The sequence below is a fragment of the Dipteris shenzhenensis genome, chromosome 24 (assembly GCF_047967505.1).
Source record: "Dipteris shenzhenensis isolate YYH24624 ecotype China chromosome 24, Dip_SZ_1.0, whole genome shotgun sequence".
Classification (NCBI taxonomy): domain Eukaryota; kingdom Viridiplantae; phylum Streptophyta; class Polypodiopsida; order Gleicheniales; family Dipteridaceae; genus Dipteris; species Dipteris shenzhenensis.
The window spans coordinates 22,636,530-22,708,618 of NC_141619.1; the positions used below are offsets into that span (position 1 = coordinate 22,636,530).

Below are 72,089 nucleotides of genomic sequence, written 5' to 3' on the forward strand. Positions count from 1 at the left end.
ATTGTATGGTTTGGCAGCGGGATTGCATGTCAATTTTGACAAATCTAAATTACTTCCCCTGAAACAATGTGATTGGCATTCTATTCTTTGGCCAGGTCAGGTGGTGCATTCCAAAGATGTAGTCAGGCATTTGGGATATCCCATAGGATGGCATATCACCAGGAAGCAATAGCTAAAATGGATCTTCCAAAGACTTTAACATAAACTGGAATACTGGAAGATTTCTACTTGGCCTCTTCATGTCAGAGTACAGTCCTGTAATGTCCTATGTTCAGTTCTATTTGCCTTTGCTGCGTTGGTCCTCTAGAAATATTTCAACCTTTATGTCTCAAGCTATGGAGATATTATGGAGGACAAAAACTGCTGTGAAAGCATTGAGACTGATAAAGATGGAAATGGTGTGCTCTCCTAGGATGCATGGTGGACTTAATGTCCTCAATATAAGATATCATGTGCTTGCAAGGAAGGCGACTATGCTGCATACTTTTTTCCGCCAACAACAGCCATGGACTTGTATGCTAGCATCCATGTGTGTCAACATGAGGACTTGTGCTTATGACCATTGGACTACTGATCATTGGGAGATTATCATTGGCACATTTGTAGGGAAGATACCTGGCTGTCCTTTCTCTACTGCTCTAATACTTGACTAGAAACAAGTACTTTCTAAGGTCAAATGGGCTCCTGATAATTGCTCGGAGACAAACTCAATGAGGAAAGAAAGTATTCATTGGAGTGCCATCTTTGACATTCCACTCGCTTTATAGGAACCTGTTCGAGCATACAATCTCATGAAATTGGGAATTAGATACATACATGATGTGGTAGATGAATAGGGATATGTCTTATCTTTTCCTCAGGCCACTGCTTCCTATGCATTGGGATTGCATCATAGGCCTATATGGAAGAAAATTGCTGATTTATTACATCCTTTTCTACCTGTTTCTCCTGTGGCTGACACAGACAGGCTTACGGATTGGCAATTGCAACCCTCTGCTACATGCACTCATCCTGTTCCTCTTCCTGCCTTAACCTCCATCAAAGCCTATAGGCTTCTTCAGCTTGCTCCATGGATTCAGCAATATGCTAATTCTATGTGGCATATAAGGAAGCCCCTGTCATGGTGGCGAAAGAATCTCCGGATGTTATGGAAGTGTAAAATGCCATTGAAACAAAGACTTTTTCTTTAGAGATGTATGATAGGTACATTAAATTCAGTCCTAGCATCAGTCATTTGATTTGATGGGGAACCAGGAGCGGAGAACAATTTCTGAAAATAATTTTGGCAATCATCTTGGAGATCAGAGAAAGAGTGCGTCCAAGAGCCATCTAGCTTCCTTACCCTTAGACATAATTTTTTCTTTCGAGTGTAGCATGCAGGCCCTGGAAAAAGGCTTTTGATGAGCAACCCTTATCCATGAGGGGCTTCATTCTTGCCCTAATCTGCCAGTTGTGCAATTTTCTCTGATCATTAATAGTCAATTTAATCTGAGCATGTGAAAGGGAATCATTTTCTGAATCAGAGAGAGGCCTTAACTGAGAAAATTCAGTCAATTGTTGTGCTGTTCTTTTTGCCCATTTAACCTCATTCCTCCATTTAGTCATATGCCAGTTGCCATACTTCCTAATGACATTCTGCATATGAGAGACAAAACTGTCCCAAGCATAATCTATGTCCTCCTGGGCATGCAAAGACGGGATGAATTGCAAGTCTAATCATTTGCTGGAAATAGTGATGTCGGAAATAAGCCTGATTAACATGCAATAATCTACTGGAAAGGGGTGGCAAATCATCCAAAGGCATACCAAGGTGCAAATTCATCCACAATGGGGCATGATCCGACAAGCCCAATGAGAAATCTATAAGGAGATGAGGGCTAAAATCTGCAAATTGTTGTGGGTAAAACAAAAACCATCTGTCAAGCCTTGCCCAGTATGTAGTAAGTGCATTATGATGAAAAGTATATCCAAGCACTGACCCTTGGAGGAGCAGCCATAAATCTTCAGCCTGCCCAGAAATAAGCATGCCATCCCATTTCTGCCTTTTACTGTGCGAGCAAGCGAGTGTTGTGACCACTGCTTCCCCAAGAGACAGGCCCTGTGAGAAAGAGAGGTAGAGGGAAGGTGGTGGTGGTTTCACCAGAGGGGGCTTTGGCTTGCAGCATTTTGCACTCCATGTAGTATTTTCATTACAGAAAAAACTATATATATACCTCTGTAAGACTAGAATATATCCAATCATACAAATTTAGATTTTTTGTTGTACCTCAAAATTTCTGTAAAACAAAAAGAGTGAGCTTATATTGCTCCTGTAATTTATGGGAAGGATAACATACTCCATACTCAGCAGATGCAGACTTTGGAAAATTTTCCTTAGCAGTGGAGAACCAAAATCTGTAGACTGTTAAGGCATATCTGCTAAATGGTTTCTCCATTGAAGTACGACGTCATTGCATACCTTGTAAAGGCAATGGTTTCCCCATTGACATACAATGTCATTATATACCCTCAAAATTATACATAACACTTGCCTCTGTAGCCGCCAACGTACGATTATTTACAATTGTAACATGTTCTTTACTATTTACTGGCCACATCATTTGCGCAGGGAGTCTCTCACTCTTTTGTACATTTTGAGCTCCTCTAAAGCATCAGTTGTGGTTTTCTTAAGCTGGCACTTTATATCTCCTTCAGGTTGAGTAGACGTATCAAAACCAGGGGGTGCAGAAGTTTTGTCCTCGTCTGAATCTCTCCATGAGCTTTCCAGATATGTAGAAGGCAGCCTTGGTCTTACGATGGATGGGTATGCTTGTGTGCACCTCAATGGTGCAGCAGCCTTGAGCATCCTCATTATTGTTCCAAGTGCAGCATCTTTTGATCTATTATGAGAAATTACCCCATACTCTCCAGAAAAATCAGACTTCAATTTTGGACTGTCCATCCTGCAAGTTCATGGAGCTTTACTCAGCACCAATCCACATATACCCTCTCTCTCTCTCTCTCTCACACACACACACACACACCAATCCATGAACAGACACCGATATATCTGTGCAGCTCACAGGGGAGCCACCAAATGCACCCGGCTATGTATTTTGATTTTGAACTTGATTTTAAGATTGAGTACTAGTTTTGAGATTTTGAGTTTAGCATAGCACTCGGCAAGGGCCTTAACATTGCACTCGGCAAGGGCCTTAGCAAGCCCCCTTTGCTTCAGCCCACAGTGGCTTGTATGAGTTACCCTTGGATTGTACTTAGTCCCATAGGCCCATGAGGCCTCCAGAAGACGTTAATCTCTCTCTCTCTCTCTCTCTCTCTCTCTCTCATGCAGATAGACAAGCAATACATCTCCCTTAATACTTCATACAGTTCAAAAAACATATGATGAAACCCAGTTGGCTGCACTGTGAAAATAACTGGAACAACCAAGGTGATATAATACCGTTGATGTACGGACACATGTGAATTTCCATGGCTGCAGTGTAGCATTGATCTACAATCAGCATTGTTTGCTTCTGCTCAATTATTTTTATCAGTTGAAATTGAAATTGATCATACTAACAAACTAAATTTCTTTTCGGTGCACAAGTTGGGCACGCCAAATTTAATTCAAATGGTGAAACATTATTCTCATAGAAATTCAAGGCAAACAAACCACACAGTGGATTGCCCATACAAGTCCACTTTAGTTTGCATTTGAGTGCCAGAAAAATAACAGCATCCATACAGCCCTTCCTCTCGCCATCTCTCTCTCTCTCTCTCTCTCTCTCTCTCTCTCTCTCTCTCTCTCTCTCTCTCTCATCGCCCGTGCAGTCACCCGCTAGTTGTTTCGTCACCCGCACAGTCATTCCCCGTTCCGTACAGGTCTTACCTTCGTCCTTCATACGTACCTCCATATCTCCGTCCAACAAAGCCGTCCGCTCCGTACAGCACAGCAGAGCACAAAGTTCGAGGTCACCCCAGGCTGGGATGAGCCCTTGGATCAGCTTGGGGGTTTAGCTTCAGCAAAAGGGCTTATCAAACTGTGGAATTCCCGAAGATGAAGACTTTTGCCGCTACACCGACTTAAAGCCCTCTTATTCAGACGTTGCAGCCTCAGCATCAATACTCAGCCCCTATGCATTGCATTACAAGTGGAGGATGGGCTGATCCACAAGAGCAAAGATACTTTCTACAATAAGAAGTGAGAGAGCTCAGACTTATGGTTGCAGCTCTTGATAGGAAAGTGAAGGAGATGGCAGGAAATGGTAAGCAAGAAATCAGTGCAGAAGTCATACAAAAGTGCAGTACATCTCTACCAGCACCAACACTTGTCTCCACAGTCAAAGAGATGATTACCGCTCAAGTTCATCCAAACAAGAGCTGGCCACTGTGGTCAACAACAAATCAATAAAGAAGATCTTTATGTAGAAGTTAAGAGCAGGAAGCCAGCGTATATAATAAGAAAATACTATGCATTGGGGGATTATCTGAAGATTGCCTTGGCTGCTTTGAAGATGAGAAGGATACAATGGATGACTACATGGGTGGGGGACATATGTGAGCTTTCAAGAAGCACACAATACGACAAAACATCTTTTTAACCTTAACATTTATGATGGAGGAGAGTAGGCTGCAAGGCACGATGCTACTATGTTGTCTTGTGCTTTGGGCCCCTTTGATCAATACCCAAGAGGAGACTATGGCATACGACGAGTACCTTGGGCTATCAATGACCTATCACATGGCTATAGCAAGCTGACATAAGCAAGTCAGATGCAGCTCTCACACACTCTTTGACTCCTAATTTCCAAGGAGTCCTCAATATGAGTAGTTACCAGGGCTTGTTTTAGTTTGTCATAGGCACTCCCTGTCCATTGGGAATTCAATGGTAAGTGGTACATGGGACATGCTAGCTTGTCATAGTCAAGTATAAACCTTCAATAGTACCTCACATATAATTTGTGGGGGGTGGGTATCTTGGCAATGACTTTGATTTTTCCCTCATCTGTGGTATATAAAAGTAGCATAACCGAGAAGGCTAATGCTTTGACTAATCTTGCACTTAGTGCATATGTAGATGGCTTGATACTATACTAGGGGGGAAAATGATAGGCAAACATCGTGAGTCACATACAAGTTGTATGGAAAGGGTTAACATCCACCTCTCTCACAATTTTTACACCATAGTCATTGTCCTCTTGCTTGCCATCAACCTCGTTTACGTGTTAAATATTTGAGTGCCATTAAGAGCATGAGCTCCTCCGTACATAAGATTGTGAGAGGTAGAAACCCTACTTAACATGCTGTCATTTCTCAGATCTTTTGTCTGTGCAATCGCATTCAATGACCAATGGGTAAGCCCCTGCCAGAAAAAGTCCCCATCCAGCCTTTTGGCTGTTACTTGTAATCTTTTCAAACTGTTAGGAAGGTAAGGCCTGTTTGCGAGGTTATCTTTTCAAACTGTTTGCGAGGTAAGGCCTGGAAAACTTTGGCAACAAGAAATCAATGTTTCAACATAAAATCCCCATGCATCAGGGTTCACAATGGCCTACATACACTGACAGGGCACAATTCTCATAGTTGCTCCCCATGCTCATGCATGGACTGCTTGCCATTATCCTAGAGGGCTTGTAATAACTACCAGGCAGCTTATGCGATTGAAGAGAAAATGGGCAGATACAACAAATAGGCACATCATGTGAATATGACAATTAGGATAAATAAGACAGTCAAGCCAAATATGGCAAATCGGACAATATATGGCATTACCAGGTCCAAAAGAGAATCGGGTGCTGGATTTCAATTCAAACCCCCCAGTTGGTTTATTGAAAAGGAGGGACGCGGGGGGGCGGGGGCGAAAAGAAAGAAAGATATATTAACGTTGGCGGAAGGCCTCGCGGGCAAAAGGGAAAGGAACTCATACAAGCCACAAAGGGCTGGAGCAAAGGGCGCGCTAAGGCCCTTGCTGAGTACTATGCTGAAAAACTCAATAGCTCAAGCAAAATCAAGTACAAAACATATCATGTGCTATCTGAAGTAGTAGGCTGACAGCCTAGAGCTGGAACTCAGAACTCAGAAACCGATACTCGGCACTGTTGTGGCTCGTCTATAAACGGTGAAAATGTTTCAGATCTGCATCTGTCGGGTTGTCTCATGCTGCGGTGGTGGAGGGGGACGTGCGTGGTCTCCTCGATCTCTAAACCTGCTGAGCTATGTTCAAAGTGACCCCTTGTCTCGGACGTTCTCCTCTGAGGAAAGTTGTAATAGGTCTGACCTCAATAGAGGGTGCTCCAATCGCTCACCGTATCGCGGGTGGCCTCTGCACCCCTCTCTCAAAAATCCAGACTACCCGCATATTAGCTAGCTCCTCCTCCACCCCACTTTGTCCTAGGGCTGACTCAAAAACATAGAAATCTGCGGCTAGCCATTGTGTCTGGTCAGTCTTTGTATCCCATGGTCTAATCTCCTCCAGCTGCTCTCTGATCTGTAGTAGCAAGGTCTCCCTGAGTTAGCGCATCTCAAGCGCAGACTTGGTCATGGAAGTGGATTGTGACGCTCCACATTTTTGTGTGACGCTCCATATTTTGTGTATAAATTTCTTTTTTTGTTTTAGTAGTAGTAGTTATTTGTGAAATTTATTTTCATGTCAATTTTGTGTTTTGAAAATACTAATAAGTGATTTGAGATTTAACAAATCCAAGAAAATATATATATATGCATGGGAGTTGCGACCGGAGTTGTAGGTTTGAGGGAAGGTCCAGCTTTGTGGATTCTAAAGGAGAACTTGGAAAGGAGTGATTGATTTAAAAAGAACTAAAGTTCTTGCTAGAATGGTCCAGGAATGGAGCAAATTGGTCGTGAAGGGCAAGAAAAGTAAGATAAAGTGGAAAAGCTAGCTAAAAAGTGGCGAAAAGCAGGTTGCACCTTTCTTGGATAAAAATAGCAGTCACTATTTCGACCATAACTTTTGATTCCAAACTCGGATTAAGGAGCTCTTTTTTTTTTTTGGAAAGCTGAGATTGCGATCTACAACTTTACAGAAGAGGTCGAGATCTAATTCCATGATCTATTAAGTCGAAAAATCAGAATACGCAGAGGCAGCATATTTCAGAAGCTCCGAGATTGAGAGTGAGAGTGCAAGTGAGAGTGAGATTCTTCTTTCGTCTACGATTGTATCATCTTGAGTGAGAGTGAGATTCATTGAAACACCTTGGTGTGAGTGAGAGTGCGAGTGAGAGTGAGAGTGCGAGTGAGAATAGCTCGGGGGTGGTCGAGCGGTTCAAGCTCCGTACATGGAGTATTGTGACTCCAGGATTGATTGTAAACGATTTTGATTCAACAGAAAGTCTCCTTCTATTGTATTTCAATTTTCTCCTTCTCTCTATAGAATCAATATTGATTTTAAGGTTTGGAGCGTCTCAAGTGGTGTCAGATGTAGGTCATCTTCACCCAGTTCTAGTGATGCCCTATGAACCCTAGTATGTGCCTTGTAGGCATAGTTATAGGCACTTAGTTTATTTTGTGCCTTTTATGCCACATAGGACACTTAGTCCTATGTGACACCTAGGACACTTAGTCCTAGGGTCTAGCTACAAGTACTATGTACTTTTCTTTTCATAATACTCTAGTTGACGTGACGGCTGATATCCATCGACTCTTGTACCTTGTACTTGCTCTACTTTCGTTTATCAATCCTACAGTGGTATCAGAGCCAAGGTTTACACTTGTCTTCCAGCTCTCCTCAGCCCCTTGAGCCCTCCATTGCTCATTGGAAGTCTGCTCCTCTGCTGGTCGTCATTGCTCCAGCCTGTTCGAGGCTCTCCAGCTGCTGTCCAAGGGTTCCAGAGTCTTTTCGTCACCACAAAGTGCCTCATTGATGTTTCCAGGCTGAGGCGACTGCTTCTAGGCCCCATCTGCAGCATTTTCGAGGTCTTTTACAGTACCCGTGGCCATCTGTCGCCACTTTTGTACTGCAGATCCAAGCGCCCAGCTCCCGTGACCTCTCCAGAGTCATCTACAGGAGACATCCAACTATCGCGACCTGTTCAGAGCCCTCCAAAGGAGACACTAGCAGCCACGCACTCAGTTCGAGGTGTCTGAGGGCTGTTCCAGCTACACTCCAGGCCACCTTTTGCACTTCAACCTGCTGCAGCAGCTCCGTTGTCTGTTATACTCTACCTACAGAGGTCTTTTAAGTCTCAGACCTAAGCTCAGAGGACCAGAAGCTGATTCACAAGCAACATTTGCAGTCTCTTACTGTTTTTGACAGTTTTCACTGTCAAACCCTAATTTCCAACAGAAAAATTTAGGGCTTTTGACATCTGAACCTTCAACCTGTCAATACAACACCTTGGACAAGGTTGACAACTGAAATCATTCCAAAAATTGAAGTTTTCAATCAATTTCAGGTTCAGGACTGTCACATTGTGCCACATCATCACTCAGGTCAACAAAATTTGGGGCTTTTGTGTTGGGAGCTCGATTTCAGCTGGTAACCCTGTTTCTATACCTTGCTGCACATATTTTCAGTCTATTTGCTCTCTCTATTTCATCATCTGAGCAAGAAAAGGGACCGTGTTTCCTTGAGGCCCATTTCAGTCTCCTGGAAATATCTGTTGTAAGCTCACAGGTGTTTGGGACAGTAAATCATATTTTTGCAGTTTAAAGCCTTGAGGCTATACTTTGGTCACTTTGTCAATGCATATCTATCAGTACTATTTACAATGGCTGGAAACAATCACGATATTTGGCATTCTTCGTGAAGATGATAAGTTGGATGGGACCAACTATCCAATGTGGTCCTATCTAATGAAACATATTCTTGTTGCAAGGCACTTTTGGAATATTGTTTCTGGGGTTGATCTAAGGCCAGCCAATGCTACAGTGGTTGCCTCTACTTCTGGTCCCTCTGCAAAGGGTACTACTCCTGATGCCTTATCTTCTAGCAACCCTGCTGTTGCTCCCCCAACTCAGGAACAATCAAGATGGGATGCCAGAGATGCAAATGCACATTCCTATATTGCTTTATCATGCAAGAGAATCATTATTCCACACATCCGATCTTGCACGACAGCAAAGGATGCTTGGGACAAATTGGCTTCTCTTTATCAGATTCGCAATGAGGCACGTGTTGCATATTTAAGAAGGCAATTGCAAGAAGTCAGTATGAATGAAGGTGACTCTATGGATGCATACCTGACAAAGGTCAAGGACCTCATGGAACAACTTGCCAATATTGATGAGGTGGTGCCAAATTCTCAGCTTGTCAGTACCACATTAAATGAACTGCTAGATACATATCAAGGGTTTGCTACAACCCTTCGATTAGTGGCCATCGGTAATCCAGACCACTGCTCTTTTGATCAGCTAGTCACTTTGCTTTTGCAGGAAGAGCAAAGTCGAGCTAATAGACAAGCTATTGTTCCTGATCATGCATTTGCTTCACAGCAGACTGGAAGAGGCAAGGCTTCCAAGCCTATGGGCAAGCCTAAATCTGCGCCTAACAGTGGCAATTCCTCCAATGCATCTAAAAATACAGCAGATAAGTCAAAGAAGAAAAGATGCAACTATTGTCACAAGCCTGGACATGACATTTCAGAATGTAGGAAGCGCATTGCTTCGGAGAAAAAGAAAGCAGGATTGACAGTTAATGCCTCACATGCAATTGAATCCCACGAGCCAGCAGATGCTTCACATGCACATGCTCTCCAGGATGATTGGGCATGGGCTGTCCATTGTTCATTTGATCCCTCCCAAGTTGATGCACTTTTTACTGCTAATGATGCTCAGTCTTGGTATTTTGATAGTGGTGCTTCCAAGCACGTCACCTCTTGCAGACAGTTGTTTCATTCCTTAGCTAATGCACCTCGAGGAGGGACTGTCACATGTGCTAATAATGCTTCCTATGCTGTAAAAGGAATTGGAGATGTGCAGCTCACATCCATTTCAAGCCATCCTGTCACTTTGACAAATGTTCTTTTTGTGCCTGGAATTGAAGTCAATTTGATTTCAATTTCAGCAATTGCCACTTCAGGTTTCAGAGTGATTTTTGATGGATACAGATGCCTAGTATATGATCTTCGTGATGACAATGCCATAGTCCTTACTGGCACTTTGAAAAAGGGGCTTTATCACCTTGATGATCACTCAGCTGCACTCTCTATTGAAGCATTTGCTATTTATGATCAGCCTGTACAACATGCTGATTTGCAGGTTTCTCTTCCAGTACAAAATGATCCCACTATTCATGATGCAGTGATTGAAGAAAGAGCTGTCAATAGACAGCAAAGGCAAGTTCCCAGATGGCTTCTTGATAGATTAAGGGACAGCAAACAAGATCAACCTTTTGCTGCTCGGACAAGATCAGGGAATAGACAGATGCATGGTCACTTTCTTGAGTTTGCACTCCTTGCTACAGCTTGCAATGAAGAGCCTTTGTGCCATAAAGATGCTTTTTGTCAGCAAAGAGTGGATGGATGCAATGAGAGCTGAGTTACAATCCATTGCCAAAAATGACACATGGGAATCAGTAGATCTCCCTCCCCGCAAGCATGCCATTGGTACCCGGTGGGTCTACAAATTAAAAATGAAATCTGATGGCAATATAGATTGACACAAAGCCCGTCTTGTTGCAAAAGGGTATGCCCAACAACAAGGCATTGACTTTGAGGAGACCTTTGCTCCCACATCCAAGATATACCTAGATGAATCTAGGAACATTCCCAAACTCATCCTCTAAAAACACAACAGTGTGCAGTTTCAATCTCACGAGAGTCACTCATAAGATTGAGAACCATAAACTCCATCATGCATAGCAGGGACTAGCTACTATGACATCCCCACTGACGTCATCAGCGCCCAACAGTGGGTGTAGACCATAGTATAAAAGCATGCTCTCACACATACAAATCCACACACCCACACATACTTGAGCATCCATTTATACAAAGTCTTCGTACTGAGTTTCTGTCGGCACTCCGGAGGTGAAGGGCAAACTCAGCCATGACGAAGGCTAGCACATCCAAGATTACTAAAATTAGATGTGTCATTGTCATTGCCATTGCCGCCCATCGCCATTGGCAAGTGCACCAGCTTGACATCAAGACTGCTTTTCTTCATGGGGATCTGCAGGAAGAAGTTTATGTGACACAACCTCTTGGCTTTGAGGTTGTTAATTCTGAAAACAAGGTATGCCGGCTTAGAAAAGCCCTTTATGGTTTGAAGCAGGCACCCAGGGCATGGTATGCCAAAATTCATGCACACTTACTATCCCTTGGTTTTCAGAATAGTCCCACAAAACCCACTCTTTATGTCCGTGGGAGTGGATCTGATTTTTTAGTGCTGATTTTATATGTGGATGATATGCTCATCACGGGCCCAAATACTCAGCATATTGCAGCTTTCAAGGTTGATTTACAGCGGGATTTTGAAATGTCAGACATAGGACAGCTCCACTATTATTTGGGCATTCAGTTTGCTCATGTTGAGGGGGGTATCATGATGTCACAGTCCAAGTATATTGGACAGCTCCCTAATCGTTTTCAGTTCGAGGATTGCAAGCCAATCTCTACTCCAGTGGACCCTGGCTTCAAATTTTCAGCTCATGATGGGAGCCCACCATGTGATATCACTCTTTACCAGCAGGCTGTTGGATGTCTCATTTACTTATGTCACACCAGACCTGACTTACAATATGCAGTATCTCAGCTCAGTAGATTCATGCACATGCCCAGTTCACATCATTGGCAGGCAGTGAAGAGAGTTTTCAGATATCTCAGAGGCACTCAGGATTTAGCTCTCTTCTATGGTGATCAGGGTTCACTTACCATGCATGCTTACACGGATAGTGACTGGGCAGGTTGTTTGGACACCAGAGTGTCACATACCGGCAATTGTTTTTGGCTTGGCAATTCATGTATCTCTTGGCTTAGCAAGAAGCAACCAACAGTTGCCACATCTAGCTGTGAGGCTGAGTACAGGGCAGCCTTCACCGCTACAATAGAGCGTGTCTCGCTTCGACAGTTACTTACAGATCTTGGTATTCGCCAGACATCCTCCACTATGGTCTACACTGATAGCCAGAGTGCTTTGGCCATTGCGCGTAACCCAGTGTTTCAGAGGCGTACCAAGCACATTGAGGTTCACTATCATTATGTTCGAGAGCGGTTGTCAGCAGGAGACATAGAGTTGTCCTATCTTTCCATAGAGGACAACATAGCAGATATGTTTACAAAGGCACTTCCTCGTCCCAGGTTCGAAGTCTTCCGATAGGCTTTACACTTGGTTCCCTTTGTTACATGATCTGACATACCTTGTACATTCATAGGTGGCTATATCCTTTTGGATGAACATGTGCCACCATGACAAAAAAATACCAGGTATTCTGAGACGTTTCCAGAATACTTCAGCCCATACCATGGAGGGGTGTTTGTAGGTCATCTTCACCCAGTTCTAGTGATGCCCTATGAACCCTGGTATGTGCCTTGTAGGCATAGTTATAGGCACTTAGTTTATTTTGTGCCTTTTATGCCACATAGGACACTTAGTCCTATGTGACACCTAGGACACTTAGTCCTAGGATCTAGCTATAAGTACTATGTACTTTTCTTTTCATAATACTCTAGTTGACGTGATGGCTGATATCCATCGACTCTTGCACCTTGTACTTGCTCTACTTTCGTTTATCAATCCTACATAAGAGCAGGTTGAATTCTTGATTGTGAGCGAGAGAGCTGGCTGACCGCGATGAGGTTCAACGGAGGATGTTCGAACAAGATCTTTTGATTCAGACACTTAGTGAAGAGCTAAAACGGATAAAAGGCAAGGCTGTGGCGGATACTTCTAAAAGAAACGAGACAAATGGAGATCTCAACAATGGTATTTATGTAGAAATACCTCGAGATGATGATGCTACAGGATCAAGACCACAGAAGAGGACACGAACGGAGGAAGATAATGTCGAGGATGAAGTTGCAGATCCAAGACCTCGCAAGAGATCAAGAGTTGAAGAGGATGTTGCTGAATCAGCTCTTAGGCAAGTCTTCAAGAAGGCAAAACTTTCACAATTTGATGGTGAAAAGAAGACTGGAGAAGATCTTGAAGCTTGGCTCGAAGAGCTTGAAGATTTCTTCGCCCTACGAGAATTTGATGGGGTTGGAAAGGCAAAGATTGCATCTCTTCAACTTCGTGGAGTCGCAAAGTTATGATGGAAGTCTCATCTACAGGTTAGAGAAAAACCAAGTGAACCTATCACTTGGGCACAATTTCGAGCCGCAGCTGGAAAGAGGTATTGCTCCCCTCACTATTACATGGAGAAAAAAATGGAATTTTATAACTTTAAGCAGGTTCACGAGGGAAAGCACAATCTTTCTGTAGATGAGTATAAGGAAAAGTTTCTCCGATTGCATAAATATGCACTTGAAGTGACAAGTGACTCTCTTACACATAAGTTTGTAGAAGGTCTTAAGGAGGATCTTTTATACATGATGAAAGGGACTGGATCCAAGGACTTCTTAGATGTTGTGGCCAAGGCAAAAAATTTTAAAAAATTAGAAGCTTACAACGAACGGAAAGCGACAAAGACAAAGATGATTCCAACAGGTCATCCTTTTCCAAGAGTTCAGAGTTCAAATATTTCCCAACAAAGATCAGAGTTTTCTAGTGCCAATAAATTTCAAGGATGGAGGGAACAACAGGATGGTAGAAATCTTAGATATCAAAGAAGATTCGTTCCTTATAGTCAAGAGGGCATCCAAAGCAAAGATCAAGCTAATAAAGTTGTTGGGAACCAGAAAGGTCGACAAGCATCTCCTTGGAAAAATGATCCTACTTTTATTGAACGAGCACGAAGGCTGGGATTGTGCTTCAGGTGTGGAGAACAAGGACATCGGACATTTGAATGTCCAAATAAAGCCAAATTCAATTTTGTCAAAGGACCCAGGATGGAGGCTAAGATTGGCGAGATGAATCCAACCATCGACGAAGCTGAGGAAGGACACATCTAGAATTCAAGAAGATGGAACGTTGAAGGTTGAACCCAGCTTATTTTGGATAGACAAACCAAGCAACTTAGAAACAGAACAATAGTAGAAGTTTTGATAAAATGGGATGTATATCCTATAGAGGATGCAACTTGGGTGGATTTAGGTTCACTTATTGCTGAGTTTCCTTCTTTTAAACTCTGAGGACAGAGTTTTTTAGAGAGGGGGCGATTGTGACGCTCCACATTTTTGTGTGACGCTCCATATTTTGTGTATAAATTTCCTTTTTTGTTTTAGTAGTAGTAGTTATTTGTGAAATTTATTTTCATGTCAATTTTGTGTTTTGAAAATACTAATAAGTGATTTGAGATTTAACAAATCCAAGAATATATATATATATATATATATGCATGGGAGTTGTGACCGGAGTTGCAAGTTTAAAGGAAGGTCCAACTTTGCAGATTCTAAAGAAGAACTTGGAAAGGAGTGATTGATTTAAAAAGAACTAAAGTTCTTGCTAGAATGGTCCAGGAATGGAGCAAATTGGTCGTGAAGGGCAAGAAAAGCAAGATAAAGTGAAAAAGCCAGCTAAAAAGTGAAAAAAAGCAGGTCGCACCTTTCTTGGATAAAAAAAGCAGTCACTATTTCGACCATAACTTTTGATTCCGAACTCGGATTGAGGAGCTCTTTTTTTTGTTGGAAAGCTGAGATTGCAATCTACAACTTTACAGAAGAGGTCGAGATCTAATTCCATGATCTATTAAGTTGAAAACTCAAAATACGCAGAGGCAACAAGACAGCATATTTCAGAAGCTCCGAGATTGAGAGTGAGAGTGAGATTCTTCTTTTGACTATGATTGTATCATCTTGAGTGAGAGTGAGATTCATTGAAACACCTTGGTGTGAGTGAGAGTGAGAGTGCGAGTGAGAATAGCTTGAGGGTGGTCGGGCGGTTCGAGCTCCGTACATGGAGTATTGTGACTCCAGGATTGATTGTAAATGATTTTGATTCAACAGAAAGTCTCCTTCTATTGTATTTCAGTTTTCTCCTTCTCTCTATAGAATCAATATTGATTTCAAGGTTTGGAGCGTCTCATGGATCAATCGTGATAGTGGGCCGAAGCCACTCCCATCCTGGTTGAGACAGTGGTATCCCCCTCGGATCTCATACTAGGCTAGTTAGGCGCAAAGAAAGTGCTCCTATGTCTCAATCACTCCCAATATGCATAGCATGCAGATCCGTTGCTCTCTCAGTATACATGTTGCTCTCCTTTTCTCAATCCTCAACTAATGGGATGAAACCCGCATCTGCCCAATAGCAATCCTCAATGCATGTGAGACTTCTCTGTCCTCAAGATACTGGGATCTGATGATGAATCCCTCCTCCGAGATGCTCAAGAAGTGATCACGGTAGAGTTGGGTCTTGGTGGGGAGCTCCTGATCTCCCCCCCAAGTCCGAGATGTGTGGAGCTGGAGGAGATCTAACCATATGATACGGTTAATCTCATCTCGCGGGATCGACTCCAAGGATGCATCCATACTGTACTGAAAGGGGGGGGCATGTCCATATGAATCCCGTGTCTGGCAAACCATGTGAATATGTGTGCATACCATGTGTCCGCCCCGCTCTCAACTAATCTTTTGGATGACTCCGGGTAGGTCTCAAACTCTATGAATGAAAGTCACTGTCTGAAAGATGGCATCAATTTGTAGTGGTGTCATGGCGAACTCTGCCTGTACTATCTCATGAGGGGCTGAGGGCTTGCTCCGAATCATCCTAATCCCATGGTCATCTGTAGCCGCTCAAATCTCATCCACTCTGCTATCGGTAGATCACACCCCTAGAAGGGTTCTGCATACATGGTAGTCAGTCGCACTAGCGTATCAAAGAGCCAACACTTGGTCGGTGGATCCTCAGAGTGTGCCTAGAAGCACTGTCTCTCCAATTGTGCCAAAGCACCTCGCTCCCGTGTGAGTCATGCATGGGCTGCATGTGTCATAGTGAAGAGGGATCTTGTGAAGACTGCTCCCAAGTATGTGTAGGACTGCACTATCTCCACTGGCTCACCTCGATAAAGTGAAACTGAGTCGACGAAGCGTTGCATGTGAGGTGTTGAAGACCATGACCTTGGTCTTCCCAAGGTTGACTACCTGGTCTCTCTCTCTGCAAAACACCTCTAGGGCCTCCAAATGTTTCCGCAGCCCCACTACTGAGGATGAGATAAGGACTATGTAATCAGTGTATAGCAATATCTGTATCATGAGATCGGCTAGTGGTGATTCCTCGCCTCCAAGGCGGTCTATGAAGGAAGTGATCTCATCAATGTCAAGCCCAAAAAGGGTCGGTGAGAGTGGGCAGCCCTACTTCACTCCGATCGTACTCTCAACCCAATCCAATAGACCATCTGGACACGAACTCTACCTCTGGCTGAGTCGTATAGGCTCATCACTCCTCATATCAGTGTCTCTGGGATCTGCATGTCCTGTAGTCTCCTGATCATGCATGATCGTGGGACAGTATCAAAAGCCTTCCGAAAGTCTACTAAGCATGTGCAGACCTTCTGGTGTCTAGATCTCGCCTCCTCGATGATAGCCCTCAGAGTAAAGATGTGATCTAGGGTAGAATGTTGTCTCCAGAATCCTGCATGTCCTGGTGCCCAATGTCCTCGAGCCTCTGTATGACTGATGAGCTACCTCTCTAAAACTGATCCATAAATCTTGGCCAGCGTATGGCCAATCATGAGGGTGCGGTAGTTCCCAATCTCCATAGGATCCCTGGCTTTGTGTATCGACACAATAGTGGTGGTGCTCCAAACAGGTGGAAAGCCGTGACACGGCTCGGTTGAACATCTGTGCTAGGACCGGAGCTAGGACCTCCTGTCCATTGCTCAGTCCGAAGGCCCTCATGGTCTTGCGCTCTTCGATTATGTAATCAACGAAGTGCAGCACGTAAGAGAGAGAGAGAGAGAGAGAGAGAGAGAGAGAGAGAGAGAGAGTTTGAAGTTGAAGTGGGAGAGAATCGAGAATTAATGATGAACCAGGCACCTATGTTTCCTCACATCAATAAACCACAACTCCAAGATTTGGTCCTATCATAAATACTCTCTCGAGCACGTTTTTAAAGCATGAGGACCTTCCCGACAATTTCCTCCAAGGAGAACTCGTGTCTGATTTGACGAAATTTGCTGAAATGAAATTTTCCAATCTGTTCTCAAATTATTACAGGCTACTTGCATGTGATTGCATTCAGCCTATTTCGGTCAACACCTGGTGTTGCCAGCTTGTTCAATTTTAGAGAACAAAACAAGGAATATGATGCAAACCCCCTTCAATCGTTCTCTTTCTCTTCCCCTCCTAACCCAACCAAGGGTTAGAACACCATGCCCATCTTCATTTGATCCTATGTGTTGTGTTTTCCGAGGATGAGTATTGTCACCTGTGGTGCACGCTACATTCTGTTGTTTTGTTTTTTGTTGCGCAAGTTGCTGCGCCACTGGAACCAACCAATGGACGACTGACCAAGCCACCTCTCCTCTCCTCGCAACTAACCCTACTAGGGTTAGATCACCACGCCCATCCTCATTTGTTGCGTTTCCCGAGGATGGTTACGGTCACCTATGGTACAGCTACGTTCTCTTGTTTTATTTTTTGCGCAAGTTGCTGCGCCACTGGAACAACCAACGGGACGACTGACCAAGCCACCTCTCCTCTCCTTGCGACTAAGGGTCTATGAGACTGAAAAAAACCAGATACAATGAGAAACCTAAAGGCTCGAAAGCCTGCATTGATACCAGTAATACCCACTCCACTAACTTCACTCATTTTCCTCCATGACATGAAGCCACCATTGGGTGCAGTTGATGTCTGTTGAAATGTCACAGTAAATTCCATAAAAGAAATTAAATCGCAGGAATGGAACAAAAAAATCAGGCATCTTTCCGAGTGACGCCTCCTTACCCGTGATAATGCTCATCAATGGCAAAAGGGCATGCCAATTCCACATCCTCTGCATCAACATGTGCACCAGATTTGATTAATGACACAGGAGGCAACAGTCCGGAAATGTGATCTTCAGAAGAGGGAAGTGTTATGAAGTCACCCTTCTCATCTCTGGCAGCCTGCAAATAAGTTTTCAATGAATTCAGCTGACTGGAGACAAAGGAGTAAATTTGGCAGGTTTGCTATGCAAACCAGAGTATGGTATTCCCCAAGAGCTGACCCATCCCATAAAAAATCACTGGATTAAAAGAGATCACCACCAAAAAATGCATCTAATACTATAGCATGACTTCTTGTACATCTCTCCATCAACAGACACCATTCAACTCTGCATGAGGCTGCCCATTGTATCATCAAACTCAACAGAATTGTAATTATCTATAACAGCCAAAGATGCCAATGCTAGCATGATAAACACAGAATCAAACCATAAGCTTTGCCATGAAGGTGTGTACAGTATGATTGATGCTGCAAGCACAAGTTTATGCAGAATCTCTTTTAGTTTTTACCCCATATTTTCCATAATGGTGGCCACTAATCAAGGAGTTCCATTACAATCTTACTCAAGTGTAAGTCGTAAGAAATAGCTTAACAGAGCTTATGCTTGTACATATAATTATTCATTAAAAATCTTCTTATAAATATCCATATAATATTGTAGCAGCTCCTTCATGCTCTAGCAGTGTGTTTGTCCAACGCGGTCCATTTAATTTCTCTTATTGTCAAATGATTGCCTTTAGCATGGGTTTAATATCCCCCCATATGGTTCAATGGAGTGCTGACATGTTGCTGACTCTCGACAACTATTGTACTAAGCATCATCAAGCAGTGGCACATTAAATAAAAATGTCAAACGTAGTAATAAACGTATATAGTACTAGGACCAGCCATACAGGGCAATTTTTTGTAATACCTTGTAGAGGGATACGGTGCATCTAGGTGACAAAAAATCGAGAGGGAATAAAAACAACTTGAGGAAACGATATCAGAGAGCTGAGACTGGTCACTGTAATGTATAACAAATGTAAAATCTGATTCAAAAGGCCGCTGAGAAAAGATATAGATCTACCTAAGGTGCAACCTGATCATAAATCTACTCTCAAAGCATAAAATGGAAATGCATGCATAGACTCCATTTGATATTGGCATGCTCTCTAGATCACATCATCTAGCTTTGCTAGCTGCCGGAAATTATTGATCACCAGAAGTTCCAAGCATAAAAGATGGAAACAGGCGAAGGATGTAGAAAGTGATCGACCTGGGGCTCCTTACAAGCAGTCATATGTGGATCAGCAGGTCTTAAATCTGTCTGACAGTACAAATCTAAAAGGCAATCCCCAACCTCTCATCCACCAAGAAATAAATAAATATCAATACTGAGCTACAGATTGTACTATGCGGTAAGTCATTGCCGCATCTCAGTGCTGTTGTGACAGCAAATGTTTTGAATTGTCATGAATTCAGATCGAGACTGTAACTAAAGTCTCTCGAGACTACTGAAATGTTTAGAATCATATCAATGCAGATATGGATAGAAGCCCTACTAAAGGATCATCAAAGAAACGATCAGCAGGTCTTAAATCTGTCTGACAGTACAAATCTAAAAGGCAATGCCCAACCTCTCATCCACCAAGAAATAAATAAATATCAATACTGAGCTACAGATTGTACTATGCAGTAAGTCATTGCCGCATCTCAGTGCTGTTGAGACAGCAAATGTTTTGAATTGTCATGAATTCAGATTGAGACTGTAACTAAAGTGTCTCGAGACTACTGAAATGTTTAGAATCATATCAATGCAGATATGGATAGAAGCCCTACTAAAGGATCATCAAAGAAACCCCAGATTACAGATCTAGCATTCTTGCTCTATTTTAAAGTTTTAGAACAGCACTTGCAAAGCATATATTTGTTGTTTTTGAACCTCTACAAAGGAAACTACAAGAGAGGGCGAAAGAGATATAGAATACAAAGGTACGGGGTTTACTCGATGTGCATGAAACATTGCACAATTGGTTTTGTTTTAGAGCTTTAACAAATGAAAAGATTATCCAAAAGACATTCACAACCAAATTTGTGCAAAAGAAGAATGGAATGTCCAAATTGTCGAATCTATGTCAAGCTACCTAATTTTGGTTGTGTTTGAGAGCTTTAACAAATGAAGATTTATGGAAAAGCCATTCATGTTATGCTTCAAAACAAACTTGTGCAAAATGAATGTTTTCAGAGGAATAACAAATATTAAATCTCTGTCATGACACATAATTTGGCTGTTAGGACACAAAAGATACCACTGCTGTTGTGAAAGCAAATGTTCTAAATTGTGGTAAGAGACTTATCTGAAGTCACTTGAGACTCCTGTTGTGTCTAGAATCATATCAACACAAAATGTGTACATGCACACGACATTGATGGATCAAGATGTCTACCATTAGGTAGATAGAAGGCTATAAAGCAGTCATCAAAGAAGGCATCCGGATTACAGCCCCTAGCATCCTTGTTCTGAAACCAAGCCAAGCCATCAATATATTAATTTCTCCATCTGTCCACCATATACTTTGGCGTGGAGAACAGTGCTTGCAAAGCATGTCTTTGTTCCTGTTGAACCTAGAACCTCTACAAAAGGTAGCACAAGAGAGGGCAGAAGACGTAAAAAATACAAAGGGACAGGGTTCAGTTGATGTACATAAACAATACAAAATTTGGCTTTGTATGATGACTTTAACCAATGAAAATGTTATGGAAAAGGCATCCATGCAATGTTCGAAAACTTATATGCAAAACGAATATTTTTTAAGATGAATAATACAAACTACTAATTGTTTCGGTATTGTTTTATATTCTAGAATTCATGCGGATTTGATTTTAATATTTTAATATAAATCACAAGATCTTTGCTCGCAACATTCACATTGAATTTCATTATTTGCAGCTCCTTTATGTTAAATAAAGATACAATATGTTCTTAATCAAATGCTGGATATTGTTTCATACAATAAAGTTTGTATACTGTCAGTGTGAGACACTACTCGATCTGACAAAAGCCAAAATTGTGCACAAGAGTGGATACCAAATCTCGTTAAAAAATGCAATAGGTATTGCAAAGAAAAGGCTCTAGCAACCATATACTATCCTCAAACAAGGGAGCAACCTCCAAGAGTCACACTCCAAATACGTCTTGTCAAGACCACTCGGGCACTAGAATGGAATCAGCTTGGATATTTGCTAAAAAATGCATCTCCATGACAGCCCATTGCATGACAATTGACGTTGCAAGCTATCTCCTTAAATGCACTCCATCCTCACTTCCTTTATTTAGTATCTTGAAAGGCAGCAATACATAGGCACAAAAAATGCCAAACAAATGTTATTTGCGAATTTTTGAAGTCCAAAAAGGGCAACCATGGAGTAATTGTTTGGGGCATTCTATAAAGTCTGAGAGATGAAATAGCATTGTGTGGTTTCTGGGCAAACGCTTACATAATCTTCTGCTGCTCTAATGGTTGGAAGTCATCCGCTTTCTCACTCTCGCATGCACACATGCGCACACCCCCTCTCCCTAGCGCACGTGCACATGCTCACACAAACACACATGAGCAAAATGTATATCCATGTTTTGCATCACTACCATATTGTGGAACCAAGTTGCATCCTAGAACTCATAGATTGGTTTATTTTGAACAAATACTACTAGATAGGAGTGGTTTGTGCCCTCATGGTCCCACAGTATTTTCTTGTTGTGGGCCTTCTTTAATAGTTGCTGTTGAGTCTAGCAACTTCAGCACATAATCCTCATAGCTCAAGGGATGCAATGACTACAATGTTCGCACTATGGCTTGATCATGTACACTTGTTCCCATAATTCCTTTCAATCTCTTCCTACTAAGCCTTACTCACTTCTACTCCGTATGAGATCAATTTTGGATCTTCAGTCTCTTAGGAGGAAGAGAATCAAGTAATAGTTACATCCCCAATAAAAATAACTAGAACTACCATGGATCAGGTTTACATCTTGTGGATAGAGCTAATCTAAGAAAGGCAAGGCTAAATCTAGGAAAGCAAGCTGTAATGAAAAGGTAGGGCTTAAGGGCAATAGCCCCTACCAAATGCTGCACTTATAAATACAACCCAAAGACTCACTATTGGAGCATCTAGGAAACAAATATTTCCAAGGGACGCGGACATGTTAGCTTAGGAGTAGTAGCCTGGTGGAAGGGGCATGATGTGAGAGTGCACAGCGGAAACTGAACAGAAAAGGAGAGAGCATACACACAAATGGAACCAAAACTGCAAGAGAGAGAGAGAGAGAGAGTGCAAGGGATCTCAGGGAAAAGCCCTCCTCACTGCTGGGTAAAACCTCTGCAATTGTGAGATGAATACAACGAGGGGAGCAGGGGCGGGGGGGGGCGGGGGAGGGGGGTATATATAGCCTCACAAGACATCCACTAGGGGTCCAACCAGCAGATCGGCCCTCCCTTACTCCTGGCCCTGGTGTACTGCCCTAGGAGCCGACCAAACAGATCAGGTTCTCTAGTCTAGGGGTGGCCATATGGGCCCCTCAACCTCGCCTATATAAGGTGCAGCAGAGGGGCTGGAATCATGCCAGCAAACAGGCCATATGGGGCCTTGAACAGCGCAGGATCTGGTACATACTCCTCCTGGAAGAAGCTACATCCAAGGTGGCCTGCCAACATACCCATAGGGCCCCGCTCTAGTTTCAAAAGTGTGTTGTGAGCAGTGTCTTGGGAGTGAAGAGAAGTAGGATGGTGTCATGCTCTATACTGTGCCAAACTGGAGTCTGACCCACACAACTCTGGTCTCCTCCTAGTATATGCACAACACCCTGGTGAGGCCTCCACATAGGCCAGCAGTGGCTGCATACATGACTAGCCCCTAGCAAATATACATGGCCAGGTAGGCTCCCAACCCTCCTACTCTATCCTTACAAGGGGCGGGCACACCCACAACAAAGGCCCTCACTTTACTCTAAACATGGTACAGCAGGTAACATAATTGCCAGGGAGCTGGGTGTGCCGCTGGAGCAACATAAGGAATCCGTCGCGTGAACCTCTAGGCTCTGTCATCACTGAAGACTGCCGAAGAAGCCCCCTCTTAGCACGAACCGTCTCAGCACGATCACTAGAAACCTGTACCACATGCTCCCAAGATACTCGTGCAAAGAAAACTCCTCTGACAAAGTACAGTATTGGTACAAAAATCCAACTGATATTGCCATAGGTGCTAGATATGCTTTCGTACACGGTCATAGCCCTACACAGCCCCCAACCAGTAGACTAACACCAGATCGATGAACCACTATGCTCCAAAAACAATGGGCATCCAATAGCTCACTAGGATCAAACTGCGGTGTCTAGATTCCCGCACTGGCAATCATCTGACCCATCTGGATCTCCAACAACTCAAAACAATAGTTGCAGTAAACACCAAGAAACTCCCTCTAGGTCTGCCAGGACATAACATCCAAACAAATACATACTGGTATACATACTACCACCTAAGTCAGCGGGAATAACTCCTCAGGCTCGAGGTCCTGCCTAAAAGCCTATCTTGAACAAAGATGCTTTTAGAACGCTGGAACAATCGAAGTGACAGTTGCGGAGTTATCTTCAGTCTTTTCTAACTGCTCACCAGTCCTCTCATTGCGTCTCTGAGGACATTGCTACCAATAGTGACCTTTCCAGCCTCAACGGTTACACGTACGTGAAGCCTTCAGTGCTTCTCTCTCTACATCCGTCATCATACTTCTTCCCTTCTGCTCAATTGCCAAAGCTTTCGAGCCACTACCTTGGGAAGGACTCTGAAATCTCTCCTCCTGGTCGAGCAAGGAAGAGAAGTGGGACAAGAACGTTATGGCCATGTCCTCAAATGATATCTCCTTCCCTGCCTGAAGGATCTCTTGCTGAAGCTCCTGGAGCTTGTTGATATGCTCCTGCATCGATGAAGACTTCGTGGGATCCAACTGAACTTCCAAAGACACCCTCTTCATAGGAGAAGCCAAGTGCTCCTAGATACTTTCGGCCACCGTCATGTGCTTTACATGATTAATAACCTGAGGAGTACAGTTTAGGAAAAATAAAAGACCGCACCCTCGCATTGACTCGATCCCAGAGCTAAGACATGGGAAAAGACCTCACTGCAGGGCAAAACCTCTGCAATTGTGAGATGAATACAACAATTTCGGGATCGGGGGGGGCTACTATAAATAGCCTCACCCCGTCCTAGTCGGCTGCTAGTCCAATCCAGAATTAGTTCGAGAGGACACACACACGCACACGCAACACTCTGCATTATTCGGTGGCCAAATCAGTTCGAACAATCACTGTAGCAAGCGATATAAGGCTGATAAACTATCAAAGTTGTTAATCCCCATAGCTCGCTTGCTCTTGTGTAGTGCAGCTTCTCAAGTGTGGGGTATAGCTGCTCAAGCGTGTAAGAAATCCTAGATTTACTATATTTAGAAATGTGCTAAGGAACAGAAAAGAGACTGAAATAGCAGAGAACAAGGAATATTTGTATTGCTTGAATGTCTGTAGTGTGTCATTCATACAGTTGGGCCTCTTATATAGAGAGTGAAGAGTCACACATGAAAAGGTGTGTACTCCAAAGTGTGTGTGCATGAAGAGGTGTGTACCCCTTGTGAAGGGTGTGACCCTTAATGAGAGGGTACATTACAATGGGAGTGTCTCTTCAATAGAATGTCTCTTGTGAAGGGTTGTGCCTCATAGGAAGTGTCCCGTCGAAAGGGCATACCCTTCCACAAGTGTCCATTCATCAAACCATCCATAAGTCTAAGGTATAGAGAAAGGAATACGTCACAGATCGTGACATCCCCTCCCACTCAAAATAAGACCCTGGTGGAGATAATGAACTTTTGTAGAAAATATCACGGTAAATTCTGAAAATACTGCTGTAAAATGTCAGGGTACTGCTGTAAGTCTTCATCAGATGCCAAGTAGCGTCGGAGTCGTCCAGATCTCGCCAAAGAACAAGGAATTCCATGATAAGTCGATGTCGAGTCTCTGGTTGTCGATGGTCTAGAATACGCTCAGGGATAAGGAGAACATAATCGTCTTCGATTTCTAGGACATAATCATCTGCAGGAGGAACTGCTTCATCGCCTGGAATGTACATCTTTAGCCAAGAAATATGAAATGTCGGATGCATTTTACCCCATGATGGTGGAAATTCCAATTTGTAACTTAAAGGTGAATTTTTCTTGACGATCCAGAAAGGTCCATAGTATCTTGGTCGCAACTTAGGAAACACTGACTTAACCGTCTTGTAGCGATGTGGGGCTACAAATAATAGCACCATGTCGCCAGTTTCAAATTCCAAGTGACGTCTATGTTTGTTAGAAGACTGTTGATACAGCTCTTGTGCTTTTCGCATTGATCCCTGACTTGGAGTAGAATGTCTTGCATTTCTTGAACCACTTGATCAGCTAGGGCCACTCGATGTTGAAGTACAAAATTCGTTGGTACAATCGGAGTGTGTCCATAAGCTGCTTGGAATGGAGTCATGCTGATGGCACTATGGAAAGAGTTATTATAAGCAAACTCAAGGAGTGGTAGATACTCTTCCCAAGCTGCTAGGCGTGACTGAAAATAGTGTCGAAGCATTTCTTCCAGAACTTGGTTGACTCTTTCAGTCTGGCCATCTGATTCTGGGTGGTAGGCTGCACTGAACAGTAGAGTTGTACCCAAAGATTCGAACAATGAAATCCAAAAGTGACTGGTAAACTTAGGATCTCTGTCGGATACGATATTCTTGGGCAATCCATGGTGTCGGAAGATGTGTTGTATGAAGAGTTTGGCGATGTCCGGAGCCTGTGCACTTCTTTTGCAAGCAACAAAGTGTGCCATTTTGGACAATCGATCAACAATTACCATAATCTGAGTGTTACCTCTGGAAGATCGTGGTAGTGTTGTAATGAAATCCATGGAAATACTTTCCCACCTTTTGAATGAATTCGGAACATCCACAGATAATGTAGAGATTACCATAGCTGATGCTAGAGCTAACCTGCTGAGAGCATCTGCAACTACATTGCGTAGTCCTGGAATGTACTCAATGGTCATGTGAAAGTTGGCCAGAAACTCAATCAAGCGTTCATGACAGGCTGAGTAAAGATATACTTTAGAGAATGATGGCTAGTCTTGACCACCGAGTCGACTCCCATGAGATAATGTTTCCAAGAGCGATAAGCATGTACAATGGCAAGAAACTCCTTATCATAAACCGGGTATCGAGTTTGCATATCGGAATGTTTATGGCTGTCAAAAGCAATAACTCTACCTTCCTGCATCAAGATTGCTCCTGTAGCGATGTCGGAAGCGTCAGTCATGACCTCAAATGGAAGGTTTGGGTCAGCAATAGCCATAACTGGTGTGGTAGTCAGTGCTTGCTTGAGTTGTTGAAAACTACACTCTGTTTCAGGAAGCCATTGAAAAACAACTGTGCTTTTGAATAATTCAGACATAGGGGCTGCGATCTCGGAAAACTGATAGACCTTTGTATGATAGAAGTTTGCCAATCCAAGGAAAGACCGGACATCATGAACATTCTTAGGAGTAGGCCAGTTTTGGATTACCTCGACCTTCTTGGGATCCACAGAGATGCCTTGAGCTGAAATAGCATGTCCCAAATATTCGAGTTGGGTCTTGAAGAACTCACTCTTCTCAACGTTGATGTAGAGAGAATTTGTGCGGAGAACTTCAAAAACTTGGTAAAGATGTTGTTTGTGCTCATGCAGGGATCTGTTGAAAACGAATATGTCATCGAGGTAAACGATGACGAACTTATCGAGGAAAGGCTTGAAAAGGTCGTTCATTAGTATCATGAATGTGGCCGGGGCATTGTTAAACCCAAAAGGCATGACCAAACATTCATAGTGTCCATACTTTGTTCGAAAAGCTGTCTTGTACTCATCGCCTTTGCGTATGCGAATTTGATGATAACCTGACAGAAGATCAATCTTTGAGAATTGTGTTGCGTGTAGAAGTTGATCGAAGAGGTCATCGATGCGATGCAATGGATACTTGTTTTTTATAGTAAGCTTGTTGAGGGCTCGGTAGTCAATGCAGAGACGCATTGACTTATTCTTTTTTTCCACTAGTACAGGAGATCCGAAAGGGCTGCGACTGGGCCGAATGTGACCTTTGTCGAGTAATTCGGCGACCTGTCTTTGGATTTCTTCATTTTGAGTGTAAGAAACCCGATAAGGAGGTTTTGACGGTGGATTACTGCCGGGAATCAGTTCGATTGGGTGATCCACTGGTCATCGAGGTGGTAACTGCTTTGGCAATTCCTGTGGAAAAATATCCAAGTAGGGCTGGAAAAAAGATTGGTTGAGGTACTCATGAGGATCCTTTGTTGGTGTCTCCTCTACTGCCGTAACCAACAAAAGTGAAGTCTTTACTTAATGTTTACGAACCCACTTCTTTACTTGTAGGGCAGAGGTAACTGGGGTTGAAGGAGAGTCCCTAGAACCAGTTAGCTCAATAAGTTTTCCCTGGTGGACAAACTGGATAGTATGGCTACAAAAACTGATTGATGGATCATAGTCGTAGAGCCACTATTGTCCGAGTATGACATCGTACCAAGAAAGAGGCATGATGTCGAAGTTCAACTTGTCCGTATAATGTTGTATGCGAAAAGACAAGTTTTTTATCCTGGTGTTGCACAAGAAAGGTAGTTCCATTTGCGAGTTCAATCTGATAGTCCATGGGACTAGGACTAGTGGTCAACCAAAGTTTTTCGACCATAGAACTAGCTAGGAAGTTATGAGAGCAGCCACTGTCGATGAGGATAGTGACCGTTGTTCCACGAATTGATCCTTGGACACAAAGTACTTGAGTGGCCAGGGAAGGTTCAGGGTTGCTGGCAAGACTCATGTGGATGGTATTTGCCATTCGAACAGCTTTGCCTTTCTTGTCTTGTGCTGGGTTAGCATCTTCTGTTTGGGAAGTGCTAGGTTCCATATTGGAATTTTGCTATGGTCACCTGTACAGATGGTACAAAGTCCTTTTGTGCATTCTTCTTGTCAGTGGCCGTACCTTTATGTTGGTGATGACAGTCATGACTTTGTGAAGAGGAAGAGGCGCGATCCTTGGAGGAGTGTTTCTGTTGGGATCCAACGTACGATTTTTGAGACTTGCGGGGATCTTGAGACTGTCGCTGACCTTGATTACCCGAGTTTTTTCTAAACTTGGGGTTATCTTGAGGGCGAGCACCTTTGGCCATAGTAGAGTTCTGTGTTCTATTAGAACTCTGCTTCCCTGTGTTTTGAAAATCGGTAATGCACTCTGCATAAGCAATAGTGCCAGCTGTGGTTGTGATGTTTGCTTTAAGGACATCAATGCATAACGAGGGGTCTAGGCCTGAGATGAAAGCATGAAGGCAATCATCATCAATTAAACCATCAATCTCCAGCACCAACGTGGTGAACTAAGAGATGTAGGAAGATAGGGAGCCCGTTTGCTCCAACTGTCGGAGTTTTGAACGTGCTTAAAAGTCCGCATTGGCAGAGCACGTGTTCAAAACGTTCCCAAGTTAACACACTTTTGCCGTCCTTGAAGCGTCGTTGCCACCATAGGAAAGCTGTATCCTTGAGGAGGGAGGCTGCCAAGGCAATCTTTTTGCCTTCAGTGAGGTCAACAATATCAAAGTACATGCGCAGTTTTGCGAGCCATTGGTCAACTGTTCGGCGATTTCGTTGACCAATGTAGGCTTCCGGAAGTTTAATGTCAAGTCTTTTAGTTTTGGAAGCTTAGAGTAAGCGGTAGAGGGCACAGAGTTCAGTGTTTTCTACCTCTAGTGGGAACGAGTCCACATAGTCGTCTGGTGGCGTCACGTCATCCTCTGTAATGGTACTGCGAGAATCCTGGAGTTGTTGGACTTTCTGGACCAAGTCGGAGATGCTGTCCTAAAGCTGGGAAATTTGAAGTTGAAGTAGTGCTTCGTCTTGTAAGTTGACTTTAGGGGTCTTTTTTGGACTTGAGTCGCTGATCTCAGAAGAGGTCCCTGTGAGAAGAGCACAAACCTGCGCTCTAGTTTGTACCATTCCTAGAAGAAGATCCGGGCTGCTCCCTGAGATTGCTCATGTTGGAGGGGGCAAGCGAGGCAGGATGGAACCACCCGTGGAAATATGGTAAAGGAGATCCTGTCTGAGGTAACACTGGTGATGCCGAAATGGGTATTACTGCTCGTGAGAGTACAGGGGTAGGTTGCAGAGTCCACGGATCTGAGAAGGGATAAGGAGCTGCTGTCGGGAGTGGAGGATATCCAAGAGAAGGAGTGCCTTCAGAGTGTAAATCCTATCTTGGGGAAGGTAAAACCTGTGCAGGAGGATATCTGGGAGCTGAAGGAGGTGGAGAGTACCCTGGAGATGCTGAAGCTGAGGGGTAAAAGTCTCTCCAAAGATGGACAGCAAACTTGTGAGGAATATCGGGTTCTGGGTATCTACGTGTCTCGTGAAACACAACCTGGACTGTGCTGAGGAAGTAATGTAATTGAGGTGCCTCACGCAGAAGGTATACGATGTGGTCCAAATCACTGGAAGGGCACGTGACACAGAAAACCCACAATGCAAAAGCTCTAAAATGGGCTGGTTGTGCAATCTGAACACGATATTGTGTGATAGATGATGCCTGAGGTGTCCTTGAAGGGACTGGGGCATTACCAGGGGTTTCCAGAGGAAAAGAGGAAAAGAGATTGAAAGAGGGGAAAAAGAAGAGGGGAAAAGAGCATAAACATAAGAGAAGGAAGAGGGGAAAAGAGATTGAAGGAAAAAGAAGAGAAGGAGGGGGCTTTCATTTGCTATAATTTGATAATGAGCAGCAAATAACAATATGAAAGAGAATCCTTAGAAATAGAATGGAAAGAATCCACCTGGAATAGATTAGATCTGCTAGACTGTGTTGAAAAGCGTGTACCAACGATGGGCTTCGGGCTGGAAAAAAGTACAGCATCAATTCCGAGTTGAAGGAGGTCTTGATGTCGAGTTGGTAGAAGACAATCGTCAGGCTTCAAATTTCGAAATTAGGGTTTGCTGTAGAGGGAGGTGATTCAGCGACCAAACAGTCCGGTTGTGGGCAGAAATATGTCGCCAACAATAGCACGATCAACTTGTTGGGGCTTGAGCTGTTGATAGAGGCGAGGTTTTCTTGTACAAGAGGGGCTGGCTGAGGGAATTTGCTGTACAACAAGGCCTCTGTTCGCAGGCTGAGATGGCGAGGTGAAGAGATCTAGCAGGCTGTGCAGAGATTGGCATCAGGCTGTCACTCTTCAGGGTGATGGAACGCATCCATGGCTGAGCAGAGGCTGGCGAACAGATAGAAGGCTGAGGGCATGATTGGCGTGACTATGAAAGGCCGCCAAAGGCTGAGCAAAAACCTGCAAACAGAGATCGGCAAACTTCTCGTGGGCTTGGCGTGGGCTGGCCAACAGGCTTGGCGTGGGCTGGCAAGCAGAAAACCACAAGGGAGGGGCAGAATCGGCCTGATAGACTGTACGGAACAGCAGGCGCGACTTTCGAGAAGAGGGCACGATTTACGAGACGCCAAAAACCGATTTGCGAAGGCTGCAATAACTGCTAGGCCTTGCTTTTCCCAAAAATTAAAGGTTGGGTTACTTGGACGCAAGGGTAATCTTGGGTTGGGCCTTAGGTTTAGGGCTGGTTGCCCTTTTTAGGCCCTCTAGGTACCCTTTTGTAGGGTGGTGCTTGGTGCCAAAGGGGGTGCCTATTCTAAGGGGTGTGACCCTTGGAATAGGTGTACCTTTTCAAGAAGGGGTATAACCCTGTTTTAAAGAGGGGTGTTCCCACACGAAAATATGTGTCCCTTTTTTCCACGATGGGGTGTGTCCCTTGGGTGAGGAGTCAAAAACTCTTCATCAAAAGGTGTGTCCGATGGTGGAAAAGGTGCGTCCCTTGGTTTTGGGACAGCCCAAGCACATCAAAAGACACGATTTTTGTCGTGTCCATTCACATCAACTCGTGATGTGAGGGAGATGGAGAGGCCACTGATGACTTTAGGTGGGGTTGGTGCCAAAAAATTTTACACTCATTCTCTCCATCTCTTCTATGCACAACGTGCGTGGATATCCTTCTAGCGGAAAAAGATGTATCAGATAGGCGCTACAAGGTGGGGGGCATTTCCTACAGGCAGGAGCGAAATTTGCTCTGATACCACTGTAAGAAATCCTAGATTTACTATATTTAGAAATGTGCTAAGGAACAAAAAAGAGACTGAAATAGCAGAGAACAAGGAATATTTGTATTGCTTGAATGTCTGTAGTGTGTCATTCATACAATTGGGCCTCTCTTATATAGAGAGTGAAGAGTCACACATGAAAAGGCGTGTACTTCAAAGTGTATGTGTATGAAAAGGTGTGTACCCCTTGTGAAGGGTGTGACCCTTAATGAGAGGGTGCGTTACAATGGGAGTGTCTCTTCAATAGAATGTCTCTTGTGAAGGGTTGTGCCTCATAGGAAGTGTCCCGTTGAAAGGGCATACCCTTCCACAAGTGTCCATTTTCATCAAACCATCCATAAGTCTAAGGTATAGAGAAAGGAATACGTCACAAATCATGACAAAGCGATGATTTAATGTATAACCGTTTTGCTCTACATACTTGAAGGAACTTATTCAGCTCTTTCTTGCCCCCCCTCCCCCCTTTTTTTTGGGAATCCTGAGTCACCTAGGGTAGTTAGTAAGCACTTGGTTGAAACTTAGCTAAGGTTTTCGTTGGCCGAGCAAAACTTTCCCACGAGCGGTGTTGGCACTGCACCGCAGGTGCACTTGGCCTCAGGTGGACGTGACATCTGTCGCTGCACTTGCACAAATTCGAGTAGCAACAGACAAGATGCAGAATGGAGTAGAACACCCAACGGGGATACCTTTGTCTACTGTTGCATCTACAAAATACCTACCCGTGCAGCGTGTTACCCTCGCTCACGTCCGTCGATGGAGCCTTCATAGAAGCCATAGCTTTCCAGCATCTTTCCGTGTCTTGGACTGGCTATGGGACTGTGGGGAGAGATTTGCTCAACACATCATTGATTTGGACGATGCCACTGCTAAGCGAGACATCAAACTGGTGTTCAGGGCTGGTGCAGCTACTAGCGTAGGATGGTTCAATTCATCAAGCTAGAGTTTCGCCTGGTGGTTGCGTTGAGTTGTCCTTGAACCTTGCACTAGTTTTAATGTCGCACACTGTCTGCCTTGTATTAGCATTGGCGTGCCCTTGGAATTCGGAATGGACGTGAAGCAATGGTTCCGAGCTTTGATACCAATGTAGAAAAGGGGTAGGGGACAGATTAGAAAAAGGGGGATAGAAGAGGTGGAAGGGAGAGAGAGTTAGGAAGAAAAGGAAGGAGAAGGGGTAGGGGGGGGAGAGAGAGAGAGGGGGGGGGGGGGGGCAGCAAGCAGGAGGAGGAAGGAGGACAGGAGATAGGATGTCACATAAAAAAGTGTCCAATGAGTGGTGGATAGGGACTTATATAGGCCCTCCACATTTCCCATTAACTCTAGCTAAAGGGCTAATATTCCCCCCTTCATTACACAAACTAACCTTATGGTTGTTGATTTTTTAAAAGACCAAACAAGGTTGTCATAGGATTTAGTACTTTCGGTATCATGCTCCAATGAGAAACTTCTTCCAAAGCTTTACTAGGTGAAGTGTTTAAACAAGCATACTTAAGACACCAATTTTAAGCCTTAGCATCCTTTGAGTTAGAATCCTCTAACCCATCAAACCATAACAATGAGCAACATACCATAAGGCAAAAGGGTCGAGCAAGCAAGTTCACCTCCTACCATAGTTCATTGTTTTAGAATTATCCCCAAGCTTGAGGTCTAGACCACTATGGAAGCTAGTACACTTGAAGGTCAAGTCATGTGTCCCATACCTCATGTGTTGGAGTTGAGCATCTTGTGATGTACCATGGTTAGAATAGGTCCATTGTTGTGGGTGTGCCCACCCCTTGTGAGGATAGAGTAGGAGGAGGGTTGGGAGCCACCTGGGCATGTGTGGCTGCCAAGGGCTAGTCATGTATCCAACCACCTCTGGGGCGGATCTGCCTACGTGGAGACCTCTCCAGGGTGTTGTGCATATACCTGGGGGACTAGAGCTGTCTGGGCCAGCAGTTTGGCACAGTACAGGGCATGGCTCAGCGGGGCCCTAAACCCATCGCCTCACCAAACATAATGGATAATGGGGTCATAAACTCATATGCATGCTCAATGAAAGTTGCCAAATAGATGGCTCTATCTGCAAAGGAATGGAGAGCTGCAAACTGCCTAGCAATGCATAGAATGCATCATCACTACCCAAGTAATACCAACGTGGGGTCTGGCTAGCTTGAAACTGCAAGGAGACCACCCATCTGCGACATAACCACCCACATGTATAGAAAAAGCATCACAGCTCTCAGAGGGATTTCCATATGGGGGTGCAAGCTGCTTGCCCTTGTCGTAAACTGCAAATGCAACGATGGACCTATCCTTTGCACGTTTATGTTGCCTCTATGCATTAAGATTATGTCCAATAATGTAAATGTGCACCTAGAACTTGCCATTGCGTGGTAGACTCTAAGCGAGCAAGTAGAACCCGAAACACATAAGAGATCAAGCAAATCATTATTTCTCATATAGGATATTCCAATGCTAATCCTTGCCGACCAGGTTCAACCAACCAGGCTAATCAACCAGATCTGAACCGGCTTCATTGCACCTGACCAAGCCGACCTGGTCAACTTGTTTGGACCTCACCATCGAACCTATACCAATCGACTTTTGGCTGATTAGACTGGCCAATAACTGAGGTCTGCCAACCCCAATTTGGGTGGGATGTATATCCAGATGTCAGATGCCTTAAGCAGCCCTTCTCCCCGCATAGAAACGTAGCAGTGTGCAGCCCCAGGTATCGGTATTCTGCCTCGAATAAACAACTATTGCACCTATCAAAACATCCTATTCCCTAACCTTGTCAACGTTGATCTACTGCACGTGTCATCCTCATATGAGGCTCCAGATGGGGTCACTGATCTCTAACACCCCCTTTCACTAACTTAATGTGGGCCAACCCCCATCTGCTTACGCTCACTATCAGAGATTTCTAGGTCCCTGAAACCTTCTCTCTCCATCTAAACTCGCTTCAGGGATATCTGGAACTCCTGCTAAGGTCTTCATGTATCACTGTGGTAATCTTTTCTCCTTTGTAGGATTTTTCTTATTTGGCAGGGTCTGGTTCAGAACTTCTTCTGCTTCCTTTGCTTGGAGCTTGGGCACTGTCGTGGGTGATGCAAGTGTTGAGGTTGTTTCATTGCTAGATAGTGCTCAGCCTCTTGGAAGTATACATCCCTACTAACCAACACCTTCTATGCCTCCTTGTCATTTTTGGACTCGTCACTAATTCCAACAAAACATGCACTTCCTGCTTCTATAAAACATTTAAGTTTTTTGGCTCTGTGTCCACAAAGACACCAGAAACAAACTAGATTCAATGGCTCCAATGGTGTCTTTCCCACGACTGCTTTAGTCATTGTCGTTATTCAGGATCTCGACAACCATATTGACTACCTCTGCTGAAAAGAACCTCTCAGCACGTGCTGTTGACAGCTGACGTTTGATGCCTCTTGCAAAATGCATTGAACTCATCTGATATTAATTCTCCCCCACCGTCTGTTCTGAAAGTCTTAAGATTCTTTTCCCAATTTAGCCCTCCATTCTTCGAATTTCTCAAGAGCTTATGACTTCTTAGATAGACAGTAGAGCCAAGCCATTCTGCTAAAATCATCACTAAAGATTTTGACCTAGAGAGTGATGCAATAGGCATGGGTCCACAACTATCTGAAAGAGCCAACTCCAGTGCCTAATTCGTGGCCTTCATCAGGAATGATGCCCAGTGTTGCTTGCCTTCCATGCAAGCTCTACAAGCGTCTTGTTTGCTTGTCACCTGTGAAAGTCCTTCCACCATCGCATGTCTTTGCATTTTTGCATTTCTTCCAGAGCATTGCATCCGATGTGCCTAAATCTCTCGTGCCATTGTCTAGAGGTCCCTACGTCCCCTTGCATTATCATTGCAATAATCATCAATAAAGGTTAGGACGTATTCTAACCTGGACAGTGATATCAGTGTTAAGGCATGGGTCCACAACTATCTGAATGAGTGGCTCAATGTGACCTCTGTCAAGAATGATGCCGGTTTTGCTTCAATGCAAGCTCTACAAACTTTGGTTTGCTTGTCAGTTGTGGAAGTCGTCCCACCATGGCTGCCTTCAGGCTTCTCCATCTCTTCCAAAGCAATGTATCCAATGTGCCCAAACCTCTCGTGCCATAGTCTAGACATCGTTGTGTCTCCTTGTGCCATCATTGCACTCTTATCATTTAGAGTCCTCTTCTTCAACGCCTTGAGCAATCACCTTATTTGTCACTTCAGATTTGATGATCACTTTGTCAATGACTCTAATCTTGCTCTTAAGTAAAACCAACGGTGCATCAAACATCTGCCGTAAACCTCGAATGGTGCAAAGAATGCATCATGGCTGTCTCACTGATCCCCAGCATGGGGTATAGGCTGCTTGCCTTTGTCAGGTAATGCACGTGCAGCAACTTGGTTGAGCTGCAAACCAATCTGATGAGAGATCTACTGACTGATCTGCTGCCCCAACTGTAGAAATGTACCATGAAGCATGGACGAAACACCTCAAGGAACTATGCCTGCATATCCAGAGATGTGGGAGATGCGGGCTGGGTCGCAGGAGATATAAGTTGAGTAAAAACATCTGTACGGTGAGTAAAAACATCTGTACCGCCAGTGGGTGCTCCACAATGGAAGGCACATGAACAGCCTCATCAGTACAACACGAGCATAGTAGGCGAGGAGTTTCAAAACGCATTTCGGGGTTTCAGAAACATTTCAAGGCAAACCCAAAACGTCTGTAAAAATGTTTCATGCAGATTAGGATATTTAAATATATATTTTTTCTCAAAAATATTAAAACATTTTAGATTATTACCACCACAAGTCCAATACTTGAAAAAAACTCATGAAACATAGTGCACAGACATTTGATGTCACTTAGAACTTGAAATTGGATGCTTGAAACATATTACAAAATCCTAAATCTGAAAATTACCAACACATCATTGTAGATTCAAGCATCAATGGTCATATCTCAATGTGAGTGCTGCACCTGGACGGGCTAAAGGAAAATGTACGGGCTGAAGGTCGATTCCAGTATAAGGGCGGCAATTTGATACACGGGTGGCAAAAATGCAATCCGGATTTTTTCATTGCATTTTTTACAGTTTTTCGCTGCCTGGATTTCCTTTCAAAATCTTGTTTAGTGTTTCCTTCACCTCCGGAGTGCTGACAAAACTCAGCATGAAGACCTTGTATAAATAGATGCTCAAGTATGTGTGGGTGTGTGGATTTGTATACGTGAGGGCGTGTGTTTATACTAGATACCGGATTTCCCAAAATTGGGACAAATTGGGATTTTTTGAACATTAGGGATTTTTTTAGGGTCCTGAAATGCGAGTTTCAGAACCAAAACGTTTTGTACATTTCGGGCTGTCCCACCATGGTGACTGTCACAGGAAAAAGGAAGTCCTATAGGGAACTATGGAACCAAGCGACATTCCAAATCTGGTGGTCTGAATTTGCACTTTTTGCTTCTGTCAACTGTAGGACACATGCCAAGAGCGAGGCTTTGATACCAACATTAAAAAGGGGTAGGGGCAGATTAGACAGAGAGTTAGAATAATAGAAGGAGAACGAAGGAGATGGGGTAGGGGGAGAGAGAGAGAGAGAGAGAGAGAGAGAGAGAGAGAGAGAGAAGAAGAAGAAGAAGAAGAAGAAGAATCTTTTAACCTCAGGCCACAAGGCAGGGCCCTCACAGGGTCATCAAACGTCGATCCGAGAGAGAGAGAGAGAGAGAGAGAGAGAGAGAGAGTAGGCACGTAGGAGGCCCATAGTAGGATTAGATGTCACATCAAAAAAATGCTACATGCAGGATGGGTTTGGTATAGTCCCCTCCACTATCCCCTCTAAATCGCACTAAAGTACCCCTAAAATTAGCCCCTTTTTCCCTTTCATTACAAGCATGCCTGGCAACCAAAGAGGAATCCGCTTGTTCACCAACTGCTGAGAGCTGGTCCCTTACTATTTTTATCTTTGTGATGTTGTCCTGTACTAAGTCTCCCACTTGGTGAAGAGGGCTTCGGTTGGATGCAAAGACTGAGGCAGGAGCCTAACAGCAGACCAGGTTCAGCCAACCAGGCTAAACAGCTGACCAGATTCATTGCACCTGACCAGGCCAACCTGATCAGCCTATTTGACCCGACCAGAGGGCCTGTACCAAACAACCAGGTGGCCGTCAATAACTAAGGCCTGCCAACCCAGTTCTGGCCTGTAAATGCAGATGTCAGGGCAACTTGACAGCCCTTCTCCCTGCACAAAAGGTGCCCCACTGCACCTGTCAAAATATACTACCCCGCCAAACCTGATCTACTGCCCCGCGTCTTCCTCTATTGGGGCTCATAGATGGGGCCAGTGAAATGTTGTATTGTTTGGGGCCAGTGAAATGTTGTATTGTTTGCTTGCATGTATCTTGCCCAGTAAAGATCTTTACATTCCATATCTTCTCTCATGATACAAGTGCTACGGATCTTGCTCAACTCAGCACACAGGTGGTCCTAGCTTTTCTTCATTGCCTTTGAACAAAACTTGCTGCAGGCGGCTACTGCAGACACTTCTTGTTGGCCATGTTATAATCAGTTAGGAGATGCACCAGCCAAGTTCGTGGCAAAGTGGTCACTGTTCTCCTTCCATGGACCCTCTAAAGTCCTTGCGGTAATTTCTTGGTTGAGTGGCCTCACCAATCCTTGTTGGAACAGGCTAAAAATCCTCCACTCACAGCATGGAAGCCATTAACTATCATTGTTCTAATGGTTGCAGTCAATCTTAAGACACTGTTTAGGTTTAAAATCTTTCTTGAATATGATGTATTCAGAGGCCACCGCAGTCCAAAGAACCCTCAGCCTTTATGATGTGAGCAAATCCAGCCTAGCATAAAGGAGAGCTACAGCTCTACAGCACACAAAAAACAACATAGAGCATCGTCGATCAGCAGGGGACAATTGTCAAACATGAAATTGATAAGTCTAGAACTCTAGACATGATAGATGGCCTGCTCGGTTTTTTCTCTTTGAAGTTTATACAGCTTAAGCAGATGCATGCCATCTCACCTTTCTCCCCCATGAAAAGCCGTACCATTGTCCAAAAAAAAAAGGAGAAAAAGTAGTTCATATCACAACTTGCATCAGATATTTGAGATCCGACAAAATGAAAATTTAGAACTATGAGGCAGGCAAATGAAAATTCCTGTTAGGCAAAGGGGAACCTTGCATTCCATGCAAGCCCACGCCAAGAGGCTCCAAATAACTTGTAAGAAGGAATGCAGCTAGATTAAAGTTTTGACATAATGAACTGTCTGCGGATTCTGTCATTATGTATCAATTGCAGATTTTTAAAATGGAAAATAATGTACAAAAGTGTGTAGGAATTACCATTGCCATGCGTGAAAGTTGCACTTTGTTCTGCCTCCTCCCTCCGTGGCATCTACTTGGTGGTAATTCAGGAGCAGAGATCAGCCTCATCTGTCTATTTTCTCCAAAATCCCAGTCATTTGAGACTCGTTTCAAAGGATCAGTGGCTGGACTGCCAACATAATCTGGAATTATCTGTGGATGAATTGGAGATGGCGTTTCAACAGCAGCTAGCGGAACCGTGTGTCTATATGCAACAGATAAGCGAATCTGCCCACGGTCACTTTCAACTGGAGCAAAATTATAGAGTGTCATGTCTGGCTCCCCAAACTCCGAACAAGGTGCAGTTAATGCCAATATTCTGTAGGATAAGGTGAAATTACATCTGTGCGAGCAGCATGCAAGCCTGAACAAACTGTGCGCTGGCAACAACCGCGCAGTGCAGTACAAAGAACGCAGCATTATTAGAGTCCTCTTGTATACGGCTGGTAATTCTAGGGCATGCATGGGGATCTGTAAGTATGCACCTCCCTTTTTTGTCTTAGCCATACCCTCCAGGCTGTGACCAGTAAACTGGATGACCCATGTCTCTAAAACGATTGTGCCCTGAGATCTAGAGACTTTTAAATTATCACTGGATTGTTGAAAAAGTATATCGATAGCCATAGGCTCCAGAGTGCCTCTGCGCCGTGGGTCCAATTTGTCCAAACCATGACCACACTGCCCTAGAACCAGATTGAACCAACAGCCTTTCGCCCCTGGTTCAGTGGCGGACGAGGATGATGTGAAGTTTCTGACAGCAGAATTTTCGCTATGGGAAACAGAAGAAGCAAAAGAAGGTATTCTCGATTCCAATATGATTTGGAGGCATTTGGCGTAATACTCCGCTACTATCTTCTTTAACTCTGAGGTTTCATACGCCATTCTGTTTGTCATCGCCTCTCCCCCGTTGCTTCCCCGGAGGATTTTTCCTGAAATGGATGTGAAATGAAGACCCACCTTGCTCGATCAGAGAACTTTTTGCAAGAGGGGCGGAATTGTGACCTTTATACTTTGGATGTGTTGAAACCAAATCATCCTCAGAAGAACACAGACGATAGGTGTTATCCCAGCAAAAACCCCTTCGACCATGCATTAACAGGAAGTTTTCCAAGCAAACTATGGGAAGCCATATGAGAATGCGATGCGAACGATCCATCTTTGCTATCTTCAGTCTGCAAATCCATGCCTCAAGGACTGATCGTAGAGGGACGCACGCGCAAAAGCTTACGTTGAGAGCCCATTTCTGATTAGGAAAGCCTCACATCCTTACTTGAGAAAGCTCGCGTAACGTGTGGACTGTAAGTTTTAATTGCCCTTACGTCAACGTCTCCATCCTGCTAACAAAATAAATTATCCTTAGTCTGTGCTCCCAGACACGACCAAATTGAAACTATGGCGAGTTTGATTCCTTCCTAAACGCGAGCACGGCACCTCCGGTAGGTGTCAAGCTACAGCATAATTCAGCCCAAAAAAAAAAAGAGACCGAATCGAATTGGTTGGAATAATCTGTCTCGACCGCGAAGGCCGACACGGCAGAAGGAAGGCACAAGCGCGTTCATACAAGTACTGCGTTACACGCGAATACGTGAGCACACTCCAATAACATACATCGAGCAAGAAAGTTCCAAATCAGCTTCAAATCAGTTCATGCACGAGTTCCAGAGAGCAGAAGTGTTGCAGAGAAACGCATGGCTGTGCACGTAGGAAACAGAATTTCTTACTACAAAAGCTCCAGGTTCGGTGCTAAAGGGAAGACAGTGGTTACGAGCACGCCTAAAAATCGACTCTTAGAGAACCCGAAGCAACAACTCAAACTAGAAATGTTCGAACTCCATTACAACTGTCCTCGCAAGAAGTGGACTGGCAAATCTTAGCCTGAGAACGGATTGGGATAGGAGCGAAAGAGGAAACGGTCCGGAGCGCAACGCAACTCGCCGGGGCATGGAAAGAAAACATGAAGAAAGCGCAACAACAACTCAAAAATCGACAAGTTCTCACTCGATTACGGTCAAGAACAAAGACTGATGCGAATCGAAGTCTGAGAAGGGATTGTGAAGAGTCCGAAAATTCGCGGGGCGGCGATGGAAAGCAAAACATGAAGAAAGCTCAAGAATCTCACCGTTCCTGGAGGGGAGGCGAAGAAACGGGGTGGCCGACGAAGAAATTGGGAGAAGGAAGGAAGCAATGCGAGGAAGAAAAACCTGAAAAAGCAGAAGCTTTAACAGAAACAGCATTCTGAGGAGATGGAGATGAAGATGAAGATGCAGAAGATGAAGAATGAATTGAATGAAGATAAAGAAGACGGCTGTATTTATACTCGAACACAAAACGGCTTGCCTCAGAAGCATTCAATGTCGCATTAAATGTTTTTCCTTTTGTTTACATTAGCTTGCTTCTCCCTCACTCTCCCCCCTTGACTAGTCAGCCACCACACCCCCGGATCCTTCACACACACAACCTAGAGGTGCATGGCCTCAGTTCATGCTCCACCATTGGACCGAGAGCACGAACGGTTCGAATCAGAGTTGCCCCTTCTCACCGTCCCTCTCCCGACTTTATATCGATGCGATCACATCCTTCCTAGTCTGCCTCGGCGGCGACGGATCCTTACTCGCCGACCTCATGATGCATACTACAATTGTAACCTTCGAACTTGAACATAGAACGTTTCCAAAACCTATGAATGGCAATATACGAAAATTATAACCTTCGAACTTGCACCTAGAACGTTTTAAAAACCTGCATCTCCACTTATGCTTTTGCAGAATTTCGACTTTAAAAAATATCTCTGACTTTTTCGGCTTGTGTCATCTTAACAAAACGAGTTTTCTCGGTTCTCTCGCTCTGCTCCATCATCCTTGCAAACTTTCTCTGCAGGTTGCTCGCATGTCAAGGCTGAAAGTCCACATTCAATCTTGACTGAAGTGGATTCAAAAAAAGAAGCAAACAAAAACGATAAGGCTTGCCTTGGTGGCAACAACAAAAAACCCGTGTAGTCAATCCAATAAGAACCTTTGTGTACACTTTCGATAGGGGAATAACACCTCGCATTCTTTACCCTCTCTTCGAGGGCCTAGACATATGTAGAGCCCATGTAAGGACTTGATGTTGGTGACTACATGGGTGAATAGTAAAATTGATGTGGGTATTTCGGCGAACAACAAGGGAGCACATGTATTGCTCACAGACAATGGCTTGTGGCTTTAGAGAGAGAGGCAAGAGAGAAGTAAATAAAAGAAATAGCTAACAGTGAAACACTTGAAACATCACACTAATTGATTTCTAAGTCCCCCTCAGCAAGCCAATGCACTCCTCCAGGGAGCCAATGCTACTAAGGTCTAGCTCACATGGATATTCATATATGCTCATGCAACTAATTTGTCCACCCATTGGTAGGAAATGTCCATGCAACCAATGAGGTGCAACTTCTATATAACTTATATAATTAACATGTTGTTCTCTCCCAACTAGCTTTTGAAAAATGAGGTTCGATGGATGGAATTCCAATTGCCTAGAGTGATGGGCATGCTTGTAGCAAACCTTGTCCCATGTGACCTTTCTAATTGAAGCTTCCCAACCCATCCCATCTTTGCCTACACCTAAAAAGCTATGTGCATAGGTACATAGGCAAATACCAAAAAAATGACAATACGATACACATGCTTTGTCTTTCAAGCATTCCCCATAATTTCCTACCCTAGATTCCATGTTAATGTCACATCAAATGCTTGCTTGTGTTCATGCATCACCTACATAAGATCGTGTCCATAGCATTATCCACAAAAATAAAGAGGACAAAAGTGTCCTCACTCATGACCCTCCATCTCTAGGGACGTTGAGTCTTAATGAAAGCCCTTAAAGCCAAGTGTAAGGGACCTCAAATTATCTTTCATACCTTTCCATTCACTAGATTGGCTCAAGAACATGAGTTCAAGGTTTTAAAGGAAACTCTCTATTCTACATGTTAGTTCTCTTTAAACTTGGAGTCTTTTAATTTATACCATCAAGGGGCTTTTTGGAAAATCATCACCAGGGACTAGAGGATCAAGCAAGTATTAGCTGCCTTACTATATATCTTTCTAAGGTAGCATTTCCCTTTTTAAAGTGGTGTTTTCCATCTAAACAAGGCACAAAGAAGCTTGCATCATTTCCTAATGTGTAGAGCAAATCTCTTGAAGACATATATTCTCACACTATAATCACAATCACATGTGCAACTAGCCATGAAAACCAATACGATTATGGAAGCATTTGGCAAATATGGGGTCTAAATTCTCCATTGCATGCATGGCAATAAGGTTATGAGATTATTGATGTTATATTATAGTTAGAAATAAAATTGGTGTTATAGAAATAAAAGTCCTACCATATTGCTAAGTATTGGCTTTAGTGGTGTTTGGACAATGCAAGGCCATCACTCGCTCCACCATGAAGCTCAAGAGAGAGAGAGGGATTCAATAAGGTGAAAACCACTACATCAAAGAACTAGTTTAAAGGCCAAAGTGAAATAAGAGCTTGACTTCTACTGACACATATAGCTCTTTTCCCCAAAGTTTACATAAAAGAAATACTTTAAAACCAAAGCGAAAAAAAATCCTTGCTTCTATTGACACATGTAGCTTTTTTTCACAAAGTTTACATCAAAGAATTACTTTAAGTGTCAAGGCCATAGTGAGCTAGATCTTTTCCTCTTTTCTTTTCCCCCTTTGGATCACCCTTGGGATATCTACTTCTACATCTTATCATCTTTTATACTTTCTAGAAGAGAATAATTATCCTTGTCAAAGGCGATGGTTATACATCAACCCTTAGAGCTTTCCAGTCCACTAATTGCATTGAGCCCTCTAGTTTCACGTAGGCCTTGAACATTTTTTTCCACACTTGATCTTTTGATATTTACGAGCACTAACTTGTGAACAAATGAGATAGGATGAGATGTGATCAATTCACACAAGACAATTGAACCAAAAAGAAGTGTTACCAACTAGGGCTAAAAGTGATTTAAGGGTCAAACCCTAGTTAATAAACCTTAACTAGACGCATGCAATATATTAATTAGCACAAACGTCTATGGAATTAAACTTGTTTATAAGTGCATTTTCTTAAATCAACATTTGTAATAATGATCACACATATGCTCTTGTGATATACATGGTAGAGTCCCATTATGCACAAGTGCATACGGTAATATCTCCATGTACATATTAATTAAGCATGCACATGATTCATTCATGGATTACAATTCAACAATGACTCACCATTTCTATGAGGAAAGATCACACAAATGAATTGAATTGCAAAAATGTGGAAGGAAAACTCACAAAGCATATGCAATCGTAATAATTGCTCATGGCACATGAAACTGGGCCCCAATGGAGGGACTCCACCCTGATGGGACTTTATTAGATTGTCAAAAATTCAAGTCGTTGATCAATAGAAAAAGGCACTACTTAACATGCATCCTATCATGCTCACACCCAAATCACTCAACCACACCTCATGATCTTGAAAATATGCTCTCCCATAAACCATTTCCATGCTTCTTTCAACAAATATGTCCCTCCAATTGAAAGGAAAAGAAAAACCATGCAACTCCATAATAGAATGTTTAACATCAATTCAATCTTGAACACAAGAGAAGATTCAAAATCCAAAACATAGAAAAGCTACATGAAAATTCAAGCAAACCCCATGTTGGTAAGCTCTCACATAATCTAGGCAACATTTCCATAACAAAGGGATCTGGAGAGGAGAAAGAAATGCGGAACCTATAGAGAGATGATCATGGGATCATGGTGAGGCATGAGGCCCATGATAGAGATGCATGGACGAGAGGCTCTTAGACGAGGAGAAAGGGGGAGACCTATTTCTAAAGCATTTGGGTACCTTGAGAATGAGCTATGGTGCTTACTTGGTGCCCACTCTTATATAGGCCTAACTCACATGGTGGAATGGAACCAATCGAACTAGTAGCCACCTCCTAATTTGGGTTGGGAGCCCACCATTTTGGAATGCAATTTTCATCCAAAGCTATGCGAGACATGGTTTTTGGTAACGAATGGTCTAGGAAAATGGTTCGGAGGCTAATTGGGAGGAACTAGGGAGAGACTAAATCCCTAATGACATGGTGGGAAAAGGGTTTTTATGGGAATTACTATTTCCCCATGTTAAGTGTCATAACATTTAGTAAAAATGTGGATTTTATGTCATTTTCAACCCTCAAATGCTTTACAAAGTCATTTTTCCGACAAAAACCATTGACCTCAAGAGCTCACTGATTTCGTGGGAAGAAATGGGAAGAAAAAGGGGGTCACATGCCACCTCGGACTTAAATTTTCCATTTCCCACAAAACTACTACAATGTAATAAGACCTAAGAGTTATACATTTTAGTTTAATTCATTGTGTTCAAATGAATGGCCTAGATCTAATCCCTATGGTCATCTTTCAATGATGGTGATCATCAATGAAATTCTTTTTGAGTCCTCTTACAATTTCAAATTAAAATAAATCCGGATGCTTGTAGCTCTTAGCCTAGGCGTCCCCAATTAGGAATCTACTTTCACATTGGAATTCAAGGCATTCTTAGCCAAGGTTTCCAATCAGGGACGAGCATTTCCTGAGCGAAGTCTTCCGAATGTTCAAGCGAAGGAAAAAAAAAATCCCAATTATGTAAAAATATGGCAAAAATAGATCGAAACAAAGCATGGTTTCACTTAGAAATATGCAAAGTATTATAGCAATGCCTATTTTATACAGAAATCTTTACATGAATCTTTGGGAATGATGAGTAACATAAGGGGATGGCTTTTGAAGAAACCCACATGTAGAGTAGACTTCTCTATGAAATTTCTTTATGATCCTTCTTACAAGTTTTACTTTATAGGGGGTGACATTGAAAACCCTCTCTCAACCTAGCCTCATGAAAGGGTTTCTTCAAAGAAACCTCATTGAATCAAGCCATCAAGGTGGTTTCGCCAGCGAAACCCCTTTGAAGTAGGTCTTCCAAGGTAGTTTCATTGGCAAAACTACCATGGACAACACTTTTAAAAGTGGCATAACTTTCACATCCAATGTCCAAATATAGTTATTCAACCACTCAAATTGATCGAAAAACCCCATTTGAGCACATCTATGGAGTTATATTTTGGAAAATGCATACATAGTATTGAATATTATATAGTTTATGAGAGTGATATATAAGGCCAAGTTAATAGTTATTTATAGTAATTTGAACTTCTTTAGAAACATATCCATAAATATCTTGTTATTTATGCTATTAAAATACTAGAAAGATCTTGTCATATTGATATAAATGTGTTTAATAAGTAACTATATATGTATAATATTATTGTGGGGGTTAAAGGTCACTGTGCCTTTACCCCAGTTATATGCAATACCCAAACACATATATAAATGAATGAAAAAGAAGATTAGGGTGGTTCTGCACCCACCAAAACTTGTGGCTCTCTGTCTCTCTCTCTCTCTCTCTCTCTCTCCTTCTTCCGTTCTTGCTTCCGTTGAGAGCACTCTCAACTGGTATCAGAGCCCGGGTGATGTAGCTGAGCATGCGTGAATACTTGAAGCTCAGCAGCTCTGTGGGAGGAAAGAGAAGCTCTGTGGGAAGCTTTGTGGGCGACTTTACTTACATCCGAGTGTGCAGAGACCTTGGAGGAACCTTTGGAAAAGTCACTTTGGTTTTGCGAAGTGGTTTTGAGAGCCTGTTAAGTGTTTTCAAAGAAAAAGTCGTTTTTTGAGCTTTTCCCTGTTCCGTTTGATGACAGAGACTCCGTATTGACTTGTAGAGGCAACTATTGCTTGCTTTTGGTGTCCACTTCACTTCAAGAGCTTGGAAACACCTTCATTCTTGAATCTGGGATCATTTCATTGGATTTCTAACTCACAGTGTCAGTTTCTGCGTTTTTTGCCCGAGTGTTGGAACTCAAGTTTGGAGCAACCATTTGCAAATCTGTCAGTTCCGGTGAACTCAGGAGGTCCTAAAACTTCTATGTTGCTCATCATTCGCACTCCGGTGGAGTTTACAAACAGCTATGTTTCCAAAAACGTTTTTCAGTCCGTGTGTTAGACCCAGTGATTGAGATCACGGTTTCCAAAACTGTCTGTCCCATTGCGTTTCAGACGCCCAAAAACCCCTACCTGTCAGTTCTTGTGCAATTCGGTGGAGGATTTTCGGAGTTATAGATCTCTATGTATTCGATTTCGTCCCTCTGTTATGCATTTTTCATTCTAAGGTTTTGAAAACTTAGATTTATGCCACATGGCAGTGGATAAGTGTTGACTCCCATTTCTCACTCATCGGTTGGGATTTTGGAGTTCTGGCAGAAGAGAGATATTTGCAGATTTTCTTGCTGATCCGATTATGCAATGGCGCCTATGTTTTGAGGCATCTCAGGTTCTATTTTCAGTAGCGGTCATTACCGTGGGACTATGATTTCTTGAGCATACCTTATGCAGATCACTCTGCTTGCAATTTGAGCAGTGTGCGCTCATTTGTGGTATGCATTGGGTTGTAGTGGATGATTTATAGGCCATTTGGATGCATTGCAGTCCTTATTGGATGCGTTGATAGGCCCAAATTGCCTTGTGGGATGCTATTTTTATGGACGCTTTGCACATGGATGCTATTTTATGCTGAGGGACAGCTTTGACACATTGCAGGTGATGCACTGATAGTGTTATGCTCTCTTGGATTAGAGATTATTGATGCATATGCCCATGGACAGTGTTTATGCTTAAGCCATTTGGCACTTATTGGCATTTTGGATTGCCATTGCAGTTGGCATTTTCTTTTGGGCCACATTTGCTCATATGGATGCATAGTATATGCACATGAGTCAGATGCATCTTTTGATGCTTTGAGCTTTGAGTTTTGGTGATATTTCAGTCTATTGTGGCATACACATTTGGGTGCACCTGGTATTTGGTGTGATTCTCTCTTGCAGGCACTAGCATTTGGGATTTTGTTTCATTTGCATCATGGCATCCTCTTCCATGTTTGAAAAGGAGTTTTTCAGCATTAAAAAGTTTGATGGGACAAACTTTTCTTTGTGGAAAGAACAAATAAGGGATGTGCTTATTCAAAAGAAGCAGATTAAACCCTTGGCAGGGATTGAAGCTAAGCCTACAAATATGTCTGAGGATGATTGGAATGAGTTGGATGCATTAGCAAAGTCTACTATTAGACTTCATCTTGCAGAGTCAGTTTATTTCATAGTAGTAAATGAGCAGACTACGGAAGATTTGTGGAAGAAACTGTGTGCCACTTATGAGAAGGAAACTGCCTCTAATAAAGTTTACCTCATGAAGAGGTTGTTTGAGTTGCAGATGAAGGAAGGGGTCTCCATTGCTTCTCACTTGAATGAATTCAATATTATTTTCAGCCAGCTTCAGGCTCAAAAGATGAATTTTGATGTGGAGACTAAGGCAATATTTCTCTTATGTTCATTGCCATCCTCGTGGGATACCTTCTGTACAGCTGTCAGTAACTCTGCACCTAGTGGAGTACTGAAATTTGATGATGTTGTGGGTAGCTTGTTGGCCGAGGAGATTAGACGGAAGTCTATGGATGGCAACAAGCAGGATGCAGCCTTAAATGTGCAAAGGGGCAGATCAGAGTTCAGGGGGAAGTCCCAAGAAAGAGGGAAGTCTCGTAGCAAATCCAGGGCACGGAACATTGAGTGTTACCATTGTGGCAAGAAGGGCCATATGAAAAAGGATTGCTACAAGCTGAAAAGAGAGCAAAAGGATAAGAAAAAGAATGCAAATTGGGGTTCAAATCAAAAGGAAGAGAGTCCAAGGGAGGACAAAGGAAAAGTGAAGATCGAGGAGATCAATGCAGTCACACATGATAGTGACAATGACGTTCTCTTCATGTCTAGTTTATCTGCAGAGTTGCTTACCACTTCAGATGATGCATATTCCCAGGATTGGATTTTGGATTCAGGTGCTTCATTCCATGTTACTCCCCATAGGGAATGGTTCTCCACTTATGACAGTGGAAAGACAGGTTGTGTGCATCTTGGAAATGACTATGCATGTGACATAGTGGGAGCAGGTGACATAAAGTTTTCTTTTGCAAATGGGTCTGGATTTGTTTTGAAACATGTGAGACATGTGCCTAAGCTAACCAAGAGTCTTATTTCAGTGGGTCAGCTAGATGATGCTGGTTTTCACACCACTTTTGGCTTTCAGAGTTGGAAAATTCAGAAGGGCTCTATGCTTTTGGCCAGGGGTGCCAAGTGTGGGACTTTGTATGCCTTACATGTATCAGGGGTATTTGATCATGTTGTTGCAATAACCGAGCAGCCAAGCACTTCTTTGTGGCATTGTAGGTTGGGGCACATGAGCCAGAATGGAATGAAACTCTTATGCCGTTTGGGTTATGTACCACATTTGAGTTTCTCTGATTTTGAATTTTGTGAGCACTGTCTCTATGGGAAGCGTACCTTTGTTGAGGGTTTACGCCCTACTATTCATGCTAATGTACATATGCTTTGACCATCTATAGCTTCTGATGCTATGGATTTGGCATTAGAGTCAAAAAGAAAGTAGGGAAGAAGCTTTGCTACTGGCACCGCTCAAGCAAAGAAGCATACTTCATACTTCAAGCAGGAGGGTGTAAGTGGTAAAGTTGGTAGATATGATGGTAAGTCTAGTTGGAAACCTGCTAAGTCATGTATTAATCGAAGAACCAAAGAACTTGTCACATGTTACGAATGCAAAGAGAAGGGAAACCACTCTTATGAATGTCCAAAGAATCCACTTGCTACACACAAGACAAGTACCCAAACAAAGAATGCTACCAACAACAACGGAGGCAATGGAGGGAGAACCAATGGACGTACCAACGGTAATAGTCAGCGCAAACACTCCGCACGGATCAACTATATTGATGATGGATCCCATGATAAATCTTTCAAGCAAGAGGGCGAGGATGAGGACAACAACACTGAAGATGCCAACTACACCCCTTCAGGTAAGTGTTATTCAGGTAAAAGCGCATCTTATTTTCATACTTCTTTGTTACATATGACTACACTATTGCACAAAAAAGAACATAGTGTCTTATTTGATGATGGGAGCACCCATGATTTCATTTCACAATGTTTAGTTGAAAAGTTAGGGCTTGCAATCATCAAAACAAAATATAAAGTCAAATCAGCTTTTCAAGGATCGAATTATAATTGTTTGCAAATGGTTAAGGATTTTGAGGTGACTTTAGGGCCATTAGTTGAGAGCCGTGATTTCTTAGTCGCTCCTTTGTGTGAGCAAGATCTCATTCTAGGGATGCCCTGGCACATCGATCATAATGCCAAACCTGATTATCTTGAACGCACCATTACTGTGACTCAAGGCACTGAGACTATGACTTTAGGATGTGGCAAGAATCTTCCCTCTTGGCCTATATTGTCACATACCCAAGCTAAAAGAGCTTTGCACAAACGTGAGAAGACATATCTGGTTATGGTCAATAAGGTTGAGGCTAATCCTGAGACTAAGAAAACTAAGCAAGAGCCTTTGGATCTTTTTCTAGCTACCTATGACGACTGCTTTATGGAAGACTTACCCCCTGGCCTACCTCAATCTAGACTCAAGGATCATAAGATTGACCTTATTCCAAGTAGTGCACCAGTGTGTAAATCACCATATAGGCACGATCCTACTCTACATCAAGAGATTCGATCCCAAATAGAAGCTCTTTTGGCTAGGGGGTAAGTCTTCCATAAAGCAGTCGTTATTCGACCTAGTAGCTCACCATTTGGGACACCTATTCTTCTTGTCAAGAAGAAAAATGGAACTTTTCGAATGTGCATCGATTATCGTGCCTTAGATAAAATCATAGTGAAAAATCAAAAATCGATACCCCATTCCGAGTGTTGATGATCTACTCGACAAGTTAAAAGGATCCACAATATTTAGCAAGATCGATCTTAAGTCAGGATATCATTAAGTGAGAGTGATCGAGAGCCTGATATTTTCAAGACTGCTTTTAGAACCCAAACTGGTCACTATGAATTTCTTGTTATGCCTTTTGGATTGACCAATGCACCTGCCACATTAAGTCGGATGATGAATCGTATCTTTTTACCCTATCAAGACTTTGTGGTAGTTTTCTTTGATGATATCATGATTTATAGCAAGAGTCGAGAGGAACATGAAAAACACTTGAATCTTGTTTTCTCTCTCTTACGTGAGAACCAACTATATGCCAACTCGGAGAAAAGATCTTTTTTCCAGCCTGAAATTGAATATCTTGGACACATTGTTTCAAGTGAAGGCATTCGAGTAGATCCTAAGAAGGTAGAAGTGATAGTAAACTGGCCACAGCCTAAAGATATCCATGAGTTACGATCTTTTCTAGGTCTGTGTAGCTTCTATCGCAGATTTGTTAGAAATTTTGCACACAAGGCATAGCCATTAACCGAACTATTGCGTAAGGCTCGTGCTTTCTCTTGGGGTGAGTAGCACACTTTAGCTTTTCAATGACTTAAGGGTGCAATGATGCACACACCAGTTTTGACCATGCTGGACTTTACGAGACCCTTCTTTGTCATGGTTACTGATGCTAGTGGACAGGGTTTTGGGGCTATGCTCATGCAAGTTAACCATCCAATTGCATTCGAGTCACGTAAATTAAAACCAGTAGAGCTAAACTATTCCATGTATGGTAAAGAATAAGCCGCTGTGGTGCATGCCCTTAAACTCTAGAAACACTATCTTATGGGTTCCAAGTTACTCATTAAGACTGATCACCATAGTCTTAGACATCTCCTTACTCAGCCAGTTATCTCGGATTGGCACATTAAATGGGCTGCCTTTATTGACATCTTTAAACTAATGATCCAATATCAACTAGGCAAAGACAATGTAGTTGTCGATGCACTGAGCTGTCGACCTAGCATAAATAATATGTCAGTCATCGAGGGAGACCCTTTTGAGCCTATAAAGGCAGACTATCCTACTAATCGAGACTTTTCAAAAATCTGGAATAAGATTAAGCAAGCTAATAGCACCCCTATGGTCTCGTATTCCATTCATAATGACTATCTATTCTACGAAAAGCGCTTGTGTGTTACTGCACCATTTTGACGCTTGGTACTAGAAGAGGTACATCAGCCACCCTACATGGGACATAGAGGCGTCACTGCTACGTATCAGACTATAATTCAAGATTTTTTCTGGCCTAAGCTTAAACTTGATGTTGCAACTTTTGTTGCACAGTGTCTTATTTGTCAAAAATTCAAGAGCTACAAGGGCAAATATCAAGGTTTACTTATGCCTTTACCAATTCCTGATCACCCATGGGAGCATATTTTTATGGACTTTATTACAGGATTTCCTACAAGTAGCTCAGGGTTTGATATGATTTGGACTATCATTGATAGATCTAGCAAGCAGGCTTACTTTATTCCTTGTAAGAAGACCTTGACTGCAGTTCAGGCTACTGATTTGTTCATCAAGCACATCTTTATACACCATGGCTTTCCAAAAGTAATCGTGTCAGATCGGGATAGTAAATTTTGTAGTAACTTCTGGACCGCACTCTTTGACAATCTTGGTACGAAGTTAGATTTTTCCACTGCTTTTCATCTCGAGTCTATGGCCAAACTGAGGTCACACAAAATACTATTTGTGACATGTTACGTGCTTACGTGTCTGGTCAGCCAGGCAAATGGGACAAATTTATACACATATTACAATTTTCCTACAATAACACTAAGCACTTTGCTACATGCAAATCTCCATTCCAAATTGTCTATGGAAAGACCATTTCTACTCCATTGAGCCGCCTTAAGCACCAAGTAGAGGCTACTGATCGATTTACTGAAGAAGGGTCCAGTTGTATGCTAAAGTAGATGAGAAGCCACGTGAGTAGCTTTGTCGACTACCAAATGGCTTGAATGCCATGCCAACCTTGGGGGTTAGATGTTGGTCCAAGATGAGAGAAGAAAAACCTTATAAGAGGGCACACAAAATAGGCCCAAAATGGATCTTTTATAGACCCCAAAACTCATCCACAGGACCATACTTTGTAGAGGTCTAGTTGACTACACGTGGCAGGTTGGTAGCATAGTCAACCATAAGGGCTAACTAGTAGCCTATCTATTGGCTTGGTCCACCATTACATGGAGGGTGGGCCTCACTTTTTTAAAAGGACATTTGGCTCTTATGCTTGGATTCCAGTGTCAAATATTGTAATATTTCATGCAATTGCCAATGTATAGTTAGTTACAAGTTAGGAGCACTTTCCATTAAAAGGGCTTCCCCCCTAATCACAGTTAGTAGTTGTGAAATTTCAACTCAATGTAGGCTCCCCCTAGGGTTTTAGGGTTTTATCATGTTGATAGCCCTCTTGTCTCTTATTCTTGTAACTTCAATTTAGCTCAATGCTTTCTCCATCTCCAAACCTTACATTTTGGTACCAGAGTAGGTTGCCCTTACTTTCTTGTCCATACTCGCTCCATTCCAGCTGGGATCTCATTTGTGCTCACTCGTCACATCATGAAAACTTTCATTGTCAAGCTGATTGTTTATCACCCTCCACCTTCTAAAGGACTTATGGAGCTAGGCAGTTGACTTTTGGAGCAATATAAGGCTAGGTAAAATAGTTGCTCCTATTGTTGGCATGGCTACCTTCATCTAGAGCTTCTACACAAACAATACACTTATTTTTGCAAGGGATTTTGAACGACCAACAATTGCTTTTGCACATTTTGGTGTGGTCCCAAATTATACACAGCACTTCAAAGCTGTTTTTGGTGTATTTTGTTGTAGCAAAGAGGTGCCTACTAAGCGAGTAATAACATTTCCATTTTAGAGTTGATTTTAAACGTTAGGGTTTCTATCAGGTGCCCAAATAGAGTAGATATATAGCCACCTATTAGGTGACTATTTTAGGACAAATTTTAGGTCTTTGTATAGGAAGAAATTTGTCTTGATTTGAAACAAATATCTATGCTCATCAAGTAGTATATTGGTAAGTGTTTCAAAGTAGTTTTCATTGATGTACCTATTGTAGTTTTGTTGTACTTGCTATATTTTGTGTGTACTTGATTTCCTTATCAAGATACGTTGGATTCAAAAGAGGTCGACCTATTTCGGGAGGTGTTTCTAATTGATTTGCAAGGTTTCCCCTCTATTGCTACAACAAGTTTCCTACTAGTTGGACTTATTTTTGGGCAATAAACAACATCATACCTTTATTTTGGTACACAACAAATTCAAAAGGATTTGGCAATAAACATCATCATACCTCTATTTTGGTACACAAAGAATTCAAAACAATTTTTTCTTGCTTGAACTGAGCACTAGGTTGTTTAGGGAAGAGTTCATTTGCAATGATATTTCTTAAATACTCTAGATTATTAGTTTAAATATGATGTATTTAGGCTATATTTCCCTAGCCAAGTGTTGTCTTGTGGAACAAAGTTTTGCCGAGATGTTTTTAGGATGGTTTGTGTATTTATCTTTGAAGATGGCTCAATATCAAAATTTAGGATATGTCTTTGGAGTTCTATCCTCATATATGTTCCTCTAAGACTTCCAAGAAAGCTTGGGATACCTTGGAGAATATGTATCAGGCAAGGAATGAGGCTAGGATCTCTTTCTTGTAAAGGCACCTTTATAATGCCAAGACGTTAAAGAGTGACTCAATGTCAGATCATCTAATGAAGATCCAAGATCTTTGTCTTATATCTATAACTTTGAATTCTTTGCCTTATATTTTTTGTACTTATTTGAATTTGTCCATGGGGCTATTATTTTAGGAAGAATATATTTGGAAAAAATGAATTTTTGTTTATCCCTAACACATACAGGACTTTAGAATGAAATATTAGTCCCATTAAAATTAATTGATGACGAAAAATCCTCCCAATGCCTTTCACAAGATGTGAAGAATTGTTGCCAAAAGACACTATTTTGCCAATAGGAGCAGGTTGCAAATCTGTAAGTAAACTCTTTCTAGAAGTAATGTGTCTCAAAGAACCACTATAATGTACCAGATAGCATCTATGGCCTCACACTATGTGAGGCATGGTTGGCATCACACTGAGCAAATTAATGACAAACAAAGGAAGACAATTTTTATCATAACAAGGTGTCACTGAAGCACTATCCTTGTTTGCATCTGATGCATTTGAATCTAAAACTGTCATTCTAGTTTTCCTTTATCCTTTCTTTCTCCAACCTTTTCCTATATTCATTGATGTGATGTCTAGGATTCTTGCAATAAAGTCATTTAGCCTTTTTATTGGGCTGACTTGCATTTTTTGAATTTTTCTTTGATGGTTGGCTGAATCACAGTCTTGGACTATAGCCACCAAAATGAGGCATATTTTTTCCTTTAGCCAACAAGGCTTGATCACTTGCATATCAATAGACATACTCTCTATGTCCTCTCTTTCGACAGGTGTTACTTTGATGCTTTTCTCCTCCTCCTTTTTTGTCTTTCTATCTTGACTTTCTATCTCTTTTGACAGGTGATACTTTGATACCTTTCTTTCTTGTACTTCATGGAGGGTTTTTAGCTCGTTTTGAGGTTACCCACGCAGTAATATAAGTATTATCCAAAAAAGAAAAAGTGTGTGTCAATTTGATCTTTTTCTTCACAAGGTGCTGGATCATATGGGAAAAGACATGGTATGGCGTGAACATTGTAGAGCATGTTGATTCTTCATCTTGAAGGTTTTGTCAACTCGCTTTAATCTTACCAAAGAGAACACATGTTCCTTATTACAACCATTGGCCATGTGAGGGACGATTGGTTGACCAATCATGTGAGGGACGTATGACCGACCAATCATGTACATATTAGTCGCTAGATTAATGGGGTTGGGTGAATGATCGGGGCAAGAATGGAGGGATCTCTCAATATTTGAGTTTTTGGGGTGAAGCAGTCAACACTATAGTTCACATCCTCAATAGGACTAAGACTAAGGCCGTTTGCGAATATGATGCCCTATGAAGCTTACTATGGTGAGAAGCCCACTATCTCTCATTTGAGAAATTTTGGTTCTGATGCATTCGTACATGTGCATAAAGACAATAGGTCAAAGCTGTATTCCAAAAGTAGGAAGTGCATCTTTGTTGGGTATAGTGAAGAATCTAAGATGGATTGCCTCTTTGACCCAGTGAAGAAACATATATTGATCAGTAGTGTCCCTGACAGATGAGAAGGTCATTAAAGTTCCTAGAGTTTCCACACCCAAGTCGACCATTACAAAAGTGGAGAAGATTGAAGATTATGAAGAGCTAGAGGAAGAGCCAGATGCTCTAGAGCCATCCGTGAAGTCAACTGCCTATGAAGGAAGTTCTCAACATGGTATTTGAAGTCCTTGAATATCGAGTCACGGATATTCCTGAGATGCATTTTGGAGTTAAACGGTCATGGCGCAATGTGTCTACACCCTCAGCCAACTCCACCATGTCAACGAGCCATAGACCTTTGAGGACATGAAATATTATACCAGAGTGGCAGGCTGCCATGAAGGCAAAGATGGATGCCATTCTAACAAAAGACACCTAGGACTTGGTGTATATACTTTACAAGTGGAAGGTAATCAGTACCAAGTGAGTGTACAAGTTTAAGTTCAAGTTTGATCAGAACTTGGACAAATATAAAGCCAGATTGGTGTTAAAAAGTTGTGCTCAGTCAAAAGGACTTGACTTCGACAAGATCTTTGCCCCCATAGCTCGGATGGTCACTATTTTGATGGACATCACTTTGGCTACCATCACATATGGTTCATATTTCATATGGACGTGAATTCAATATTCTTGAATGGAACCCTGGAGGAGTGTATGTGGATCAACCACCCGATTTTAAAGTTCTAGGGTTTTCTACAAAGGTATGCAAACTAAAGAAAGCATCATACTGGGGCTGAAATAGGCCCCAAGAGCGTGGTACCAATGCATCGATGAGTTCTTCTCAAAGATTGCATTGAATCAAATTCCATCGGATGCAAATATTTATCTCTTTTCAGAGGGGGTACAAAGGTTGGTTCTCTCCATACTTCCTTGGGATCGAGGTCAACATTTTCATCTTGCAGGAGTACTATTGGGAGGTACTAAAGCAATTCAAGATTGAAAACTGCAAGGAGACTGTGACATTGATGGAAGTTGGGTAGTTGAGCATTCATGACTCTTCAAAACTAGTAGATGCTAGTAGGTATCGATGGTTGGTGTGTAGTATAATTTACCTATCCCCAACACCAGGCTTGACATCTCCTTTGCCATTGGGCCATTGTGTCGATTTTCTATGAAACCTAGGAAATTTCAGTGGAAGGGAAGTCTACGAGTGCTGAGGTATTTGAAGGGTACTTGCACATATGGGATTACATACACCATAGGGATTGAGTTAGGTGGATTCTGTGACTCAAATTGGGAAAGTGACAGCGACACCAAGTGGTCAACTTCAGAGTATTGTTTTGTGTTTGCATCAAGGGCCATTTCCTAGCTGAGCAAGAAATAACCCTTGGTTGCCCTTTCTTCTACAAAGGTAGAGTACCAAGCTACTTGCACTGCAGCATGTGAGACATTATGACTCAAGTGGATACTTGAGGATGAGGTGACAACAGTGTTCATGTGTGACAACTAGGATTGCATATCATCATAAAGGACCCAGTGTTTCATGCATGGACAAAGCACATTCAAGTCCGATACCACTTCATACGGGAGCTCATCATTGACAATGGCATGGAGCTGATGTACTACATGACCACCGCCAACAACCTTTCCAATGTATTCATGAAGGCTCTCCCATGGGAGCAAACGGAACACCTTATTCAATGCATGGGTGTCATTGAGAGGGCCTATTGGTAGTTAATATCCCCCAGCTATGAGCCCCCATGTAAGGAGGACATGGGGGGGCATATGAACTATAAGGGGGAGGGATAATGGGGACCTATTTTGGATGTAGGAAAATAGCACAAAGAGGTGGAAGGAAGGCCACAAATGGGCATGATAGCAAGCCCTATTGAACCCCCTAGTAGCCCCATATATAGGCAACCTAGAGGGGGCTAATTGGCCTTAATAAATGTTGACTGGCAGGTCAGCATGCTAGTTCACAAATTGATTGGAAAAGCCATCCAATTGCTGGCCTTAGAGCCCCCCTGCCCTTCTTATTTCTAATTCGTCACCCTAAAGCCTAGGAGATAGTGAAAAACAGGAGTAGTCTACTAGGAGAGCCTCAGTTTTGCCCAGCCCCTTGCTAGAATCTTGTGCTACCTTTGATCTTGGTTTTTCCCACATTTTAGTGGATAAATACGTCTTAATTTTCTCTCACATTATCTCTCTTGTGTATGTTGTCTATGCTCTATCTTCCGAGTAAGGTTTTCTTGTGTGGTTTGTATCATTGAGTGTGTAGAATGGAGCTATCCCTATTCCACATAGGTGGTGAGGTTAGAGAAATTCTATTCTTCATTTCCAACACCTAATGTGTGATAGGTTGATTTGGGACCAAGTATGGAGCATCTAAAAACTGTTGTGCACATGTGCAAGTTGAATAATTTCATTTTCTTTTAGCAGTTCTGAACTTCCTTCAACTGCTAGTGGAAGAAATCCTTTAAACACATCCTAAGCAAGTGTATGTGGTTGTCTATCAAACTAAGTCATGGACTGCTTTGAGTTTTTTGGAAAAATCACATCTCTACTATAAAAAACCTTCTTGTCTAAGGATTTTAGAGATGGTAAGCCTTGCTCTATTGCCAACAAAATTTTTTTTTTAATTGCCTTATCCTCCAATTTGCTTCTCAATTAACCACAAATATTTTATGCTACACAACCAAACACGCTGAGCTAGTCCACCTTGGTTTCTATTGTAGAAAGCCTCAAAGAAAGCCATAGTTTTCCAGGCATCTATTAAAAACATGTGTTGCACATATTATTGCATCCAACGAAAATCTGAGTGGCAACCTCCTCTCACCAACACTATTTTATTGATTGTGAGCTATGGTCATTTAGCTTTAAACATTAGGGACTATGATTGATGACTCTGTTAAATTTTTAAGGAAAAAGTATAGAGTGCTCAATATATTTTTGTTTTAAATTACTCTAATTAGATTATTGTTCATATGGATACTTGATAGGAAGTTTTTAGCCAAACAATTATCGTCATGAAACATGTTCATGAACACGTAGATGTAGATGTAGATGTAGACATAGATGTAGATGTAGATGTAGATATAGATGTAGATGTAAATGTACAAGACCCTCATAGATGTGTACATGTACATGGAAATGTAGATGTAGGGGGTTTTACAATGATGGAGAATTTGTCTTTCCTTAAAGAATTCTTTGAAGACATATGACATGTATCCCCCTCCCTCTCTATTCTCAAAGTCTACCTTTTGCTCCTAGACTAATTCTTAGCCATATCGGCAAACTTCTTGAAGCACTAAAAGACATTGGGTTTTTCTTTCAAAGAATACACCCATGAAAATTTGGAAAATGTGGTGATCAAATTAACAAATTTGGATCATGTCCTAAAGATGGTTTCCTCATGGGACCAGACATATCACTATGTATAAGTGGTAATTTTCTTTTAGCTCTAACAAATCCATGTCTAAGAAAGGCATTCCTATGCATTTTTTCCACTATGTACATGTCTAGGAGGAATCTCCAAAGAAGGCATATCACGTACCATCCTATTTCTCTCCAACAACTACTGCAAACTACCATAGTTCACATGGCCAAGTCTTGCATACTATAATTTTGCATTTTTTCTTTCTACACTAAATGCTGCTACACATGCTTTAAGACATATTGATTGAAAGTGCTTGTAGTGACATCTTGATAGTCTTTTTCTCTATCCTTGACAATGTAATTATCATCTTGAAAAATGATAGCCAAGCCTCATTTCCCAAATCCCATCTCCATGACTATTCGATGCTTTCACTCAACAATCCGATTTTGTTGAGTTTTGAATGCATGAGTAAGCTGACGCTTGTTGATCCCATGCTTCTTGCAGAAACTATTAAACTCTATGGAGGTGAACTCCCCCCTCAATCAATATGGAATGCTTTGGCATCCTTCCTTGTTTCCTTCTCTACCTTGGCCTTCCATTCTTTAAATTTCTCAGATTCTTGAGACTTCTTGGCCAAGGGTAGTATACCAAGCCATCCAACTAAAGTCATCCACAAATACAAGAGAATACCCTGAACTTGCAAATGAGTTTGTTGAGATTGGTTCACAAATGTTAGATTGGACCAGCTCCAATGGTCTCTTAGCCCTCAATGTAGCCTCCAGTAAAAATATTTCCCGATGCTACTTGCCCTCCAAGCAGGCTTGGTAGACTTTATCTGCACCTACGATTAGTGAAAGTCCCTCCACCATCTTTGGCTTTTGCATTTATGTACGGGTTCCCTAATTGACATGACCAAACCTTTCATGCCACAAATTTGAGTGCCCATGTTCCCCATGAATAACTAAGGCATCTAACCGGTATAAGCCAACTCCTCGACACCTTGGGCCACCACCTCTGCCCGACTTCCTTAGAAGTGATGGTTAGTTCCCCATTTTCAAAGAGTAGTAACATCTTATGCTTGTCCATATGACTCATAGAGAAAAGTTTCTTGCAAATATTTGGAACAAATAGCACACTGGATATGACTTTTTCTTACCCCTGAGTGGTGTTGAATGGAATACTAGCTACTGTGAGTCAGGCTCTTGGCTTTTCAAATGGTTGATACAAAATATAAAGTATGCAGTTTTCATAAGGGTTGAAACAAGCCTGACGATCTTGGTGTGAGAAAATTCATACATCTTTTACCAATCAGGGTCTATAGAATAGTCCAACTAAGAGTACCCTTTATGCTAAGAAAAACAAAAAGGATTTGTTAATTGTCATCATGTATGTGGATGATATTCAAATGAAAAGAGAATTGCAAAATTCAAGATTGATATTGGAGCTTCATTTGGGATTTCTAATCTGGGACTTTATAGTATTATTTGGGCATTTAATTTATGCAGGCATTTAATTTATGCAAACAAATGAAGGGATTATGCTCAAGCAGTCAAAATAGATTCAGGGACATTTACGAAAGTTTAATTTTCAAGATTGCAAGCCTATTTCAACTCCCATAGAGCCAAGTTGAGTCCTTTTGCATTGAAGGTAAAGGAGCAGATTTGGTAAAGGGCCAAAGATGGCAAAAAAGGGGGAAGAGCATAGGGGAGAGGAAAGGGGGGGGGGAGAGAGAGAGAGAGAGAGAGAGAGAGAGAGAGAGAGAGAGAGAGAGAGAGGAGGGGAGGGGGGGAAGAGGAAGAGAGAGAAGAGGGTAAGGGGCAGAAAGATAGAGAGATATTGGGGAAGAGAGTGTAGGTAGCACATAGTAGGAAGGAGGTGGGAGTCAACAGGATTAGATGTCACATCAAAAGGTACATTATACATGAGGGGAAGGTACTTATATAGTACTCCTTATCCCCTTTGACCTCTCTATCTTCCAAACACCCCCAAGTACTAATAATCCTAACCCCCACTAACTTGTCCAGCATTTGGCCTTCATTACAACCATCCCCACCCAATATAATTTTGTCCTCAAAATTGCAAGTGATGGTTAAACTCTGAAACTCCCTGTTGTAGAACAAACATGCTCCAACATGCATGCCACTTGGGTCGAATGGAAAAGTAAGATAGTTATTGTTCCCATAAGTTGTAGCACCAGTGGGGTCATGTAAGCGTTGATCCCACCTAGGATGCTTATCATGAAGAAGCTCCAAAATCACATAGAGATTGGATGTCCCCAAGGTAGTTACTTTACGAACATCTTTGTGCCTTGCTATCCACTTTTCCCCATGTGGGAAGAATTCATTGTTTTGCCATACACCTTGCAAGGTAGCTTTGATGAGTTGTTGTATTGCACTTTTATCTATGCTCACCTGCCCAAATGCTAAGAAGTGAAAAACATCTTCATTATGGATGCTATTATCATGCTCGAACAATTCTAGTAGTTCCTAGTGGTTCCTCAACATTCCAGTGATTAGCATGGTGCAGGTTTGACAAGGGGGCATCAATGTCCCACTCACTCCACAAATGCTTATGCGTAGTGGGCATATGGCATCCTTCCACATAAATCTATCCAAGCTGCATTTGCTGTCCAAGTGGTCTAGACTCTATGTAGAGCCTTTTGTCTGATTGAGATTGAGGCCAACCGGCATCATGCTGAAACAAATATAATAAAATAAATGCTAGAGGGATAGGGTCTCCCAAAATCTAAGAAATAAATGCTAGAGGGACAGGCTCTCCCAAAAGCATCCACACAAGGCAGTAATGAAGACCGGCATCTATCCCTTGCACATAACTGAAGGGCATCACCACTTGGAAGAGTCATTCATGGAAGTATCTTGCTGAAATCTCAAATGGGCAACTACTCACTAATAGGCTTCCCATATGTGGAAGGATTTGGTTGGTTGTGTAATAAATACTCTGCATGCTGCACCTTGTGTGGGCTTGCTGTAAAATCCCCATATATTAGTGTACCTTGGTGCTCTAGTGACAATTACGTAGCATTATCATGCCCTATGAGATCACCACCCTCACAAAGAAGCTGATCCTCTTTGTCCTTCATGATCTTGAACTTCTGTTGCTATAATTTTGCCTCATCCCCAACCATAGACTTGTCTTGGTCCCCTATAAAAGCACTTCCATGTGCGCACCTTTTCCATCAAGTTGCATATCTACATTATCTTGCGGCTATGCACTAATGTACTGCTGGAGATAGTAACTACTTAGACCAATGTGCAAGGGCTGCTTGACATCATTTTCTAAATTGTCATAACATTTTTAATGTCCATTTTTTAGTTATACCATGTACTTGCAATTGTCATTGGCAGTGGTCATGAACATATAAGCATCAACTGTAGGGCTCTGCCATCTGGTATTACCCCTGAAATCTGCATGCTTGGCTTGGTGTCCATCCCCACCATTAAGTTGAATGCATCTTTGATCTATGCTTCATGAGCATGGCATGTAAGCTGAGCAGTCAAACTTCAATTGCCCTTTGATGTATGCTTGTCTTTGACAACCTTGTGGGACTATAGGTGGATTATTTGAATAGGGCACTCATCCCAAACCCACCAACTTTGGTCAATGCATCAAGCTTTCTCCATCTCCAAACCTCACTTTTGCAGGAGTTTGAAGTTCACTAAAGCTCCCTTGCAAGAGCATGCAAGCTGAGAAACATTTAAGATGTAGGGAGGATGTAGAAGACAACATTCTATAGGATCCAAGGGTCCACATGTAGGTAGTCCCCTAATCCTATTCAAGAGCATTCTTCTATACATTTTTTGCTGGTCTGTATGCTATGCAATTCTCATATCTATGCTTGTGTGTGATGCAATTGCGCACACATGAGTGAGTGATTACAGTTAATGTTGAGTGACCTTGGGGAAGTCTTCCACGACTATGGATAGTTGATTCTAGCAAGCAAGCTCTCTATATGAGGACCTTTATTGTGGTAGTTTGTACATAAAAGTTTCTCTAATGTGGTATTAGAGCTAGTCTCACTCCAAAACTGAAGAGTAGTGTCCTTGCCAAGAAGTAAGGAGCTTCCACATTTTGGTGTGTCATGTTAGGATTGCAATGTGGACAAGAATGTTCAAGTCTTATATATCAAAATATCTCAAGATGAATCCAGGAACATGCCCAAACTAATCCTCTTAAAGCACAATACATAGTGCAGTTTAAATCTCATGATAATCACTCATAAGGTTGAAAACCATAAACTCCACCTACCATGGCATTCAAATCATCCAGACCAAACTTTGGTGAAGCTTAAAAGTTGGACAGAACCATCCGATTTGGAAAATATGGAAGGTAATAGAAGGAATGGACCTGAGACCCACTGATGTCAGGAATTTGATAGAAGGTTATGATCAAACAAGGTGAGGGGGTGAAATTGAAGGATGCAATTGTGCTCTCCATGCTCATAGGGACAACTATGGATGTGATAATCCAACTAGGAGCGTATGAAGCATGTGAGATCTTGAAGGATATCTATGAAACCATAATACAAATCAGGCACCATAATCAATGGTTCTCCAATGTCCATGATGATGAAGGGTACCCTGTCAATTGACGCATGACTACATTGTAAAATTTAAGGTTCTAGGGGATCACCTATACTAACCCATGGGTGGTGGCCCATAGTGGATCAATGAGAGGAAGTTTTGGAATTTAGGGGCAACCTCCCCACCTTTGAAATTACATATGAGGACATGGCCAATGACCAACATCATGGGAAAGGATGACAGGTAGCCAATTCGGCAGTGTATCTATCATTGACATGTGGGTAGCATGGAAGGCTACAACATGGGCAGCACATGGAACTTGACAAACAACTATTGTATGCTGTAAAAGCCATTTGGTTTAAAGAAAGGCCAGCATGAGGGCTCTAGATGAGAGCCAGAAATCCCTACAATAGGGCCATGGAAGTGGCTGCCAGAACCATAGTCTATAGCAAGCCAGTTGGGTCAGGTCCAGTTGGTAGTCGATAGTACTGTTAGCCATTAAGGGGGTAGGATTGCCCCTTGTCTTTTGCATCTAAGCATGGAGTTGTTTAAGGCCCACTCAAGCTCCCTTTGAGAGCAAGTCTACTGACAGACAAGAGGAGGTAGAAGACACATTCTCATCAAGGAAGTATCCTAATGCTTGATGGTGACACAATGTGGCCTCCTTTTGTATCCTTTTTTGGAGCATTCTTTATACATGTTTTTTGGTAATTCTAGATGTTGTGCACTACTCAGATCTGTGCTAATGTCTACATGTTTTGGTTGTTCTATATGATGTGCACACGTATTCGGTGACCACTGTAAAGGTTGTGTGCTCTTGGGCTACGGGGAGTTAGTTGTAGCAAGCAAGCTCTTTGGTATCCCTGACTTAGGATGCATACCCTAATATTGGGTAAAAATGTAAATTCCTATAGCTAGGAACATTCCCATTGCACCCTACCATCAGGGTAACATCATACAAGAACACAATGGCTAATGAAAACAAAGCTCAGATATCTAGAGATTCTTTTTCATTACTACTGTAGAAATGTAGAAATGGAACATGCTCGCTTTTATTGAACAAGTTTCAAAGAACTGAGAATGCTGCAATCATGGCCATAGCTGCTTGTGGTCTAAGTTGGGCATAGCTGCTTGTGGCCTAAGTTGGGCACATCTGCTACTTGTGCCCTACGTTGACAAGCGGAAAGTGTTTTGCTGACTCAGCACAACAGGTGGGCGAATGTCCAAATTGTCTGAGCAATCACTCCTTGTAGATCCTCTCTCTCTCTCTCTCTCTGTGTAATGAATTGCTTTAGTGTATTATCTTTAGGCACTCCCAATTACTGTGCTAGCATCATGACCCTATTATTGTAGGACAACACAAGCAAGCCATTCTGGGATAGTTGAGAAATGTCATCCTCCAAGTTTAGCATATACTAGTGGGGAGGCAAAAATGTGACTTAAGATCGAGCACAAATGTATTCCAAATGGAATTTGTAACATGCTGGTAGCTACTGGCCCAATTCTACCTCCAAGTAACCACCTCCCCGGTGAGATGAGGGCTGCATGATGGAGTTCATCTTGCTCATCCTAGATTCGTGCCCAAGGAAAATGTGCAACGAATTAATGAATAAAGTGTTAAATAGCTCAGTGGTCACACTTACATCATACTTGGTGAAGTCTATGTGCATGTAGTGACTTTAGCTAGTGTAGAGGTTGGTGTGGATGTAGAGATTGACATGCTCAAGCTAGCTTGCATAGCAGCCAACATCTGTTGGTACTAAAACAACATGGCCTCTCGGTCAAGTCTAGTGTTGCTTCTTGGTCTATGCCAACTCTGTGTCTCGATGTGCCTCCTCATGCTTGCAATCCTCTCGCATCAATAAGAGTAGTTTTTCAAATCTGATACTCCTTTAGCTACTTCAAGTCTTTCTCCCTCCTTTGCTTTAAGCTACTTCTTAGTTTCCTCCAAGTGTCTTCCTTTTTCTTCCAGTTGTCATGAGTTTCTACTAGCTAAGACAAGAAGAGCTCCATAAGCGTCTCCACCATCTCTTGAGTGCTTAGCGGAAGCGTACTTTTCTACCTGTCTTTGTCTTCTTGGAAGTCAGACTCATCAAAATCTTCTCCCCTTTCTTGATCCATGGTGCTTGGATGTGTGATCTTTCCTCATCTCAACACACCATGCATTCGTGGCAGTGAAGTTGGATTACAAATTGAAGCTTTGATACCTTTGTAACATGCAATAGTTAATGACTGTGTAATCGCAATGAGACCCTCTTTAGACCTTACTGTGCCGAGTCATTTTTGCTTATGCACGAGAGAGAGAGAGAGAGAGAGAGAGAGAGAGAGAGAGAGAGAGAGAGAGAGATAAGGGTTTAGAGATAGAGAGTCGATAACCTATTGGGTCCTTGTACCCACTAAGGGCCCCCTCCCCCAATATAGGGGAGAATTTGCTTTATCTTAGAGAACTGAAATTAGAGAACTGAAATACAAGCCGAAAGACGCTCTTCAAGAGAGCACATGATGCAACTATGAGGGACATTGTGAACACGAGAGCAGACCCAAAGACCTGAGCAACAGCTTCAGCAATAACCAAGACCTCAATGCCGCCCACACTGTCATTGTAGACCACTTTGCGAGGCTAGTGCTATCTGCAGGGCGGGCATTCGAGGTTATTATGTGAATGAGAGATATGAATTGAAAGATGTAAGGACTGAGAGAGTTGAGATATGGTGCTAAGAAACTGAGAGAAAGCTGAGTGAAAATTGAGAGATGAGAGCTGGGCTATGAACTCAAAAGAACTACTTCTCAAACCTCAAGTGTTTGTTGTCCAAACCTTGTTGTCTGTAGTGTGGAGTCCTGGCCTTTAATTGCGATTTGGAGGCTAAAATAGCTAATTGATCTACTTGACTGACAAACCTGGTTGACCCAACCAACCAATTGGGTCAACCGACAAGTTAGGTTGGGTCAAGTCACCTGACTTGTCTAGCATTTATTGTTGCTAGGTACCCGCTGGCCCATTAATGGAAGGCCTTCAAAAGGCAGTGGCCTTTTGTCCTATTTCTTGATTGTAAGGCTTGACTTGGAACTACCTAGACTTGTTCTCTAGTGGGTACTAGAGGACTTTGACTGACCATAGTGTGAACTAGTATGCTTGGCCAGGATGGGTGAGTAAGAGATAACGAGCCAACCGTAGATAGGTGCAAATATTATAAGTATGATACGTGAAAGCACTTGTAACAAATTTATGGGAGGTGTAGGGAATCAAACTCGTTAGTTTCAAGAAGAGGTAAGTAGTTTTCAAATTGTAGAACTGGAGTAGTAATGCAGAATTACGATGCGACAGTTTCTAAAAAAAAGATTGACCGTTTCATTTATAGTACTTTTCTTCTTTTTTGAAAATAATACTTTCGAGACCGTGCAGGATGGCCGTTGAGAGTATTGTATCCTAATGGTCCAGTGGCACCATTTTTATTAATATAATATTGTTCCAATGTGCGAGCTTTGTCTATGTTATTAGAAGTTTCTAAAATTTTCACTTCGAAATTCTCATCAAACGGTTGATGAGTAGTAAAATTGCTCGCCATTTTTGGTGGTGGGTTCCTCCTATGTCTATCATGTGCCCTATATACTGTCTACTAGTCGGAATGCACGTAATGCTATGAACTATGTGCTTCTGTTCGTTTGCTTGTGTTGGTGCTTCGTTGCCGGCTCTTCTTTTCTATCAATGTTGTTCTCCAGGTATGTTTGGTCTGGCCAGAAATCAGAAGAAGCATCCATGAGTAAGGCATTAAGTACGTACTGCATGGAAAAAGCGATGTTTTTCATTTACTTGCCATGGTTTGTTTCCAAAGGTCTATATGGATCTGTATCTGCACCGAATCTCTGGTCGTAAATTATCTTGTTGAAAAAGTAAGTAACCTTCTCGATTGTGATAGGCGGGCTCGTGGCATTGTGTGTATGCCCGTATTGTTTCATGAACTGTTCTAACACTGCATTTCCTTGATGCTTGGTCGTGTCCATCAACAAATCCAAAGACACGTTGTATCCAAATCGCAGCAACTCACAAGCATATATAGATATCCCCTTTGTTTTTGAATCCAGTAGTTTTTGAGCCTCGATGTTATCAAGCGGTGCATTTGACTCATCGAAGTCAATGTCCAGCTCATAAAGTATTTCTTTCAAAAGCCCTGTTACAATCACGGGCTGTGTTCAAAATGATTGTGTAGTGTTTGTTTCTATGGTGGGTACTAAGATTTGTTATAATAATGAATATAAGTAATCAATGCTTGAAATGGAAATTGGAACATACCGTTTGCGTATCTATAGCCTTTTGATTCCTGTCTCGCTAACTGTTGGTCATTGCAATTGTCCATATACTCACAAAGCTCCCTGTAATTGCTGAATCCATTGATGTACATGGCTGGGCGTTCGCCTGTAACATTGGCCAAACGCATTTGGTTCATTTTGTCAAGTACTGTGTTCTCCTAGGCTGCGATGGGCACACTTGTTTTTGCATTTTTTTAAAACATCTCGAACAACTGCAACATAATGTAATCGGAAGTACAGGAGCAAGGTTAAAGATGCCTTTTTTTTTCTATTTTATGTGGTGTGTGGAAATTCGTACCTTGTTTGTATCCATTTTTTTTAAAATGTTGACACCTTTTGATTTACTAGCTATGTTGTTTGTACTAGGTTACGCAGTGTTGTAGTATGAGGCCATGCGTCATCTTGTCTAGGAATGTACACATCAATCTCATTTGTTATTCGTGCACGATCATCTTGATGAACCCATAGTATGAGATGTGCATGCAAGGGTCCCTTGTTTTGTATTTCGTATCGAACAACGTGGTGCTCCATATGGCCCAGAAGACCATTTGATGGTAGTATGTATTTGCACATGAATAAATAGAATCGCGTATGAAAAAGGGTCGCACATTCAACTGGGTAGTCTTTCCAAGAGAACTGTGCATTGTACTTTTTTGCGATGCTCTCTATAGTGGTGATCTCTTGCCATCGAGTATTTGATACCTCATCTACAATAAATGTCAAGAAGAAGTCTGGAAGACCCCAAGCGTCAACCATTGCTATTAGATCCTTCAATTGTCTTCGATGCCTGACGGTGTTCCAGGCATCATTGATGGCATGCTGTACTGCAACACATGCTTGATCGCATCTTGATCAGCAACATCTTGATTGCTCTTCTTGAACTGATCAATGTCACGCTACAACCATGTCGTGTTGCTGCTATTTGCAATCATGATTGCTTGCTTCAATTGGTACATGATTAGCATGTACACTTGTACAATGTGTAGATTGAGAACAATGTGCTTATTCTCAATTTGATGTACTCAAGAAATTGAATGGACCCTTCATAGTTACCATGTGCAAATGGAAACAGGAAAGGGAACACCGCAACCTCTATTGTCATGTCAAAGCAACCACTGTTGGTTGTAAAAAGGCCGTTCGCTTGAAACGATGCCACTCTCTCTGATAGCATTTCTGTGGCTCATAGTTGTATTGATCCGAACTCGTGCGTGTCCTTGGTTTAAAAAGCTCGACGGTTTGCCGGTTTTGCTATGTTCTATAGTAATGATAGTTCCAACTGTGATTTCGCTATTGACATCAACTCAAATGGCATTGACTCTTGGTGTACTTGTAAGATGCTTGCAATAGTTTCGAGAGGCAAGATGCACATGCCTATCTTGAGATTTGGGCGCTCAGCCATTGTTCTGTATTTCTATACAATCGGGTTATTTATTATGTTGTATGCCAGAATGTCTGAGAGCTCAGTTTCTAGCACATCTCTTGTACAAGTTGCATTTATTGTTTGTTTCGTCCACGAAATCAATGGATTGTCCAACAACGATCTCTGGTCGAGCATGCCTTTTGCAATTGCGTTCGTTGTGGACATTACTAAAACTAAGATGTCTACGATGCTCAACAATTGCGTATGTAGATGGTTTGGCTTTAACAATCGACGTATGTAATCTGGTAGCAATTGAACCACATATGCAGAGCACTGTGTATTTCACGAGCAATTGTGGCATGGCGTGCATGTTACCTCAATACCTGATTCCTCACAAGCATCAATGAGAATAATGTTGCTCAATGTTGCCATGTGGGCCAAAATGTTGGCATGATTTAAGACCATATATTTCTGTTGCTTCTCTTGTAGTAGTGATGTAGCGCCGCATATTCCGCAAATGTCTATTGATGAGAATATTGACGTACAGTCAGACATCCATTGACCGAGTGCTTGTTCGATCACGGGCCGTGATGAAGAGGAGGGCCTCAGGGAGATTTTTCTAGATATCAAATCATTTTTCTTTGCTATGGATCTCCTCTCGTGGAGGGTTTTATGATTCTTCGTGTTGCATGTAGTTGTTGGAGCTTCGAGGGAGGGAACTCGTTGCCTCCGTGTCACAGAATGTTTGTTCTCATTCATTGTAACTATATGTAGAAAAATAGGCTCGACATCAGGTTTTTACTATAATGTATGCATATGGCTAATGTCTTACATTCTATACCAAGCAAACATCTTTCAGATAACTGTCATTAAAGCTTGATGAAATAGATGGAAGTGAAGTGAATAATCTCTTGGTATAAAATTTTATAATATCCAAGTTGGGAAGGTTTGTTTCTTTTCTTTCATAAGAACATCATATTTGCATTGCAAGATAGGTAAGAGATTCTATGTTGTGTACCTCTCGAAAAATATATTCTGTCCAACAATGGGCTCCTATCGAAGTTGTGAATTGGTTCGTATCGAACTTGTCAACCCCACAAACAAAATTGCAACTAATCAGATGACTTGGTGGGCAATGCTAAAGACATATAAATAGCAATGTGTGCAAAAGAACATGGAGTGCGCAAGAGGTGGCGTGAGAGAGGAAAAAAATAAAACCATACATAACGTATGGCGAAGAGTCGGCACAACTCTCTCCGTAAAATGATAATCATAGGGAAATGTGCCTTTTCCCTGTTTAGTAAAAAATCATCTCCAGTGTTGGAGACGTAGGATGTAAGAGCGCATCATAATTTTGATGTGTTGTGCTAAAAATATGGATTGGTGTGATAGCATACTTACGTGCAAGGTCTACTGTGTCAATTTGGTTGCATGCTTTGCTCCGCTTATTTGCTATGAGATTCACACTACCTGTTAATAATATATAATCGAAACGTCAACTATTTAGTCACGTGAAAAGAACTACCGAGAAGACAAGATATTGGCCAATACCTACAAATCCCATGTGCCATTTGAGCAAACCTTTGTAGGAATACCCCAAAGCAGATGGAAGGTACATGCATATTCTTACATGGTATTTAAGGACACATCAGCATGTAAAGCTTCGAAAAACCATTGGAAGAAAACCAAGCATATCATCACTTTTGAGCGCCATGCGCCACAAATTCTACTAATACTTAAAAAGTATATTTAACCGACGCACATATTTTCTTATACATGAATGATGAATCCCATGTGCCATTTGAGCAAACCCTTATGAGGATACCCCAACATAGATCGAACTAACATGCATTCTCTAATAGACAATTCAAAAGGCAAGAACTACTTTGAAGAGAACAAACACATTCATTGGCCAACACCTACAAATCCCATGTGCCATTTGAGCAAAACCTTGTAGGGATACCCCAAAGCAGATGGAAGATGTAGCAATCTTGTTACAAGTTATTCACGGAGACTTCAGCTCACTTCAACTCGAAAACATAGTTTTAGACATATACCCTATCACATGAACCCCATGTGCCATTTGAGCAAACCCTTCTGGGTTCTGGGAATACCCCAAAGCAGATGATGGAAGTAACATATTCTTTAATGACCCATCTAAAAGAAATGAATCATAAGGAAGAGAACATATACATTCATTCAACAACACCTGCAAATCCCATGTGCCATTTGAGTAGGGATACCCTAAAAAAATTCCCAAGAAAACATACTTCAATGTTCACAAATCCATTTTACAACAAATCATTCATTGTTAGGCATACTTCAAACACGAAAGTGAACAATTAACATCCAAGATAATTAAAAGGCATGAAGAGAATCTCTTGATACTAAGAGACAAGAGGGAGCAAGAGGAGAATTAGGACAAGAGGAAGAGGAAACAAGATGTAAAGCTAGACCAAGAAAGACAACGAGAGCAAGTTGAAGACAAAAGTTAAGAGTGGTTGCAAGAGGGATTTTTAGGATGTATGGGATTTGTATACTTAGTACATTATGATACCTTTATGCTGGAGGTTTTGCAGGACTCGAATATGTAATCCCAAGTTCTCTAAAAGACTTTCTTAGGGAGAAAAAAATGGGCACTTTAATAGAAGGCCTTTTTGCAAATGATGAGAGCACACTTTGACACAATCTCATCGCTTTTAAACTCATACCAAAGATCAAAGAAGAACTTAGATATGGGTTGCTTTCAACCTGCGAACTGGAAGCCCTTTGTCACCTCCAACTCCTTCAGCTACACTCCCATTGTCAATAATTTCTCACC

At 42.2% G+C, this 72,089-nt stretch overlaps 1 protein-coding gene across 3 annotated transcripts; it reads right to left on the reverse strand.

Annotated features, from left to right (window-relative positions):
* Window positions 1-2,231: 2,231 nt before the first annotated feature.
* Window positions 2,232-40,852, reverse strand: LOC147886377 (autophagy-related protein 13b-like). 3 transcript variants are annotated; one of them, XR_015543348.1, is made up of 5 exons: window positions 40,695-40,852; window positions 38,555-39,909; window positions 17,919-18,079; window positions 2,507-2,942; window positions 2,233-2,458 (listed from the first exon to the last, which is right to left on the reverse strand). XR_015543348.1 is itself a non-coding variant. In XM_087395937.1 (4 exons), the coding sequence occupies exons 2-4, from the start codon at window positions 39,467-39,469 to the stop codon at window positions 2,597-2,599; spliced, it is 1,413 nt and encodes a 470-aa protein (XP_087252063.1). In that variant the 5' UTR covers window positions 39,470-39,909; window positions 40,695-40,852; the 3' UTR covers window positions 2,232-2,596. The 3 variants fall into 3 exon arrangements, 2 of the variants coding, with proteins under 2 accessions (XP_087252063.1, XP_087252061.1); XM_087395937.1 differs by having other exon boundaries at window positions 2,232-2,933; XM_087395935.1 differs by having other exon boundaries at window positions 2,234-2,942.
* Window positions 40,853-72,089: the final 31,237 nt, after the last annotated feature.

Coding starts and splice junctions, on each gene's coding strand:
- LOC147886377 (XM_087395935.1), bottom strand. CDS start 39,469: ATGACAAACAGAATGGCGTATGAAACCTCAGAGTTAAAGAAGATAGTA. Junction 18,080..38,554: donor AACTTTCACGCATGGCAATG/GTAATTCCTACA, acceptor ACTTATTTGCAG/GCTGCCAGAGATGAGAAGGG. Junction 2,943..17,918: donor ATTGATGAGCATTATCACGG/GTAAGGAGGCGT, acceptor ATGAACTTGCAG/GATGGACAGTCCAAAATTGA.